This window comes from Haliotis cracherodii, unplaced genomic scaffold (assembly GCF_022045235.1).
Source record: "Haliotis cracherodii isolate W230 unplaced genomic scaffold, xgHalCrac1.p SCAF_18, whole genome shotgun sequence".
NCBI lineage: Eukaryota > Metazoa > Mollusca > Gastropoda > Lepetellida > Haliotidae > Haliotis > Haliotis cracherodii.
In genome coordinates, this window is record NW_027266273.1 from 13,243,873 (window position 1) to 13,315,961 (window position 72,089).

At 40.9% G+C, this 72,089-nt stretch overlaps 3 protein-coding genes across 4 annotated transcripts; 1 reads left to right on the top strand and 2 right to left on the bottom strand.

Annotated features, from left to right (window-relative positions):
- Positions 1-233: 233 nt before the first annotated feature.
- On the top strand, positions 234-23,726 carry LOC139465782 (TRAF3-interacting protein 1-like). Of its 2 annotated transcripts, XM_071247690.1 has the most exons (16): positions 234-490; positions 2,971-3,039; positions 4,422-4,470; positions 5,517-5,629; positions 5,957-6,094; positions 6,980-7,153; positions 9,430-9,501; positions 10,841-10,901; positions 11,914-11,940; positions 16,272-16,344; positions 17,053-17,136; positions 17,583-17,697; positions 18,309-18,351; positions 18,837-18,928; positions 20,434-20,657; positions 21,135-23,726. In XM_071247690.1, exons 1-16 carry the CDS (start codon positions 368-370, stop codon positions 21,289-21,291), a joined length of 1,614 nt encoding a protein of 537 aa, XP_071103791.1. In that variant the 5' UTR covers positions 234-367; the 3' UTR covers positions 21,292-23,726. The 2 variants fall into 2 exon arrangements, with proteins under 2 accessions (XP_071103791.1, XP_071103792.1); XM_071247691.1 differs by lacking the exon at positions 11,914-11,940.
- Positions 23,727-30,063: 6,337 nt separating this feature from the next.
- On the bottom strand, positions 30,064-32,686 carry LOC139465284 (NADH dehydrogenase [ubiquinone] 1 alpha subcomplex subunit 8-like). Its single transcript, XM_071246964.1, has 3 exons — positions 32,529-32,686; positions 31,256-31,431; positions 30,064-30,544 (listed from the first exon to the last, which is right to left on the bottom strand). Exons 1-3 carry the CDS (start codon positions 32,655-32,657, stop codon positions 30,328-30,330), a joined length of 522 nt encoding a protein of 173 aa, XP_071103065.1. The 5' UTR covers positions 32,658-32,686; the 3' UTR covers positions 30,064-30,327.
- Positions 32,687-63,019: 30,333 nt separating this feature from the next.
- LOC139466046 (glutamine-rich protein 2-like) lies at positions 63,020-64,371 on the bottom strand. Its single transcript, XM_071248062.1, has 3 exons — positions 64,144-64,371; positions 63,615-64,022; positions 63,020-63,487 (listed from the first exon to the last, which is right to left on the bottom strand). Exons 1-3 carry the CDS (start codon positions 64,369-64,371, stop codon positions 63,020-63,022), a joined length of 1,104 nt encoding a protein of 367 aa, XP_071104163.1.
- Between the last annotated feature and the right edge of the window lie 7,718 nt (positions 64,372-72,089).

Here is a 72,089-nt window from a genome sequence, read left to right on the forward strand (position 1 = left end):
AACACTTTCCGTTAAATATACTTTCAATAAACATCACTTGATACAAATATTGGGCGGTTCCGTAAATTCATCGAGGTTTGTCAGCTGTTAAAACACATCAGGACCACCAAGTCCACTGCAGCAAAAGCTTTGTTGACAGCTTGCGTTGTCATGGGCAACAGCTGATGCCTTGCTAGGACGCACTTGCCGGAAGTAATCAATTGCGCATGAATCCTAGTGCATGCCGGGTGTAAATTCCGTCTATGAAACCTGTCAGAAGAGTTCGATAATGAACGAAACTACATGATCTGACTGAATTCCGAAGTGTATCGTTTGCCTGCTGAGCAAATGAGTTGACAGTTTCGGATAGATTTATTACGAAGAAGAAATGGATCCGAAAATTGCAAAGAAAACACAGAATACTTTGGGAAAAGTGATCTCGAAGCCCCCTTTGACAGACAAACTCTTGGGAAAACCGCCGTTCAGATTCCTTCATGATGTTACAACATCGGTAGTGTTTGTTCTTAAGTCTGTTTTTACCACATTTGATGAATGCTTGATACTATCCATAGAGTTTACGAACTCCTGTTTCTCCAACCCTAAGAGTAATTTTGTATGATCTAAAGTAAAGATTTACTGTGGCTGTTTTCAATGTGTTTCCTAATTTCGTGATATAAATTGTCCCTCAGAAGATGGCAAGGTCGCCACAAGTGATCAAATTCCATGGGTTTTTTTTTATGAAAGACTTATTCAACACACACATTATCTGATAATATGTACCAAAAATCTAGGTGATACTGATTCTGTCAATATGTTTTTTGTTGTGGCTTATATGATACACACATAGGTCTATATTTGTGATACCCCTTCAAAAGCGGAATGTTGCAATTCGCCATTAACTCTCTGTCATTCAGTGATAATGATAAGCCTGTTATATCTCTGATGCCAATTATATTCATGATGATGATACCAAATTTGCCTTGTAATCAACATGGAAGGACGCTGAATCAACCTTTTTCATGTTTAATCTGACGTGTTATTCTCAGTTTCATTCACTCAGTCAGCCTGATTTGGTATGTTTTATGAGCTTGATTAAGTTACGCTGCTGGAGCTGTTGGCACTGGTACAAAGTACCCCAGGAACATTTCTATATAATTATTAACCTATTCATTGGGATCTCTATTAAGTAAGAGAGCTCTTTCTATAGGCATTAAAACCTATTGTGGGGTTTTACTTTCAATTAAAACCTATTAAGAGGTTTTACTTTCAAAGTAAAACCTATTATGAGGTTTTGTTTTCGTTCGGGAGGTTTTACTTTGAATGTAAAACCTTAAATCCCAGGTTTAACCAAGTAACTGAAAAAATGACAAGTAGCAATTCAAAATTTTAATTCAATTAAAATTGAATGTCATGTGTACAGTTCCGTGTGGACATTTGAAAGCTACATCACTTCAGAGTCTCCGGTGAAAGGACAGCGAGGTTTCAAAACACATGCTTTTAAACAAGTGCTTATCAATGCTGCACAATTTGCACATGCAGTTACTGCTAGCCGTTACGTCACAACTACCTCTATGTAACAGTTGGATTGTTTAAAGTCGAAAATCTTGTAAAGCACAAAACACCTTTAAATTTTCGAATTTTCGTTTTGAAAAGTTTAACAGAAGTGGAATATTGCAACACAAACATTTAGAAACCAAACATTTCACTTTCATTTAAAAGTAAGTATTTTAGTTGTGTTTTGTTGTTGACACATCCAAGTGCTCTTGGACGCCTGGCAAGTCAGCAAATTTCACGTGCAAGTTATGCTATCACGTCTTCAAGGAAGCGCTATAATGAAGCACCTCATTTATAGATGCTCGTTATAACATTTAATCAATTTAGATGGTTTATAAGTATGGAAAAACACTTTCCCTCGGTTTTTGGTAGACAGAGCATGCCCTGGGGGTCGGGAAAACTCCAGGGCATGCTCTGTCTACCAAAACCTTGTAAGCGTGTTTTCTCCAATACGTAATGTACCCTAGCATGGCAATATTAAAGAGCAGCAGTGAACACTCAAACTCTGAAAGTATTAAAATATGGATTGCCTTTTCATTTGTGGATACACAGTATGCTTATTATATACTTTAATCTCAACTGGTTGGACTTGTGTTCCGTTCTGAATTGGCATCTGGTGATTACGCAGGAGACGACTGAGAGTGTGTGTATTGTAGCACTTAAACTGCTCAAAAACACTTGCAGCCGTGACTGTGATAGCCAACATAAGTGAAACCAGTTTTGCAATTTGATCTGTTTTATTTAGCAACAATCTTGTGTATCATTGAACATCTAAAGTGTATAGAACAGTTTTACTGCTAAACTGTCCATTTTCTAATCAATTGCTATTTCATTCTGTCTGAACATGGTTGTTGGCATCATTCTCAGTACAATTAATAAGTATTTACTGATCTTTTGGAGTATCATAACCTGAGCTTGCTAGACTGGGGTTTCTGACTAGTAGCTAAAGTAGATATTGTTACATAGTCTAAGGAAGCAGACAATCTGATCATATCTTAGTGTAGATGAAAGGCAAAACATCATGTATTACCCTACGTACAGCGCATTTTTTATGGGAGGGGGGAACAGCCTCTATGGGAGGGTAAATGGACATATTGTCATAAAAAAATGATAAGAAATATAAAGTGTTTTTGCATTTTTCAGGGAGGGTCATGAAAAATATTTGAGGACATGATGGGGATGGTCATCACAAAATATTACTAGCATTAGGGGAGGGTTATATTTTCAGTACAAATCCTCCTACCTTTCCCCTATAAGTAACATTTCAGTTTCAAGTTAAGCTTTGATCACTTTTATCCCTTAATACAATCCTCAGACATCTCACATGGAGAAGATGGGTTTGATTACACCTTGTAACACTGTAGCCTAAGAAGGATGAGTAACTCTCATATTTACAGTTATTTATTGAATGCATAATAATGAGTTTTTCTATTGCAGGTCATCAAGACAACAGGTTTTATGAATGGACTGTTTACCGATTCTGAATTGAACTCTGAAAATGTCAAGGTAAGTTTTGAACATGTATTAATAATGTACTTGTTTGAAGTATAACAATGATTATGACAATAACTGTTAGAGTTGTATATTTTATCTTATCCTGACTCGTACACATGAGTAATAAGTATGAGTCAGGATAAGTACAAATTATATTTTTACCCTAAAATATACATATTAATGAATCAACACAGTCATGCTCATATCAAGCTCCAGCTGGTGAGTAGTTCGCTGTGCAGAGTTACATCCCTTGCAGGGCTCGAATTAACCATATAAAACATGCACCGTTGCAACATGTTGAAAAGCACGACCAATTATTTATCATGACTTATGTCTCTGTGCACCAGGTGCATGTAAAACAAGGCTTTATACATGTTATGTACCATATTACACCACTAACAACAGTTTTAGGAGACCTGTGAAGATCTGGGGTAGAATAGGTCTTCAGTAACCCATGCTTGCCGTAAAAGGAGGCTCTGCTAGTAAGAGGCGACTGACGGGATCGGGTGGTCAGGCTCGCTGACGTGGTTGATGCATGTCATCGTATCCCAATTGCCTAGGTCGATGCTCATGATGTCAAGCAATTATTTACAGACCGCCGTCATATAGCTGGAATATTTCTGAGTGCGGCGTTAAACAACAAACAAACACTGTTTTGTTTAATTTGTCATGCTTTTGGGGGCTTGTCAGCAAACTTGTGACACAGTCATCAGAGATCTGAGACTTATTTTATTTAGACTAGTTTATGCATCTCTGATTCGGCTTTGATAAATTTATGGACCAGGGTGGATCCTGGTTTGTCCGGTGCAACTCGGTTTTCTTGTCCACATGCACCTAGTACATGTTGAATCAGGTTCCTTAATTGAGCCATCCCTTGGGCATGCCTTAGACCTATGATCATCGGTTCTAATCCAGGTTCGCAAAGATTACGTTTCTTGTTTTGTCAGCACAATTTCCATGCTCAGGGTTCTCTCCAAAGTGGTAGATGTCTGAGAAGTGCATTACTCATGTTACTTCAGGTTTTTCTCCCACATTAAGCTGACACACCATGATATAACTGGATTATTTTTTAATTAAAGCAGCGTTAAAACCCAACTTACCCACTCACTCCAGCTGGTGATATAACGTCACGAGACATGCTAAAGGTTACAATACTTGTTAGGATTGTGTCCGAAATGTGTTGTCACAGCGCGCCTTTGTAATCCTACTGATACTTATGATAGCAGTACTACACTATCATGACCATGTTGATGTCTGTGTTCATGTTTCACAATATGACCTAATGCTATCGTCATCTAAAACTAACGTAATTTTGACATCAGTTATTAGGAATTAGTACATGGTTGAATGCTTTTAGGTTGTCTTACAGCTGAACACTATCTTTTACATTTCAGGAAAAGGAGACCAAAGTGGCATTCCTTCAGAAAGCAATTGATATGGTTTGTAAGTATCAAGTGTGTCAGCCAGCACTGGCACCCAACCTGCTGAACAGACGTACCGTATTCGACGTAATAAGCGCCCCTCTCTAATAAGCGCCCACAGCAATAATTGCTCATATATTGGCTAGTGAACAATCCCAATTAGCACCCCTTCCAATTGATCAATGTACACAAGACTTATTTATTCGCGCATAATCATGATAATACGCACTCGTGTGTTATATGCACCCTTAATTATGGGCAATTAAATTCTGAAAAAATATATCTGTCGTATATAAACATTTCAGTCTGTCAGCATAAACCACGAAATTTATCTTTCAAATCTGTTTTTTTTTCACCAAAATAATATTCTAGTAAGAGCCCACTGTTTCTAATTTTGAGAGCTCCCTGGGCGCTTATTATGCCGAATACGGTATATGGCTTTGATGCTCTAGCTTGAGGTGTTATGTTCAAGTCCAACCCAAATGATTCTGTGACTATCTTTCACTGAAATATATTTTCAGTACGTTTAATCCAATATTTGGTGAAATAACTGCTGATACACCAAACTCCTTGGTTAATGAAATGTGATTGATTGCGGGACCCAACTGCTTATTTCTGTGAAGCTGTAGCATTTTACATCATGGTACATGGTTACATTTAGGGATAACAATATTCATGAGTTGTATTATTCTCCATATTTTGCATGTCTTTGCTGGCAAGACAATTTTGTTTGTCTGTTAATGTTATTTAACGCCACACTCGGCTTTATGATGGCGGTCTGTAAATTATCAGACCTGGACCAGACAATCCGGTAATTGACATAATAATGAGCTTCAATCTGTACAAATAGGATACGATGACATGCATCAACTAAGTCGGTGAACCTGACCACACAATCCCGTCTGTTGCCTCTCAAGACAACCATGGGTTGCTGAAGACCAATTCTAACCCAGATCTCCATGGGGAAGCAAGATAAATTCTTCTTTTGTTGTTCCTCACTCTGTCTTTTCATCATGTCTGTGTCAGCAGTATACATGTACCTGATTCATCTGACATGCCCAATTGCAGCTCTGGTAACTGGGAAGTCTCTGGCAGTGCGACCACAGAAGATAGTGGCAGGACATGAGCCAGAGAAGACAAATGAGTTCCTGCAGGTGCTTGCTGAGGCTATCAAAATGAAGGTGGGTATCATCATATTGCTATATTCCCCCAAATGTTTGAAATTCTCCTAGCCCTTAAGACTGTCTCCATGGTCCAGTGGTAGAACGTCCACCCGGTGGGTGGGAGGTCCAGGGTTCGATCCCTGGCCGTGTCATACCAAAAGATGTTAAGAGATGGTGCTTGTTGTTACAATACCTGTTATTATGATGCTAGTGGGCTAGCAGTATAAACTTGGTATTAGTCTGTAAAAGAGAGACCTCTCTCTCTCTCTCTCTCTCTCTCTCTCTCTCTCTCTCTCTCTGTAGCAGTGATTGTGTGTCTTTTAATGGAACAATTTCATCCTATAGGTTAATAATGATGAGTATGTGAAGAAACTTCTCAAGGGTAAAGGAGGCGGGGGAGGAGCCGAGACGAAAGACAAGGAGAAGGACAAGGAGAAGGAGTCAAGGTCACGTAGTGCTGACAAAAGGAAAAAGGAATCGGAGGTAAACCAATGGTCTGTCATACAGACCCAGAACTAAATATATCCAATTCTGCCCATGCAAGTCTTTAGTTTGCAAGTGTAAATTACTGCAGTTTCTGAAAATGAATACCTCTGGGCGCCTACAATAAATTAATTGTGGAGTGTTGAAGAAATGGGAATTGGTACATAGGGATGTCATCATGTATCATGACATCAGTGTATCGATAAAAATGTTGTTTCTGTGTTTTCTTACTTCACATGCTGTGAAGATGTAGTAGTAAAGATAGAATGGTGGTTTAGGTAATGGTAGCAATTCAGTAACTGCCATTCAGAGTTATCCCCACTGTGTGCCTTGGTCAATCCTTCACAAGCTTGTATGCATATTATCCTCCATGCTGCTATGCCTTGTAGTATTACGATCAATGGATCAAGCATATCCTGCTCCCAGAGAGGCATGTCACTGGTCTGACCAGTGAGCTTTCAGATAACATAACGTTTTATTTAACAAAGCATGCAAAATAGATCATAGCCAAATTAGTGTCACTCCCTGCGTCAAGCATGGTAGAAATTGCTGAATGGTGAGTTATTTTCGGTCACATTTCATCAACTGACTGCAAACAAACACATACCACCATTGAAATATTGATGATGCCTTGATTTTGAACCAGGGTTAGAAATTAACAATGGCCCACTAGCCTGGTGCTAGTACGAAATCCTGTGAGCTAGTACAAATTTCCCTATTTCCCCATTGTTTTAACATACAAAGGACATTATATCTTACCAAACTAGTAAAGCTTTTCTGTTTACTTTGAACTCCTGTTGATCCATGATGTTTTACCCAAGTTCACAACATCTGAGGCATTTTTAGCTTGGGACATACCTCTCACATTGCTATCGCTTGTTGTAGGAGAAGAAAGATAAGGGTCGTGACGATAAGGAGAAGTCAAGGGATAGGGAAAAGAGCAGGGATAAGGAAAAAGAAAAGAGTCGAGATGAAGGAAAAGACAGAGAAAAGAGCAGGGATAGAGACAAAGATAGGAGCAGAGACCGTGACAAGGATCGAGAGCACAGGCGTAAGAAGGTGAGTACCCTCATCTTGGGCAACATGTCCGTGGAAGCATTCATGCACACACATCAGTGATTTGAAATAGCTCCGGGTTTGAATTGGTCTTCAACAACCAATGCATGTCACAAGAAGCTACTAACAGGATCAGGTGGTCAGACTAGCTGACTTGGTTGATGCATGTCATCCCACTGCATATGTCGATGTTCATGGTGTCAGTCACTGGATTGTCAGCTCAATACTCGCATATTTACAGACCGCCATCATATAGCTGGAATATTGCTGAATGCAGCATTAAACAATAAACAAAATGATTGATGAACAGAAAATGATTTCAGAGGTCCATATATTCTTGTGTATATTTCAGGTTGTTTTCAGAAAACAGCAGGGCAGAGGGGGGAAATATTTGCCAAAAAAATATTATTGAAAAGGATTTTTTATCGAAGTATGAACTAAGTTTGTTCACTGAAAACAATTTAAACTCTTTGTGTATGGTTTTAATAAACATGAGTGTATCGTACCATCACTTATTTGTCATGTATGGATATTTACTGTGTATCCTGCTGCACTCAGTGTTTGTCTGTCCTGTGGGGACTCTAGGTCAGACTGGGTCCCCAGTAGATCATGCTTGTTGTAAGGGCCAACTGACACTGGCTTTGGTGGTCATACTCTGTAACTAGGCTGATTGTGGTGTGTCATCATGCCCTGATGGTATGGTCTACCAGACTACTTTACTATTGATTGGGTGCTCTGATATGGCTGGAATATTGCTGACTGCGGCATTATGCAACATTCACACATTGACTCCTGTGGTTGTCTGGTAGCATGAGCTGCATCAAGACAGAAGTGGGCGGTCCGAGGAAAGTCACTCTGATAAAGAGTCACAAGATGAAGAAATGACCCGATTGCAAGCAGAAGGAAGGGTCAAGACCAGGAGGAAACATAGTTCAACCAAGCAGGAAGAGTCGTCATCTAATGATGAAAAACACAGAGAAAGCTCAAAAGTTAATTTGAGTTCTCGATCAAGGGCTGACCGCCCACATGGTGCTCGGAGGAGGTCAGAGAGACCAATGCCTGTAATGAAACGAGGGGATGAGAGCTCGAATGATGAATCAGCTCATAGTGTGTCAAAGTCAAATGAAGTGGACAAGAAACGGAAGACTGGGATCAAGAGTCGTCTGGGTGTGAGGAATGAAAAGGAGAAAATCAGTCCTATCCATAGTGCCAGAAGAGACTCCGTCAACCCCCCCAGGGGCACCAAGCAGCTAGAGACTACACAACGTGGTAAAATTTTGTCAAAGTCAAACTCAAAGTCAAGTTCAAGTACACTGAAACGTGACATAGCATCCTCCTCAAGGAGAAAGTTGACAGACTCTAAGGGTAAAGACAGTCCCACGACTCCTAAGACTCCTAAGACTCCCGAGGATGCAAAAGTTCAGCGGCGTTCCTCTCAAACAACACCAGATAAACGTCGCAAGAGCAGCTTCACCATGATGCCCCATCTGATGAATGCATCCCAGGTTTTTGTCATCATGTTGCCGTTGCGTTCATTGGAAGTGTTCACTGTTCCTTGAACTTGTTCAATATGTTGACTCTTTGACTTTTCATGTTCGTGTTGTTTTTATGTTTAGATGTTGCATGTTCATGTTTCACATTCCTTTCAAGTCTTTGATAGGCTTTCAACTTTTTATTTTGTGTACACTTATTCATAAAGAAAACTGAGCATTTTCCATACCATTACCAGGGATGAGAATCTCCTGCTGATCCGTGAATTTTAGGGACCACAAATTTGTTAAAATCTGATGGCTTCCACTATAAATGCCCCCAAATTATGACCACACTCCATTGCAAGAATGTTTCAGCTGAAAAGGAAAATATCCATTCTAATCCCTGCATTACGTGATACGGTTGATACTCCACAGCATCCGAAGCTGAAAATTGTCTTGTAATACAAATAGTCATCATAGTATTCTAGTAAACAGTGATCAAGCAATTTCGGACCAAAACATGGTTTAACTGGCCTCAGGTCTCACACTAGTGTCTGAACACACGAACATTTTACTTTGTCTTTTCTGTATATATGATCAGTAATGTTATGCTCTGTTCAATATTCATGATTATCTTGATATTGATTCATCCATCTCAGCCTCAAAATAATCATTCCAGCGGTGCAGACATTTTTAACTGGTGTTGCACTTTGAAGTTCTTTGCAACAGTAATATCCAATTTTTATCACCTTCAGACCTTGTGTGTATGTATCATGGATGGTGATGTGGTTATTGGTTGTGTTCCAGCGAGATGAGCCTGGAAAGGAAAACGAGTCTCCGGCAGGTGACAAGATGGTGAATGGCGAGGAACACAACAAGGTGAGGAACACATTGATTGCATCCTTCAAGTGACAGGGCAGATGTGTCAACTTACAGTCCCCTCTCATAAAGTTGCGGGGGAATGGGTGGCCCAGTCGTCTACAGTGCCGCAATTCACTGTGGAGAGTTTTTTTTTTTTTTTTTTATTTTTTTTTTTTTATTATTCCATTCCATATATATTGTTACAAGTGTAGGTATTAACATGTACATATAAGACAGAATTAACACAAGTTATAGTTTTCATAGGTGAGGACAGGCAGGTTGTGTTGGATGTATCGTGGAGAGTTGTGTCCCTTGGGCATGTCAGACACCTATGATTATGGGTTCGAATCCCAGTTCCTATTTGATCCCTAGCTACTGCAGCAGGCAATATGTATTCAACTGACCAAAGAAAACGTAGTAGAAGGTGTTTTTATGACATTTGCAATTATTGAGCGTATATATTCTGTTTCACCAAATGGTGGAAAATGTACATAATCATTTATGACCCAAAACTGCCTTCCACAGGCAGGACATGTAAAAAAAACATCTAAATTGTGTCTGAGTAACCCTTACCTGTCCCCACAAAATTGATCTTTGAACACATTCAATGTTTATGAGCCTCATTTACCACACTACATCACGAATACTCCTTGTGCGTAATATGTCATACTTTTTTGGGCATGACATCATCAAACTGTGAGCATATGAAAGTCATACATCGTTAATTATGTGACACTGGCAGCTGACCGTCCAATGTTTCAACTTTAATAAATTTATGGGACCAGGATGCTACCTGGTTTTGTCTGGTGCAACTTGGTTTTCATATCAACATGCACAATGTGAGAGTTACATCAAGTTCATCGAATCAAGCCCTGTCAGGAGATATCATTTGGGTGTGATCAAGTGAAATCTCCTTCAATACATGGCTACAATGAATTGTGACGTTATCGGTTACGATGATGTTACAATTAAATGACGTCACTAATCTCTGTCACTAAAGCTGGATACCATCCTCGAAAAGCCTCAGGTTTTTATACTTCTTTCTATGTACAGTAAACTACGTTAATTACACACACACTTATAACGAACTGACGGATATGACGGCCTGTTTTTTTGGTCCCGGCCATTTGTTGTATATTTTATCATAAAATATTTATGGACATAACGAACACTTCTATTTATCACAAAATAACGGATATAGCAAACTCTATGGTTTAGTGTATACACTGTGAATGACAGTATTTCTTTTTATAACGAACGATTAAGTACTGACACCTTAAGCTTGTCCTCAATTTACCTTGACCTTGCACCTTACACTCTAAAGTGTTAATTAACACTTTTCATGTTGGCGAAGCAGGAAACACACACTCGCCTGCAGAGGCCAACTTCGGCAAAGGGGTCGCGGAGACGTCGTGAAGGTCAGTATCTGAAAATAACTGTACAATTGGTCAGCTGCTGCCCAGTTGCACTGAGTGATCACGGAATGGTTTGGCCAATTTGGTTACTGTAGAATATAGTCAGGGGTTTGCCTGGCTGTCTGGCTGCAATCTGTTCTTGACACTAGTGTGGCAGATCAGCTTCTCTGGCTTATTGAGCTATATTGGAAGCAGCCTGCTTTTTGTTTCTTAATTTGAATGTGAAATATTTTAGTCAGCTTGAGCTCACCCTTGTTTGACAGATCCTTCGTTTTGGCATCAATCATATAGCTGCTGCTTAAAGTATTGTCTGGGTTGTGCTATGAAGTGTTGATATTTTGTGTGACTGCTGTTATATGTGCCGTGTCTTTGTACATGGTCCCAACTGCTGCAAGCAAGGCGTTTTGAGAAAATGGACACCATTGTGACCCCAGAACAGCATGAACAGTTTAACAAGCTTTGCTGTTGTTGATTTATTTCAAATGTTTTAGGCAGCAGCTATCATTAAGTGAAATTTTAGAATGAAATCTAGATGTGACAATTAGAACATCCTAACATCTCACACTGTAGTTTTTAAGAAAAACAAAATGCAGGCTTCCAGATTAAACAGTAATTTCTTCTTTCCGGGATCAAAAGTGATCCCACTTTTGTAGCAGAAACTAATCTGAGTGTGTCTTTCTTCTTGTTGAATTATTAGTAGCACGTTTATGCTCCAAAAGAAGAAACCAAAATCTTTTATGGAAAATGTTTCTTTTTGGCTAAACCTCAGATGTATCAATTTAAAGTTAGGTACTCTAAGAATGTCATACTGTTTGACAGAATATATTGTGAAATATCTACGACAGACAGATCAAGTTGGATGCTGACACTGTATGTCATTTAGTGTTGGAAGTGCATGATTTGACAGTGTGCATTCTGTCACTCATAACTGCTGTCCAAGTCATGCTAGCGGAGTTACCTCCCTTACCTACCTGCACTAACCTGGGCATGTTTGATTGTTTTACTTACACTACAGGCCGCCGTGCTGCGGACAGTGAAGAAGGTATGTCTTATCCCGGGCTCGTATTGTAGTCTACTCGTATCTCTGGCTTGTTTAGTGTAGTCTGACTGTCGTACTAACTCTTGATATTGTAGCTCACCTCACTTCACTCACTACTGAACACTTTAGATAAGTGTCTTTTGTGCTGCATTTACCATGTTTATGTCCGTTGAAGGCGGAAGTCTTCCGCCTTACGGTACGATGGAAGGTAAGATCTTCCATACGACTTGGAGTCAGCACTGATGTGCTGAATATAGAATAATGAAGCTGTGTGATACATGTATATTTATTTTGAATATGTGCTGGGTGTGATGTTTGATATTTAACAAGACTTTGGCTAGAATTGGTCCTCAGTAACCCATGCCGGTAAGAGACAACTATCCGGGGGACTGGCTCACTGACTTGGTTGATGCATGGCATTGAGTCCCAATTGCATTAATCGATGCTTGTGATGTCAATCACTATATTGTCTGGTCCAGATTTGTGGGTCATCGTAAATAGCTGGAATACTGCTGAGTGCAAAATGATATTGACCAATGAGGATTCTGGATTAGAATTGGTCTTCATCAATCTATGCTTGTCAAACAAGGTGACAAAATGGATGGATTGAGTTCCATCGTATCCCAATGGCTTGGAACATTGCTGATAACATCAATCACTGGTTTGTTTGGCCCAGATGAAATTATTCACAGGCCACCTTCATATAACTGGAATATTGCAGTGTTATACAACAAACAAACAAGTGTTAAGTGAATTTGTAGTTGAGATTACTGAACAAGTTGAAAATATAATAATAATTGAGAAAATCACTTTGCACCCTGACATGCCAGTATGATCTTGAATGGTGAATTCAGGTCTGTTATTACTGGTTTTTTCTTGTGTCTATCCATAATAGGGCGACACTACTTGTCATTAGAGGCGACTAACATGATTAGGTGGTCATGCTTGCTGACTTGGTTGATGCATGTAATCGTATCCCAATTGTGTGGATCGATGCTCATGTCAATCACTGGATTGTCTGGTCCAAACTCGATTGTTTACAGACCACCCGCATATAGCTGTAATATTGCCGTTAAACAACATACAAACAAACAAAATTCTTGTGTCTATCCTCTTATTTATCGTTGTACCCAAAAGGATTAAGCATAAGTATTGACTTCATCGGTGGAGAAAACAAATTATCTTTATTTTCTGCCTATTTGAACCTATTCCAGTAAATTGCTTAATAAGAGGAGTACATGATGTAACTGTCATGCTTATATCACTATCAGCAGTGGCTTTCCTGCGGTCAGTACTAATGCTTTCTCTTTATTCCAACTCACCTGGTCATTGACCAGTAGAGTTAACATAATGGCTCCTTGTCAGTTCCACTGTGTCCAGGTGACAATAAATATTGACGGTTTACGACCACAGTTCTGTTTTGAACAATCACTTATTAAACATAGACAGATCAAGTTTGATAATCAGTCAATAGTGAATAGTTAAGTAATGCTTACTTTGCTTTGGACTGATTTCCTGGTGATAACATTCAGAAGTAGGATTGGCAATTGATAAATGTAGTATTTTGTGTCATCCCTCGTGTGACAGATTAAAGCTGGCGAACAGATCAGGCAAATGGTAATAGGCCAGAGGTAATGTAACTATGCTAACAAAATAATGGAAGTGGGCTGGTGTCTATGTTATGACATGAGCAGTTATTGATTTCACCAGAGTGGATGTGTACACATTTCATATAAAGATACTGGTCAGCTTTGATATACAAGTCGACCCACGCTGACATTGTCTAAAGTGGCTGGAGGCTTGATTCAAGAATGTAACCAAGATTTAGATCCAGTTCAAACCTTCAAAGCTGCGGGTTAGAATTGGTTTTCAGCAAACCTTGGTTGTCATAAGAGGCGACTAGTGGGATCAGTTCAAGCCTCGCTGACCAGGTTGATGCACGTCATCATGATCCAGTTGCGTAGTTCGATGCTCAATTGCTCCTGATGTCCATCACTGGATTGTCTCATCCAGACTTGGTTATTTACAGACCGCGATCATATAACTGGAATATTGATGAGTGCTGTGTTAAACAACAAACAAACAATAGATCCACTTCAACTTGTAAATGAGTTGGATCAAGTACTTGCAGTGCTGATCAATATACAGTAAACCATGGATCATTTCAATTGGACTTGTTTCTGAATATGAACTTCAACAAACGGTAATGGATTCAGAACAATTCCAACTTGGATCCAAAGCCTATGTCACATGTTTTAGAAGACAGATTTGATAGCCAGTGGTAATGACAAACATACAGTTGAGCACACATCCTTAAGGTTTTTTGTTGTAGGTGAAGTTATGGTAAAGATTGGTGAAGGACTGCAAACCATGTTCCACTAAATTGTCAGTCTCATTAAAATCAGATCTTAGTTCTCACTACTGCTGAACAAAGATCTGAGGACACCCCATTATGGTTCATGTCAGAACCACATGTCATCCGACCAATCAGAGCGTTGCTTACCAGATCAGGAAAGTGACAGACGGAATGTGTTTCCTAATCATGCAACCTCAAAAAAGGTTAACACAGGGTATTCTGAACGACAGTTATGGCCTGTATGACTGATTCCGTCAAAATCATCAGTGTGAAGGTACTGCCATACAATCGCGACCATATATTAGATATTCCAGATTGTCCTCTTGTTCAGTTTTCACATTTTTCTTCGAGAACTTCGTCAACATATTTTTCAAGGGTAGGCCTGAATGTTAGAAACTAGTGCTGTAAGGCTTGAGAAAGCTGCTTTCGGTCGGTCAAAATTCGCAAAAGGTCATTCTGACGTGACCCATAATGGGATGTCCTGAGATCTTTGTCTAGCGGTAGCGAGAACAAAGATCTGATTTTAATGAGATTGACTAAATTGTATACTTTCTCTCTGTCTCTTTCAAAGCATGACTGCATGTCAAAACATAGACATTGGATTTTTGAAAATTATTTATGTTTCATCTAATCTATTATTTTGATTATGTTTTATTCTTTACTTCTCTGACAATGGTGATGGGGAATTCATTTGTCAATTTCAGGTTGTGTAATCTAAGTTCTCTAAATTGTCTTGTCATGGTTAATTAGCAAAATTTAATTATTTTTTTATAATGTATTAGCAGTTGATGTAAAAGGTAACTTTTGTTGTCATTGTCCCTTGGTGTTTTTTTTCTCTCCCTGTATACTACGACAGTTTGTCTTCAAGCTGTGTCAGTCGTGGTACAACTAGATGTATTGTCGTTGCACTATCTGCTGCAGACTGTTAGTGTTGTAGTATTGAGCTTAGTATCCCAGTGTTCCTCTCCCGTCTCTGTAAGCTTTCACTTAAACCAAGCAGTATCGCACCACAGCAAGCTCAAGGTTATTGCTATACCAGTGAATACTGTGTCAGTACTACGTAACTAAGCAGTATCGCACCACAGCAAGCTCAAGGTTATTGCTTATACCATTGAATACTGTGTCAGTACTACGTAACTAAGCAGTATCGCACCACAGCAAGCTCAAGGTTATTGCTTATACCAGTGAATACTGTGTCAGTACTACGTAACTAAGCAGTATCGCACCACAGCAAGCTCAGGTTTATTCCATATACCAGTGAATACTGTGTCAGTACTACGTAACTAAGCGATACTGCACCACAGCAAGCTCAAGGTTATTGCATATACTAGTGAATACTGTGTCAGTACTACGTAACTAAGCAGTATCGCACCACAGCAAGCTCAAGGTTATTGCTTATACCAGTGAATACTGTGTCAGTACTACGTAATTAAGCAGTATCGCACCACAGCAAGCTCAAGGTTATTGCATATACTAGTGAATACTGTGTCAGTACTACGTAACTAAGCGATACTGCACCACAGCAAGCTCAGGTTTATTCCATATACCAGTGAATACTGTATCAGTACTACGTAATTAAGCAGTATCGCACCACAGCAAGCTCAAGGTTATTGCATATACTAGTGACTACTGTGTCAGTACTACGTAACTAAGCAGTATCGCACCACAGCAAGCAGGTGCTGTTTAATCTTACTGAAAGTAAAACCTCCGGTCCTAAATCAGAAAAGATAAAGTGCTTTTCCCAGTCGGTGCCAAATACTTTGGAGCTTACTTGCACAAACATGGATTTGGGCATTATTGTCAGTAGATTTTAGTCTTGCCATAAGGACAAGATTAAGCTAATATTAGAAGACCAAAAGATATTTTACTAGACTCGTGCTTCTGACTAGTGGCTAAGATCGCAGATAAACATGTTCTGGAATGTAGTAGGAGTAGTACACCAGCAACAGTTGAACACCTTGCATGTCTGATGTTTCAGAAGATGAAGAGTTTGTGCAGAAGCAGGAGCCCGCGGTGGGGGAAGCCGACCTGCCACCTCAGGTGGCCAATGCGTGAGTAAATCCTACTTGTCAGCAGTGCCTCTGCTTGTGACATGACATCTGAAACATTTTCATGATTTTATGAATTTGTGATTTGTGACATGTTTCTCAGTCATCAATTTTGAAAAAGGTTATTGTGCACGTTTTGGATAGCAATTAGTCAATGTCTCTGAATATGGAACCCTGTTTGGTGGATCGAGGTCAGAACAAACTGTCAAGGTTAGTGGATTGTGACTAAAGTGATGGCTTCATGATGCTTGCTTCTACTAACAAGAGGGCGGTCGGGTAGCCTAGTGGTTAAAGCGTTCGCTCGTCACGCGGAAGACCTGGGTTCGATTCCCGACATGGGTACAATATGTGAAGTCCATTTCTGGTGTCCCCCGCTGTGTTATTTCTGGAACATTGCTAAAAGCGGCGTAAAATCCAACTCACTCGCTACTAACAAGAGATCTGAAATTTTATCTTGCCATCAGTCTTCACACTTGGGACCTTTGGCAGCTCTGAAGGGTACCTTACTGAAGAATTTGTTTGTTAGTAGGAGCCAGGATCTTTTGTGGGAATTTGCATAGCAGAAAAGGAATGTTATGAAACGGATACATAAAGCTGAACTGAGAATTGGTCTGCTGAATATGTTTCTGGAATGAAATCTGATACCACTGACATCAGAATATTGTAGATTGTGTTTCACTTCCTTCTGTCATAATAATCACATCGTTTCAGACGGAGAATCGCGCGCCCGTCCAGTGCCCGTCCGGCTCCCCCAAGACCAAAGCAAGATGGTGTAGAGAGTGAGCCAGCTATGAGGTGTGTACAGCAGTAGATTTCACACAAGTCAGTTTGCTCCTCTTGGGCCAATGAGTGTTAGTTATTCACCCATTTAATAACAATACACCTTTATTAACAGTGTTTAATAGCATCATATGGGGACAGGACTATTTTTGGCATCAGCTGGTTTTTTGAATTGGTAGCACTGCATCTGTACTCTGCAAGATCTACACTACTCCTGGACCGATAAACATTTGCATGTATCACTGAACTGTATTATTGACATATTTACTGGAATATTTCAAGTCTGTGAGTTTTTCAAGTGGTCTATGATCTATGGCAGGACTAAGGGACAAGTGTGTTAAGTAGAGAGTATGGGTCAGCCATGAGGGTGTTCAGCTGTGGTTTTTGTACTGGCCTGGTTGCTCCTATTTACCCAACTGTATGTTATGGGTGCATCTACAAACACTGTGTGCTTGTTTCAGACTCGGCAGTGGACACCCAACCAATGTAATCGTGGACAATGGCCAGCAGTCTGATGAAGATGATGAGAATTTCCTGGTAGAAGAGTCTGCACCACCCCCACCAGAGCCAGAGCAGGTACAGTCAGTGTTCTTTTGAGCTTCACACAGTGAAAGGGGGAGGTCAGGTAGCTTAGTGGTTAAAGCGTTCACTCATTTTGCCAAAGACCCGGGTTTGATTCCTGAAATGGGTACAATGTGTGAAGCCCAAGTCTAGTGTCCCCTGCCATGATATTGCTAGAATATTGCTAAAAACGGCATAAAACCATACTCACTCACTCACTCACTCCAATCTGAAAGAGGTCTTGAATAACAGTATGTGAATCCTATTCTTCATGTCCATCTGTTGTAATATTACTGTAATTTTGCCAAATGGTGTCATTCACCTCTTCACATTTTATTCAGTGAATTCTTGTAGTCCTCCTTCAGTAGGGTAATATTTGGTGAAATATATTCTGGACACCAGTACAAATAAACATAATGGAGATACCAAAGAGAGGCATTATGCTAATTGTAGCTGAACTGACTTGAACTGAACAAATTGGCAACTAGATGTTGCTATGCCAACAATTGTAAACTATTGTCTATTTGCAAGATTAATGTTTTTAAAAAGAAAAATGGAGCTGCCTGTCCGTACCTGTATGCCAAGTTGTATGAGTGTGGTATTTGAGTCTCTGTGTCCTGTTACAGACGGTGCTGAGCAAGCAGGAAGGGGAAGATGATGCTGAGCACGGTGGGTTTATTATTTAACTTGCATGGTTTAGATACATATTATACTTGACTGCCTCCATGGTCTAACTGTTTGTTTGGCATTCTAGAAGTTGGTGAGTAAGTAAGAAAACGTACAACTTTATGGATACATCTTCTGTTTTATAGCATATAGCGACATTTCGATGTAAATTCTTGCACCAGCTTGATGACAGTTTAAGAATCTACATCGAGACGTTGCTATGTGCAATAAACCAGAAGTTGTTATCCATGAAGTTGTACGTTTTCTGACTCATGGTCTAGTGGATAGAGCATCTACTTGGTGAGCAGAAGGTCGGTTGACTAATCCCCGGACATGTCAAACCGAAAGATGTTAAAAGATGGTACTTGTTGTTACCCTGCCTGGCGCTTGGCATAAGGGGATAAAACAAGGACTGGTCATTTTGGAAATTGGTACATTGTGAATTCTTTCAGCCAAAGTCCTGTATGTGAAGTTTTGATTGTTCACAGGAGCTCTTGTGAAGAAGATGCTGGAGACAAAGAAGGAATTTGAAGAAGGAAGTCAGCCACAACAGAGTGGACCTCCCAAGAAAACTGAAATTGTATGTATATAGTGGAAACCTACTGCTAAGCAAACTTCAGAAAGAAACACTGGCGTGTTGGGACAGTAGGCATTCTGCATGCTGTGGAAGAAAGTATTTCCATGTGTCTGCATGACAGTGCATCTCGAGTTCATGCTGTATGTGTATTTGTCCATGCATCACATCCACATACTACCTTCCACTCCTGTTGCTGTTATGGACTGCACGTTTATGCAGATCCACAGGTGCAGTTGTCATGTGATTTTTCTGAAGTTTGTTTAGCAGTAGTTGAATTCTCTCTGTGCTGTTGACAGTACGAGGGGCGTTCAATAAGTTTTGCAACTTCAATATAAGACCAAGCCGCAGATTATCTTTTGCACTTTTATTTTTCAATATAATCTCCATTCACCTCTATACATTTAGTCCATTTGTCCTTCAAACTTGTAGTACCACTTTCATAGAAATCTGCAGAGTGGCCCTCTAACCTCGCCACTGTGGCAGCCTTTATGTCCTCGTCATCCTGGAAGCGCCTTTCACGTAGGGCAGATTTCATTTGCTGGAACAGGAACTGGTCACTGGGGGCTAAGTCTGGGCTGTACAGTTAAATCACCCACCCTATAGCCCAGGCTTAGCAAATAAAAGTGCAAAAGATATTCTGTGACATGGTCTTATATTGAAGTTGCAAAACTTATTGAACGCCCCTCGTATGTGTCTGACAGAGGATACACCCTCACTGAAAGGTACTCAGTCCAATCAGGTAGATAATGGTTCGGTGTCAGGACTCGATTTAGACGTATAAAACATGCACCAAGGCAACCTATTATTGAAAAATGTAACCTTATAATTTATCTCTCTTTTAACAGTACAGCAACGTCTACAACCTACGTCCCTTTGAGCTTTCATCTTACGGTTGGAATGCAATTATACAACTGAAATTCATTCTTTCTTTCTTTCTTTCTTGTTTAACGCCGCATTCAGCAATATTCCAGCTATATGACGGCAGTCTGTAAATAATCGGGGGCACTGATGGTCCAGTCGTCTAAGGCGCCACGATTCGCTGTGCAGAGTTGCGTCTCTTGTGCACGCCAGAAACCTATGATTGTGGGTTCAAATCCCGGTTTGCCATGATTATGTTTCTAGGTTTGTCAGCACCATACCCGTGCTCATAGGTTTCACCGAAGTGGTAAACGTCTGAGACCTGCATCACTTCGGGCTTTCCTCCCACATTAGGCTGACACGCCTTCATACAACTGGAATACTGTTAAAAGCGGCATTAAAACCAACTCACTAACTCACTCACTGTAAATAATTGACTCTGGACCAGACAGTCCAGTTATTGACATGTACGCAATTGGGATACGATGACATGCATCAACCAAGTCAGGAATCCTGGCCACCAGATCATGTTAGTCACGTCTTACGACGAGCAAGGTTTTCTTAAGACCAATTCTAACTGGATCTTCGCAGGAGAAATACTTTTATTAGTGATGCTGAACTGGCTCACTCACTGACTTTATACATTTCAGGAAAGACCAGCCATGTCTGATGCTGCCAGGAGAAAACAGCGTGAGATCGTACAGAAGGAGATCAACAAGCTGCGGAACAGCATCCAGAGCCTGACGCGGAGCGCCAACCCACTGGGGAAGATCATGGACTATGTGCAGGAAGATCTCGACTCCATGCAGAAAGAGCTGGAGAAGTGGAAATCTGAAAACAAAGAACACTCACTGGCTCTCAAGAGGGAGAGAGGGTAAGTTGGACAACAGGACCGTTAGATGACATTTTTTACAACTAGTATAACTTGTAATGAAATGTATCGTGTATATCGCGTTACAATACTTTATCGCAGTATTGTTACACCACTAGAGGGGCGGTCGGGTAGCCTAGTGGTAAAAACGTTCGCTCGTCACGCCGAAGACCCGACATGGGTACAATGTGTGAAGCCCATTTCTGGTGTTCCCCGCCGTGATATTGCCGGAATATTGCTAAAAGCAGCATAAAACCATACTCATTCACTCACTACACCACTAGCAGCCACACACGTGCACACACGTAGACACACACACACATGCAAGCACTTCGCTTCCCCGACATTAATCCCTTCATCTCTTCTATTCGATTAGCACACAACTATTTCTCTAAACTTGATTCCTTATAAGTATTTAGGACAGTGTTAGATTGAGGAAAATAATTCCAGTTAACAATTTTTTGTGTTTGTTACATCTAGCATTACAGACCGGTCGGTGGAGCCACTCAAGGCCCAGCTATCTGAACTTGACCAAGCAATTAAGGACCAGCTGGACCTGATTGCAGCGACCAAGTCCAACATCATCAGGAACGACCAGAAGATTGACAAGATGCTCAAGAGTATTGCCAAGTCGTGATGATGACCCTCTCTCCTGGTGCTATGTTCTAGCAGGGCGGTCAGGTGGGGATCTACAGGCGAGATAACAACACCCTGTAACCTTCACATTTTTTAAGCTGAAATTTTATAATTCTACTGAAGACCAATGTTTGGAAATGACTTCCATATGGCTTTTTATTTAAAATCTGTACAATTCAAAAGATTTATTTTGGGTAATAATTCATCAGTATTTATTGTGGAGTAATGACATTCTCATTTCATATCTGTGTGTGGGGGTGTAAAAATACAAGGGAGGTCACTCTGTTACATATTCCATTTTTGAGATAATGTATATATATATTCTCAATACATGGGAGGAATATTTCAGGTTGACTACATATCAGATCATTTGCACATGGGGTTCTTTTTAGTACAGGGGGGTCGGGTAACCTAGTGGTTAAAGCGTTCGCTCGTCACGCCGAAGATCCGGGTTCGATTCCAGATATGGGTACAATGTGTGAAGCCCATTTCTGGTGTCCCCCGCCGTGACATTGCTGGAATATTGCTAAAATTGGCGTAAAACCATATTCACTCACTCACTCTTTTTAGCACAATTAGAACAACATAGCTGTCATTTGTGTCATGAGACATCCGTTGAGGAGACCAAGAAAAGAAGTAGTTTGCTCAATCACCTGCCAACCAGCATCCCCGAACTTATGGAGACAGTTTTGATTTTGAGAACTAGGATATGCTATTTAGTATTTCCTCATCATGCTCATTACCAAGTTGACAGTTGTTATCATTGATAAGATGGCTCCCTGTCTCTCTTTCAGTAATAAGTGTTAGGTGTGAATTGATTTGCAAAAAGATTCAATTTCCCTTCCTATGCCCACATGCCCTCCCAATTAGTCGGTTCCAGTAGTTCCAGGTCCTACAAATTCCTGCAGTCTAGTACAACATTCTACATTTCCCCATTGTTTAACATTACAAGGGCATTTTATCTTTACCCAGGCTAGTGAAGCTTTTCAGTTTAGTTCTAGCCCTGACATGAGTATGGGAGAAACAGTCGAACTGTAGGTATGGCATCACTATAAAATGCGGAGGTTTTTCATGATGTGAAACTGTATCTCTGTATTCTTACACCCTATTCACTTCATTATTTATCCCACATCCACAACTTGAGTGTGGTTGCCTGCGTGTTCAGGCCTGGCCACCTGGCTGACAAACTCTATCTGTGATGCAACTCTCCACTCATTTTTAGGCAGTGTTACTTAATGGAGAAACAGCCAACAAGTCAAGTCTGCTTGATATTGCGATGCTGTGTCCATCTGGTAGATTTCTCCGACACTGTTTTAGGCGATAAGTTTCTTTTTAGTTGGTCAACAGTATTTTGTTGAGTTCTGACAATGTCGATGGTTGAAAAGAAAAAATGGTGACAAGGCACTTGAATCCCATCCGGCTATCTCATATCGTCACCCTTATTGGTCGCCATCGCTTAACATTTTGTGGCAAAACTTCTCTATGTATTTTGTATTCGGCAATTAATCTTCTTTTCAACACAAACTAATTTGTATGATATTTCATGTTAAGCTATGTTTTTATTTGTATTCTTTTATACTTTTGGATTCAGCAGTGTTAAAAACATATCAGAAAAGTCATTATATTTTTATTTTCATTTTGCTATTTTTCAATTTGGCAGATCTGTTAACCAACAAGAACAAAACTAGTCGCCTAACAGTCAAGGGTATCAGTGTCAGCTATGTATGTAACGTGCGTTTGATTAGACATTGATTTTGTGGGTACTCTTTGTTTTTTCACGATTTCACAAAATTGAGATTGATTGTTTTCCATGATTGTATTTAGTACAAGAATCCTCATCACATTCTGATATCTTTATGACGACATTAACAGATGTCAAAGAAGTACAGTGTTTCAAGTTGTTTTTCAAAATGTCATTTCAAGTTTATTAAGCATGTTTGTATTTTCTTACAAGTGTGTGCAGATATAAACAAACATTATTGATCAATAAGAACAGTTATTTCTTGATTCTAGATGTTAGCACATTCTATTAACTGTGAGTATGGATGCACTATTTAGTGGGTGAATGGTTGGTGATTATACTGTTCTGTTGTAACATGTACACTTATTTGATACTATACCTCACTCAGGTGAACTTGATGTAGAGTTTGTCACACAAGCCCCATAAAACCAACGATTTATCTAGAAAGTGTCTGTTCAGGGAAAACATTTTGTGGGAATTTTTTTAAATTCTCTCTTGGTCCTGCTATGAGCATGATGAGTGAAATATGACTCCTTTATAACCATTATCACTTGAATGTGGACATTTTTTTGTTCTTTTTGGGGATTTTTGTACAAATATTTGCTGATTTGGGTCCAACTATCGATCTCGGAATATACCTACTTTTACCCCTGAATACAATCTCATTAAAATCAGATCTTAGTTCTCGCTATCGCTAAACAAAGATCTGAGGACATCCCATTACGGGTCAAGTCAGACCTTGCACGGATTTTGACCGACCAATGGAAGGATTGACAAGAAGTCGACATTAGCCAATCAGAAGGCAGCTTCCTCGTGCTTTACGGCACTAATTTCAAATTGTCCACTACGCTTCGAAAAATATTTTGACAAATTCTTGATTAAAAATTTGAAACCTAAACAAAAGAACATTCTGGAATGGCAAATATATGGTCTAGGCTGTATGGATTCAGTCGTTAAACCCGTAACTATCGTTCGGAATACCCCATGTTAAAGTTTTCGAGGTTGCATGATTAATAATCACTTTCCGACTGTCCCTTTTATGATCTGGTAAGCAATGCTGTGATTGGTTGAATGAAAGGTCGTTCTGACGTGACCCCTAATGGGATGTCCTCAGATCTTTGTTTAGCGTTAGCGAGAACTAAGATCTGATTTCAATGAGATTGCCCCTGCATACAGAGTCACATTCCAGGAAGCAGTTGTAGCACTATGATGACTCCCATTTTAAACATAGATTTACAAAGTTGTAGTGCTACAATGACTTTGTGGAGCAGGGCCCTGGTTGTGAATGTGCAGCCGTACCTCTTTCTCTTCAGTAGCATTTAGGGGGCACGGGTGGCCCAGTCGTTTAAGGCGCAGCGATTTGCTATGCAGAGTTGCGTCCCTTGGTCCCGCCAGAAACCTATGATTGTGGGTTCGAATCCCGGTTGGCCCCGATTATGTTTCTAGGTTTGTCAGCACCATACCCATGCTCGTAGGTTTCACAGAAGTGGTAAACGTCTGAGACCTGCATCACTTCAGGCTTTCCTCCCACATTAAGCTGACACGCCGCGATATAACTGAAATACTGTTAAAAGCGGCATTAAACCCAACTCACTCACTCACTCAGTAGCATTTATGCAGTCTGTGATAACAGCCCCCATGTGTTTTGTACTTCATGTCGATCTGCTTATCTGCATACTTTGTCTTCTCTTCTTCCACTGAGTACCTTCTGTTTATACTGCTTGGAGCCTCACATATAATCTCGAGTTCCTGTGACATGATGACCAAGATCCGTTTATGACATGTTTATGAAGAAGTAAACATTTAATTTTTCAGAAGTTTTGAAAAGTGGATTTTCAGAAACAAAAAATGTCTGTGCTGAAGATTAGGATATTGGTGAACAATAGGTTTAAGGTCTTGGACTCAAGGCGGAATTAGCCAAGGGTTTTGTAGTTAATGATCAACAGTAACAATTGTTGGTTCTAGATTTTGAAAAAAGTTAGTGGTAAATGCCATGAAACGATTGGCGGTAAAACTGTAGACAGGGTGTGCGGTACAAGAGCCTCATATTCCATCCTAGTTGAGGAGCAAGCTGATTCATGGTGTGCCCTGAAGATATAAGTGGCTTCTACTATGACTTGTTGAATGTAATAACCTTTTTCATTTCAGGTAGATTTAGCTCTAATAATGAAATCATGGCTTCAGAACCATCACATTGATTTGTGTTGGCCTGGCTTCACATGCTCAAAGGGATCTCGATGATCGTTACTCCCATACTTTAACATGGACTTACTATGGCAGTGTTACTTTAGCCACTAGTCCGAGGCCAGAGTCTGTGAAATTCAGTTTGGTCTAGTAAGCTCAGCTGACAATAGTCCATAAAATAACTCTTTTCTACTGAAATTGATGACCAGGGCCAAATTCAGGCTTATGTACCAAAAGGTTTTTGGCACTGACTGATGTTGAAACAGTACTAAGATTGCTTTGTGCACGTGGGCCTTAGTGTAACATGCCGAGTGTGTATTTACCACTGTATGGTCTTCTTGAGGCAAGGGAGTTAACTGACTGTAAAAAGGCTCAATCGTAGTGCCACCAGTGGCCGTTATAGTCAGTTAACTCCCTTGCCTCGGGAAGATGTTCACCCAACCCTAACTCCACCCACCTACGACTGCTGTCTCTGTGGCTTTGTATTTACATAGTCCACATCGTAAACATACACTAATATTTTCAGTAGCAGTGTCATATTGACGCCAGTACATTTTTCTTGTTAGATGTTAGTGGTTCTTGTTAAGATGTGTGTGGTAATACTTTGACTGACTCTTCTCTTCACCCAGTGTTTGTTTGCTACCCATGATAATGATGATCATCTCTCCATAGTTGACAATAATCAAAACTCTGGTTGCTCATGTCACTTGTCAACATCAACTGGCTCCATTTTAAACATTGATGGATTGGATTAAAAACAATTCATTTGCCTGTCACCACTGTTGAATAGATTAGTAAATTACTAAACTGACCAATGAAGACGACCTGCCAAAGAGTTAAATATTCATTATCCCCCGCAACGAAGTGGAAGGAGGATATAGGAATGGGTGTTTTTGGTTTGACATATCCATCAAATCTGTTATTAAAAAATCTGTCTAACTATGATTTGTGTAAACAGACTAATGTTTCAAAGAAAATAATGCCGTTTTCAAGAGCCTAATTCCTGATCACATATATTCCTCTCTGTAAAATAATACCTTTGTTTTTTTTCATCTCACTTGTTTTATACGGCCATGTAAGCTTCTTCATGACAAGACAGGGGGCATGGGTGGCCCAGTCGTCTAAGGCGCCGCGATTCGCTGGGCAGAGTTGCGTCCCTTGGGCACTCCAGAAACCTATGATTGTGGGTTCAAATCCCGGTTCGACACGATTATGTTTCTAGGTTTGTCAGCACCATACCCATGCTCGTGGGTTTCACCGAAGTGGTAAACATCTGAGACCTGCATCACTTCAGGCTTTCCTCCCACATTAAGCTGACACGCCGTGATATAACTGGAATACTGTCAAAAGCGGCGTTAAACCCAACTCACTCACTCATGAGTCATGATGTCAATCACTGGATTGTCTGGTCCAGACTTGATTATTTACAGACTGCAATCATATAGCTGGAATATTGCTGAGTGCGGTGTTGAACAAGTAGTTTTCTTGCAGTAAGTGATGTTCTATAAAGGGTAACCACCATTTAGTTAGACTCTTGTGTCTGTGAACACTGCAGTGCCAGTTGCCCAACAAGAATCTCACAGCCATCATCATTCATAATGCTATGAAGTGGTTAACTTTCTGTATAAACTGACTGTTTACCAGTGTGAAAATCATTGTTTTGTTCATCTACTCAGTAGTGTTACATATTTTACAATATTCTGATTGTTAATTTATGGGTTTAATGGTTATTAATATTCTTTTATTCATGTAAGTGGCACTAGATGTAGAAACCTCTCACAATTATATAATATTTTTATCATGCTCATGGTCACGTTCATTGAAGAAGTACTGTGTTGAAATATTTTCCTGTGATACAGTGTGCTGTTCTGTCTTTTTATGATGGCACGGAACCACATTGTTAACATAATGAAATAGTGTTCAAAATGAAGAAGGGAACATTTCTTTGTAATAACCTGAATATTGATAATTAAATATGTGATAAAATAACTATGTTCCATTGACACAAACTAGATTTAAAGAGGCAAAAAACTCTAAGGAGATCTACGAACCCATTTCATGGGCAGATACAGAGGGGGGCTGCGGGGGTGCGCACCCCCCCCTTTTTTTCGAAAAAAATCTTTATTTCTGTATAAATTACCACCAAAGACAATAAATAGATCTCAATTGTGCGCCCCCCCTTTACAAAAAAGCTGTATCCGCCCATGCATTTGTTTTAATTCTGCAGCCAATATAAGTATGTCTATTCATGCAGTTAGAAATTAAGGAAGGTCCTTGGAATCTTGAGGTTTTCTACCTTAGTATTTGTATTAAGGAACCCCTTAGGTATTTATTCCTTGTTATATGGTTAAGACAAGAATCCTTTGTTTTCAAGCATAATTTCAAATGCTGACAATATTGTTCATGTGTTCTTTAGACTAAATGGTCAGCTGCAGGATGAGATGCATGGCCATCTGAACTGTTACTGTTGTTTCTGTTCACTGTCATCAGTGGTGAACCTTGGATTGAAGTAGATTGAGCTGTACACAGCAAATCTCTGTACAAAGATTTCTTAATCCGTCCAACTTTTTGTTTTGAATATGACTGTCCAGTGAATCTATGCTGTGAACATAACACTGGACACACAGACATCGTCTCTGCAAGTGCTTCAACTTTGTATATACAGTTTCCTTGTCCAGTAGTTACTATATATTATGTGTACATACCGAATTACTTGTACAATATTAATATTTTGTATATACGAATGTTGAAAGTTGTAGAAAATAAATTATTGAAGTTTTGAGCGTGTGTTATTTTTCTCTCGAACTCTCATATCAGTTGTGCTTGGAGAATTGTAAATAAAGGTTGTTTTACACGGCACTAAACCTGGCTGTCAGAATCTGCGACCTGTGTAATGTAGGCCTGGGTCTGGCCAACCTGTTTTTGACAACACAAAGATCCACGCTATCAGAGTGGCACGTCACTGAATGATTGACTTGATTTCCAGAGTGTACACATACTACAATCTACCTCAAACAATGACTTTCTTTGAGGACTGATACACTAGTAGTTGAGACATTTTCTTATGAATCGATATAAAGGCTATCGATGTATTCATACGCACGTTTTGTGTGTGAAAAGGCTTAATATATTTGAAAGGGGATTCCATAGCAAAAAGGAAACCTCTTTTTAACCAATCAGAATCAACATTCATCAATGTCATGGTAGAATGCACTTTAAACAATACAACCTCACTCACTCCAGTCCTGTTTACACCCAGCCAACTGTGGTTATATAGGTGATATTCCATAGACTAAACGGTACAACCTGACTCACTCAGTCCTGTTTAAACTCGGACAACTTACATGATGTTGTAGCCGAAATGCTGCAGATAACAGAGCCATCATAAAAAATAAAATGACGATGTTAAAAAAGCAGTAAATCTAGATAACCATAATAAATGGGGGTCTGAGGTCAAAGGTCATAGCAAGGTAAAACATCCAAATGCACGGAAATGTAAAATATATTGTAAATCGAATGTGTGATTGTGTGTGCAGCAATCTGACTGATTTACATGTTAAAAGCCAAGAAATCTTTCTGACTTTTCACTGTGTATGAATACTTTGTGTCATTCTTGTCTGAATCGGGGGCGCAGGTGGCCCAGTCATCTAAGGTGCGGCGATACGCTGTGCAGAGTTAAGTCCCTTGGGCACGCCAGAAACCTATGATTGTGGGTTCGAATCTCTGTTCCCCCGATTATGTTTCTAGGTTTGTCAGCACCATACCCGTCCTGGTTGGTTTCACCGAAGTGGTAAATATCGGAGACCTGCATCACTTCAGGCTTTCCTCCCACGTTAAGCTGTCACGCCGTGATGTAACTGGAATACTGTTAAAAGCAGCGTTAAGCCAAACTCACTCACTCACTCACTCGTCCGAATTCAAAAATTGAAGAATGTGCCATTCAGAATGGAAATGGATATAAAGTTTAATCAATAATATATTAGGACAACTTTGGCTTAATTGGGATTTTTCCTCATTTAGCTAACATGTCAAGTTTCTAAATTATGATGATGGAAGGACTCTCTTGTCCACAGGCAACTTTTGAAATGAAGAAGGTGGAAAAGAAATCCTACAAATAACCAGAAACCATAAACTCAAGAGATTGATATTATGAGCAACGACCCATCAACCAAGCCATCCGGTTCTGACCGCCAGATCCATTAAGTTGCCTCTTACAACCAGCACAGGTCGCTGGGAACCAATTCTAAGCCAGAAATCTAAGTCAATTTATTACAGTATTGGTGAGGGAATGTTGTGTTATATAAATGATGTGGTCAACAATATTTCAATCATGATATATTACAGCAGCCTGTAAATAAAAGAGCCTGGGCCAAGCAAGCCACACAACTGGTCAGGTCGCACATTGTAATGTAATTATGTTGCCATCTGATTCACATTAGTCAACCCATGAAGATCCGGGTTAGAATAGGTCTTCAGCAACTCATGCTTGCCATAAGAGACGACTATGTTTGCCATAAGAGGCGATTAACAGGATAGGGTGATCAGGCTTGCTGAATTGATTGATGCATGTTATCATGTCCCATTTGTGTGGACAGATGCTCATGATGTCAATCACTGGATTGTATGGTCCAGACTCAATTATTTACAGACCGCGATCATATAGCTGGAATATTGATGAGTGAGGCCTTAAACAACAAACAAAACAAACAAATTAGTCCACTCTTACAGAAAGCATGAGGTGCTGGGCACCTATGCTGCTCCAGAATCTCTTGTTGTCTGAGTAGGGTCCAAGTGGTCAAAAAGTGTTAGTCCACAAAGCCCAAATCTTCCCAGTCAGTACATATCAGTGACCAACTCAAAGACAGGTTCTCTTTCACACTCTTTATTACCTAATTCATAACACTGAAAATTTGCCTCAGCACAGTCAGACCACCAGCTCAGTAGTGTCTTCCCAGAAAACAAAGAATTTAAATGGAAACCATGGTAACATGAACCTTCTATAGTTAAATATAATTTTATCCAGATTTAGGTTTCCCTTGGCAGCACACTACCATCGTGTCTAGACAGTCACTGCAGCACTATGTACAGGAGGACCACCCTGAGATAAGGATGCTATAACATCCCTGGTACATTCCTGGCGCGTGGGTCGGGCTCAGCAGGCAGTGGGGGGATCTCTGGGGGGCTGTCTGGCAGGATGTGTTTGTGGGGCTTAGGTTTAAGTCGGTTGGTGTCGTGGGTTCGAACCTTTGCAAAATATCCTAGAGGAGGACGTTCTTGTCCCAGACTTTCTTTAACACAGTTGTCAAATAGGGCCTGTGTGCGTCTGCAACTGAAATATATACATCAGGAACATTAATGTATTTGTATGAAAACAGATTTTACAGATAAATATATCACAGCATGAAATGTCAAAAATAAAACCAAATTCTTTCTTAAAAGACTAGATAAACATTATTACATTATTCGTGACCAACTCGTGTTATTCCGGGACAAGCCAAATAGCGACTCGTGCCCCTCTCGTGGACATTTTTGCGTTGCGTAATGGTTCACATATATTTTCCCATATATTACAGATGCAATTTAAAGCACTTCGTGACGTGCGGAATTATACAGTATGATTGAACACATTTAACTGTGTCTTGGGTATAATTTTAGATGCAAGACATATGTAAAATCAAAAATTATTTCTGAGGGATTATTTGACAAAGAACTTGAAATCATACGCGCATTATGATTGGTTTGTCGTATTTTCGCACAAAACATTCATCGATAGGGGGACGAGTCTTCTTGCAGGTGACGGAAAGGGGCGAGTGGTGACGAATGATTATTACATGTGCAATTGGCATGATGGGAACTATTTTCAACATAAAATGATATTTTTTTATCAATCATAATCATGTTCAGTTCTTTGAGCTTTTTATTCACGACAACATGATCAAACAGAACTTTCAATGAAATAGCTCCACATATTCAACATGTTCAATGGATTGATGGTTTGTATTGACAACTATTAACATTGAACTCTTTTGGCCATACTTACTTTTTCAAGTTCATATCATGGCCTGAATGGTCGATACACTGCCAGTACTTGGTAAACTCCTCATAGCAGTTCTTCTTCACCTTGCCGAAAAAATCAAATCCACATTTTGTAACTTCTTTCCCTTCATTTAGGCATTTTCTGGGATCTCCTTCTTCTGAATGGCACAGCATAAACTCCTAAAGAATAAAAACACAAAATCATATTCAATCATGGTAAAAAATCTTACTTTTTGTATTTTAGTCCAAACCTAAGATTTGTTTGTTTGTTGTTTACGCTGCACTCTAGCAATATTCCAGCTATATGATGGGGGGCCTGTAAATAACCTAATCTGGACCAGACAATCCGGTGATTGATATTGTGATCCATGCCATCGGGGTACGATGACACACAATAAACTTGGTCACCAAGCCTGACCATCTGATCCATTTAGTCACCTCTTCAGATCAAGAGTGAAGAACAACTGTAGAAAAATATATGAGAAACATTTATTAAATATGGTGATTAGCATAATTAGTCTGCACATATGGATCTAATCATAAGAAGGTGCAATCGTGCTTATTCTGAAATTAACATTGATGCAGTTGACATGTTCAGGCATTGTTCAATCAGATTATCAGGTGACGATATATTTAATCAGTTAATCATCTATCATATCTGACATTTCAATTGATCATGCTGATTTGAGTTTTTCACGCTCATGTGAAGGAATTTTCCAATTTTGGCTGACAGCCATGTCAAATGAGCTACCATCTCCACTAGCTCCTTGGCAATTCTTTTCTCTGTCACATTCAGTGACATATGACAGATAGGACAACAAAGTAATATTGCCTGTTATGTTATCACTTCTCTAACAATGTTAATATTAAGTGAGTGAATCAAGTTCGAAAAAAGTGAAGCATGTAGAATGAGCGAATTACGGAGCTTGAAACCGTGGGATTATAACAAATGTTTAACAGATCACCCTAATCAACACAATTTAAGGTTTCACTCAGGCAGTGACATGCAAAGTCAACACTTCAGAATATGAATTAATTGTGTGACTGATGCTGGTGTGAACATGTCAAGTGCAGTGCGTATTTATTGTACGGACCGAGGGCAATATAAATGGAAAAGACTTCACACACTTTAAATCAGAATGCAAGTGAGGCAATAGTGAAACAGGCTTATCCGATTTCACAAGACACTTGAGTATAACGAATTTAGAAACCTGACGAATATAGGGGACATCAACAGGAAAGACATTATGTCACGCATGTGGCAAATCCCAACAAACCTTGCAAACATTATCGCAGTATTTGCCAAAGTGGTGTGCTCCTGCTCTTAATACAGCTGATGTTAGCTGTATTTCAGGAACAGTTAATTCCTGATAACTAGGTAGATATTCCTCGTTGGTATACGGCATTTTCGCCAACGACCTTGTCTAACCTAGAATATCCAGTTTACCGAACAACTACTACTCACAACTTACCATTCACTGATTAGATTAGGCTGTACCAACTCAGCAATGACTTTAAATAAAAAAGTTAAATTCCTGAATTGAATTTACTAAACATATATTGTCGAGTATTGACAGCTTGAAGTGTGAAATTATATCATTCAGTCATATAATATTTCTCTCTGTTGAATATGTTGTTTGAATATGGAATGTCACAAATTGTCTCCCTTTATCCCCCATCGGGCGAGATCGGCTTATTCCGGGACAACCAGAGTCTATCCACAGGAGTCTCAATCGATTCAGACACCATGTATCGATATATGCATATGGTCTGTAATAGACTTAAAAAAGAGAGAAGTTTAACTTTTAATGTTTTATTTCTTCTTTATTTCCAAATTCATACACGTTATAAATGTGTATGGATTGGGAAATGAAGAGAGAGAATTTCACCTTTTGCTGGATTATTTTTTCTTTATTTCCAAATATGTAATTTTTTACGTGTATGGATTTGGAAATAAAGAGAGAGATTTTCAACTTTTATTGTTATATGTTTTCTTTATTCCCAAATTCACACACGTTAAAAATGTACATATATATGCATGCATGTGTCGATACACGGTGTCTGTCAGAATTGATTGAGGCTCCCGTGTATGTATGTATGTATGTATGTATGTATGTATGTATATCTACACATAGAAGGAACTGGGTAATAGGGATATATTGTTGCGGATTACATATGATATCATAGAGTAATATATATATCCACTAAGACATCGGCAAATTGTTTCGCTGTGCAGGTCAGTACAATAAGCAGTGATCGATGACCTTTGGAAAATGGACAAACATTGATGAAGTACTTGCAGAAAAGAAAGGCTTATAGCAATAGCACTAAACACCATCCATATGAGATATGAGTTCAACACTGTAGGGAATGGTGCCCCCTAAATGACTATGCCACCGTAATATAAAGCATGGTAGGGGAGTATTGTCAGTTCAGTATGCATTTCCCAGGAGAGTGAGCATTCCATTTCAAATATTTGGCAATCAACAATTAAAATAACCGCTCGTTGGGTTCCAAAGCTTCAGACCACATCTGATCAAAAACGCAGCAGGCACATGTCTCGTGATAATCTAGCTATTTTGAAGCTGCTCAAAACAAGTTTTTTGCAACGATTTGTGACTGTGGATGAAACCTCTAGCCTGATTCCATACAGCAATCAAAACAGTAGAAGCATTTAACACCACCACCACTAAAGAAGGCAAAGGTATCAGCTGGAAAGGTTATGGCTCCGTGTTCTTGGGTGTTTAGGGTGGCATCATGGTGGACTGTCTTCTAAAAGCCCCGACAATAAATGGCGCGTATAATGGTGAACTTTTGAAGCAATTACGGGAAGAGTGAGTGAGTATTGTTTTACATCGCTTTTCGCAATATTCCATCAAAATCACAGCGGGGGACACCAGAAATGGGCTTCACACATTGTACCCATGTAGGGTATCAAACCCGGGTCTCCGGCATGACGAGCGAGCGCTCTAACCACAAGGCTACCCCACCGACCCAATTGGGGAAGAAATTGAGTCTAAGAGACACGGGAAGCTGAGAATAGGTGTGCTCTTCCACATCAGAATAGCGCAAAAGTGTACAAAGTAGTCATTGCAATGTCTACAATACACGACTGTGGCTTTGAAATCCTTCAGCACCACTTTATTGTTCTGATCTAGCTCTGTCCCAAGCATGAAGAAAACTCTATTCGGAACCCAATTCGATTCGAACAATGACGTCATAGCATCTGTGGTGAATTTTATTGACACTTCTACAAAACTGGGACAACACGGAGCACCTAGCCTAACCCAGCTAGATTGAAGGTGAGGCCTTCATTCCTTTCATCTCTGCACTGTTCGTTCAGGGTGCTTGACAGTATATGTACAGTACAGTGAGGAGTAAGACTTGGGATTACTATTTTATAAGTAGGCATACATGTCACGGCTACTGGAGTATGAGCCTTGAAGGATAGTCCAGTGGTTAAAGCGATCGCTCCTCCCGCCGAATTAACCCGAGCCATAGATTCCCTAAAAGGGTACATTGTGTAAAGTCCTTTCTTTCTGACCCTTCGTGATATTGCTGGAACATTTCTGAAATCGTCGATAAACACTCACAGTCATAATGTTGCTACGAAACTAAACATGCCATCTTCCCGAGGCATGGGATTTAACTGACTATAAAAGTCCATGCAGTTTCTACGTGGGAACTGGACTTTTAGAGTCACTTAACTCCCTTGCCTCGGGGAGATGAAAGCGACAGGTCATAAACAGTGAAACCCCGTTTATCCGGGACGGTACCGTTTCCAGTGAGCTCATCCGGACAGTCAAATGCCCGGATTAACGAAAAAGATTTGAATGGTGTTTGTTTGTTGTTTAACGCCGCTCTCAGCAATAGTCCAGCTATATGACGGCAGTCTGTAAATAATCGAGTCTGGGAGACAATCCAGTGATTGGTATCATGAGCATCGTTCTACGCAATTGGGTTACGATGATATGCATCAACCAAGTCAGCGAGTCTGACCATCCGATCCAGTTAGTCGCCTCTTACGACGGGATAGGGTGGTCAGGCTCGCTGACTTGGTTGATGCATGTCATCGATTCCAATTGCGTGGATCGATGCTCATGATGTCAATCACTGGACTATCTGGTCCAGACTCGAGTATTTACAGGTCGCCGTCATATAGCTGGAATATTGCCGAGAGTGGCGTAAACAAAAAACAAACAAACACAGACAAAAACACGATTGTCGAATGACAACATTCTTCATGTTTGACGCTGTTGCCAGTGTGACGTCATTCCGACAATGGAATTCGAATGACGTCAACAATGCCTTCGGGATGACGTAAACAATACACTGAATGTTATTTGCACTGGTGCTTATACGATTTATATGAGCCTTGTAACTCTAACCCTATGGGTAAATGCATAGAAATGATTATACCAGCATGCGTGTCATACTGGTTTTAGGAAACGAGTGTCAGCATTCTTGTATATCCCGAGCGAGAGCGAGGGTAATAGATGAAATCTTACACGTGTTTCGTAAAATCAGTATAACGCACATGTGAGTGTAATAATTTCTTTATCACCCATTATATAGGAATCCTTTTTAGCTTCCCTTTAGAAAATGCAGTGATCACCACTGGCGCCTAGAAAACGTCAACAATCTTCACCTTTGAAGTCGTTTCTAGTGTGACGTCATTCCGACCTTACGTCACAATAAGATTTGAATGACGTCAACAATGCCGTCCGGATGACGGAAACAATACAATGGTGCACGCGAGAAGTGATATTTGAATTCGTGCACATACGAATTTATCAACTCGGTTACTTCTAACCTTATATGTAATAAATGTCACTATCACATACAATGAGGTTGGACTGTAAGCATCATTAAGTAGAATGGTTTTATAATATTTGTCACCTTAAAAACAGTAAAGTTGCTCTTCATGTACTAACACTAAAGATGCAGATTTAATAGCCCAGAAACACGAATCTTGTTCTCACTACATGGATGTATATATAACGACGACCATGCAACATTTCACGCCTCCATCTCCATCAATAACCACGCTTACTTTAAACTCAAGAAGGAGCCGTAAAGATCCGACAGTCAATTAAACCGATAACATGTCGCATGGCAACGAAAAAAGCAGAACCACCTAGGAAATAAGGATAAACGAATGTCTGGATTACATGATAAACACCATTTCCCCCTTATCTGAATTCACGGGTTATAAATATGTATTGGTAGTGAGCCGTCACATATAACATGTTCTGTTTATTTGTTTATTTACATCTCTTAGTGTTTGTTTTAGTTTCAGCTCATGCATGGGGATAGCAATTTATCTGCATCCTGCTGGTATAAGGGTCAGTAGAGATGCGGACACTGTAACTTCCTATGTTGTGTGTCACCCGAAACTGTATTGAATAAATCGTTTGTCTCTTTAAACGCTCTTGAAATTGAATATGTTTAATCATGCTGTTATTTGAAACCATTCCGCCTCAATGCGGTTATCTCCCTTTGTATGTTAAAAGGCTTGGGTTAACGAAGTCATGCAACAGAAGTTGAAGTAATTGGCTTGAGGTCAAGCTTTGCTTTATGAACCAAACACGGACATATATCGGCCTCCTCCTGACAAGGTATGGCAATATTAGCATTAATACATATGTGATGTAGGCTGTCAGAGCAGAGTCGCGCTGTGCGGCCCAACCCTCTACACAGCATCCCGTGCACGCTGCCTGTAGATCGAGACACTGGGCTTTGTTTCCAGCGGTCGTTATTGATGCCTCCGTCTGGAGGGCTTAGGGTTTCTGGAACTATGGATGCATGCCCAGTTTGTTAATGTTTATTAAATGTTGAACAAGTTTGTTTACATTTATGAACACTGAAATATTTCTTGTTCGTCTTTTAAACATAACGAACACGATATCAAAGTTTACATGATGGATAGACGCATAAAGAGATTTTGTGAAGCAGCCGAAGCGTACATAAAATATTCTTGCGGTTCATAGTCATGGGTTCTGGGACAGGCGTCTTCATATTTAACCGACAATGATCACGTTCAAATAGTCCTGCACCATGACCGTTGAATATATTTAATTTATGTAAAAACAAAATCTAGAAATGCATACAAAAGCAAGTCTAGCCAGCTCAAGCTAGCTCTATTCCACAGCATAGGGAATCTTTTTATATTTTTAGAGTCATGAAGGATATTGTATAATATAAGATTTCAGAGACAAAATGTTAGTCTAACATTCAAACTGAAACAGATGATACACATCTTGCATAGTGATATCCTTCTGAAAGTACTCTTTTGAAATGAAACAGGACAACTGATTTATATTCACTAAAACTATAAATATAGAAACATCGATTGATGCTTCAACAACGATTCCTTAATCTAACAGATTTCAATTGTATATCTTTCATATGTTTTATTCAGTCTTTTGATCAGAGGGACGTCTTCATGAAGTTCCTGAAAGTTATGTCATCATTTCTTAGTGTTGCTGCTTAACTGCTATAATACAGTATGTACTAGACCAAAAGGTAATTGACTTGTGAAGTTCATATTACCAGGCTTAATAAATAATAAATGTGGAATGTCTCAAAACATGTCTTGGTGATGAACATAGGCAAGTGTCCATAGAAATACAATCAGCCTTATATTATTTTTTTAAACAGAAAATTATTGTGTAATGTAATGAAAGATTAGTGAGTGAGTGAGTATGGTTTTACGCCGCTTTTAGCAATATTCCAGCAATATCACGGCGGGGGACACCAGAAATGGGCTTCACACATTGTACCCATGTCGCGAATCGAACCCGGGTCTTCTGCGTGACGAGTGAACGCTTTAACCACTAGGCTACCCGACCGCCCCTTAATGAAAGATTAAACTACACTTCCTTTGGTATAGCGGATGAGTGACATAACCAGCAGAGGTGTCTCTACTCAAGCCTTCATGTTCAGTGTACTAGATGTATTAAGCAGGAATTTACCTGGGAGTATCTGTTTCAAGGCATGGGGATTCTCAGTTATACATGTTGGGTGTCCAAGGCATGAACATGGGGCACCAGGCAGGCAGGATGTGACATGCGTAACTTAGTTTCCAATAATTTTACCGATTTCATGCTCAGGGCCCCGTTCCACAAAGTTGATCGTAACTCCCATTCTTTAACACTGACTTACGACAATCGTAGCGCTAAGATCGCTTTGTGGAAAGGGGGCCCTGGATCTTAATGCCCACCATAAGTGTGGGTTTCAGTGTTAGACTGGTGAAAAACAACCACTGACTCTCTGAACTTTGAGTGTATTTCTTAAAAGAATAGATACGTCAGTGGTATCTAGCATGCACTCTACAGTTTTGATATAAGTTGTTGTTTAATGTTGCACTCAGCAATATTCCAGACGGTGGTCTGTAAATAATTGAGTCTGAACCAGACAATTCAGTGTTTGACATCATGAGTATCAATCCACACAATTGGGATACGATGACATGCATCAACCAAGTCAGCGAGCCTGACCACCTAATCCTGTTAGTCGCCTCTTACGACATACAGAGTTGTTTTTACGGCAAGCATGGGTTGCTGAGGACCTATTCTACCACGGATCTTCACGGGTATTTTGATATATTCAATTATTCAACATGACATACTTTTTTGCATTTTCCAGTCCTTAATTGTTTTCATCCATTCTCAATTCGAATGAGTACAAGTTGGAATATTTTGCATGTGGTAAAACCCTGTGTCTGTAGATATTGAGTTCAGGCCCTATGGGTTATTTCTTGTTTACATACAAGGGTGTTACATACAAGGGTGTTCTGTACAATAAAAAATCTTTATTCTTATTATGTAGGATGCTCAGAAGGAATACTCACTGAACATTATATACAGAGAATTCATTTGAAATGAATAATGTTAGACTGTTTTAAAAAGTACCTGTTTGTATGGTAAACTTTTCAATAACAAGAACTCCCATTTGTTCACTTTCACAGGGACCTCAAGTGGACTGGTATTAAATGGTTTGGTCACATAACTTGACAAAGACACACTGAGGTAACCTTGGCCATAGTCTGTCTTACAGACCCTGCTACAAATATATCCAATACAGCCCATGCAAGTCTATAATGTTTGGCAAGTTTTGATTACTGATATATCCAATACAGCCCATGCAAGTCTATAATGTTTGGCAAGTTTTGATTACTGATATATCCAATACAGCCCATGCAAGTCTATAATATTTGGCAAGTTTTGATTACTGATATATCCAATATGGCCCATGCAAGTCTATAATGTTTGGCAAGTTTTGATTACTTATATATCCAATACAGCCCATGCAAGTCTATAATGTGTGGCAAGTTTTGATTACTGATATATCCAATACAGCCCATGCAAGTCTATAATGTTTGGCAAGTTTTGATTACTGATATATCCAATACAGGCCATGCAAGTCTATAATGTTTGGCAAGTTTTGATTACTTATATATCCAATCGACCCATGCATGTCTTTAATGTTTGGCAAGTTTTGATTACTGATATATCCAATACAGCCCATGCAAGTCTATAATGTTTGGCAAGTTTTGATTACTGATATATCCAATACAGCCCATGCAAGTCTATAATATTTGGCAAGTTTTGATTACTTATATATCCAATACAGGCCATGCAAGTCTATAATGTTTGGCAAGTTTTGATTACTGATATATCCAATACAGCCTATGCAAGTCTATAATGTTTGGTAAGTCTAGATTACTGCAGTATCAGTATCATCTGAAAATGAAGAGAGTCTCTGGGCTCCTTTTTATTATATTTTTAAAAAAATCATTAAACAGCTGTTTTTTTCTGTAAGATATGTTCATTTGAGAGATTAGATGCTAGTCTACCTTGGCCACAAATGTCTCACCTCCCGGGCCTCTTGTTCTCAGTGATTTTCTCCTCTGCTTGCTTTTTCTCCCCAATATATGAAACTGGTAATAAGACCTGATACAAATATTGCAACTTTGTTGCGTTTATGTTTATTTGGATTTAACAAAGTACAGTATTTGGCCAGATTTACTTCATTCAATTAGAAGATAACAATATGTCTTTCGAATGAAGAACTACATTACCTGTAGATTTAGGCGTTAAATAGATTTTGGAACTGAAACTCTTTTTGTTTGTTGTTTAATGCTGCACTGAGAAATATTCCAGCAACCGGTATATGATGGCAGTCTGTAAATAATCATGTCAGGACCAGACAATCCAGGGATTTACATCATGAGCTTTGATCTGTCCAATTGCGATACAATGACATGCATCAACCAAGTCAGCGAGTCTGACCACCCGTTCCTGTTTGTCGCCTCTTACGACAAGCATCGTCACCTTTTACAACAAGCATGGGTTGCTGAAGACCTATTCTACCCAGGATCTTCACGGGCTAAAAGACAATCTAAAAATCATCATTAAGACTTGCTGAAACAGTTAACAGGATGGACAACAAGCCCAGTATACTGCACTATCTTTGGAATAAATTTAACAATTTTCAATTAAAATTTAAGATAATCATTAAAAAAATAGATTTTTCAAAAAGTCTACAGAGGTTTGCTTAACAAATGTGTCTCGGAAAGATAAAAGCATTTATTACCAAATGTTTAAAACTGACTTGTGGGAAAAAACCCTCAGACAAACATCAACTCTCTATTTCATCAGAATCATCTATCAGTGTCTTCATTGGGAAAACATTTCATCCCCAGCACCACATATTGAGGCTGATAGCTACAATGTATTGCCAACTTTGTACAAAAGAACAGTTCTATTTTAAACACAATAATCATGACTTGAACAGAGGAAGCTGACGGCTGACTGTTTCGATATTTCAGAGAGCATGGAGCCAGTATTTAAAAGTGGAAACTGCTGAAGAGTTCTCACTTAGTCAGTTTGCAGTGATTATAAAAACATCTTTCAACAGGTGTATAGCTTCTCAGCCCTGGTAAGCAGATTCCAAGACTGATATCACCTTCCCTCACTCCCCCTCCAAGACTTGATCAGATTCCACACTGCCTCTAAGTGGGTCACCTCAGCCAGCCAAGATGCAAGTTGTGTTTCAGTGAGATGTTTCAGTTTCTCAGCATGTTTCCATCACTGGTGTGACACACTTTCAGGGTTAGTTCACACTTTCAGTTCACTGGTACAGACAGCTTGGGTGAGACTGGCATGACATGATGGAGCAAGTTATAAGTGTGGACTTGTGTGCCTTGGACAACCTCATAGGGTTGATTGGCAATAGGGTTGATTGGCACTTGGGTTGATTGGTACTAGGTTTGATTTGTCATGGGGTTGATTGGTACTAGGGATGATTGGCCATGGGGTTGATTGGCCAAAGGGTTGATTGACAATAAGGTTAATTGGTACTAGGGTTGATTGGCAATAGGGTTGTTGGTACTTGGGTTGATTGGTACTAGGGTTGATTGGTACTAGGGTTGATTGGCAATAGGGTTGATTGGTACTAGGGTTGATTGGTAATTGGGTTGATTGGTAATAGGATTTATTGGCAATAGGGTTGATTGGTACTAGGGTTGATTGGCAATAGGGTTGATTGGCAATAGGGTTAATTGGTACTAGGGCAGATTGGCAATATGGTTGATTGGTACTAGGGTTGATTGGCAATAGGGTTGATTGGTACTAGGTGTGATTGGCCATAGGGTTGATTGGCCAAAGGGTTGATTGACAATAAGGTTAATTGGTACTAGGGTTGATTGGCAGTAGGGTTGTTGGTACTTGGGTTGATTGGCAATAGGGTTGATTGGTACTAGGGTCGATTTGTACTAGGGTTGTTTGGCAATAGGGTTGATTGGTACTAGGGTTGATTGGTACTAGGGTTGATTGGCAATATGATTTATTGGCAATAGGGTTGATTGGTACTAGGGTTGATTGGCAATAGGGTTGATACTAGGGTTGATTGGCAATAGGGTTGATACTAGGGTTGATTGGCAATAAGGTTAATGTGTACTAGGGTTGATTGGCAATAGGGTTGATTAGTACTAGGGTTGATTGGCAATAGGGTGATTGATACTAGGGTTTATTTGCCATGGGGTGGATTGGAAATAGGGTTGATTGGTACTAGGGTTGATTGGCAATAGGGTTGATTGGTACTAGGGCTGATTGGCAATATGGTTGATTATTACGAGGGTTGATTGGCCATGGGGTTGATTGGCCAAAGGGTTGATTGGCAATAGGGTTAATTGGTACTAGGGTTGATTCGCAATAGGGTTGATTGGTACTAGGCTTGATTGGCAATATGATTAATTGGTGCCAGGGTTGATTGGTACTAGGGTTGATTGGCAGTAGGGTTGGTTGGTACTAGGCTTGATTGGCAATATGGTTAATTGGTGCCAGGGTTGGCTGACAATAGGGATGTATCTGGTGACTGGGTTCATTTCATGTCATTATCCCAACGGCATGCATGGTTGCTCATAATATCAGTCATTGGATTGTCTGGTCTAGATGATTATTTCAAGGCTGCTGTACTATGCTTAATATAGGTTGTGTGTGGCATAAAACAACAAACAAACAGCTGATGCTAGGTATAGTTTCTATATTTTAGGACTTCTGTAGTTAGCCATGTTAAAGAAAGTCAAAGAACACAGCTCTTCAGTCGGAATCTAGGTATGCTGGCTTGTTCTGAGGGAGGCCCTCTTCACGTGACGAGGAGTATGATACTTGCTAGTTTACTGACATGCTAGTGAAACTGAAGCTGTGGTAAATACACAGCATTTAGTGTTAAAGCTGAAGGTTTCTGAAAGTTTGTGATGCAGCTTGACACCAGGTGTCTGAAAGTTGGTGACACATCTGGACACCAGGTGTCTGAGAGTTTGTGACACATATGGACACCAGGTTTGGGAGAGTTGGCAACACATCTGGACACCAGGTGTCTGAGAGTTGGTGACACATCTGGACATAGGTGTCTGAGAATTGGTGACACATCTGGACACCAGGTGTCTGAGTGTTGGTGATGCAGCGTGACACCAGGTTTAGGAGAGTTGGTGACACATCTGGACACCAGGTGTCGGAGAGTTGGTGACACATCTGGACACCAGGTGTCTGAGAGTTGGTGACAGCTGGACACCATGTGTCTGAGAGTTGCTGACAGTTGGACACCAGGTTTCAGAGAGTTGGTGACACAGCTGGAATTTTGTTATTTCAGGGAGGATCATGAATAATATGTACAAGGACATGGGGAGGATCATCCAAAAATAGGGGAGGGTAATTCTTTCGGTACATTAGTGTAGTACAAAATATCGATCTGACCCACCCAAATGACCATTCCCTTAGATGGTACTTGAATAATGAAAGACACACCCGAAATATGAGTGCCATTGGCTAACAACCAGACAGTTTCTTCTGACACTGGTAGATGAAACTATATGTCAGTCATAATAGTTTCAAGATTGGGAAGGTATTAAGTCCAGTTCGGCAGTCTAGCTCAGTTTAACAGGTAGCTGAGTTTAACAGGTAAAGAACACAAGCTTATCTTTACACTGCCAGCCAGCAGTCTTGTAGAAACATGTTCCTGGCCTCCTGTTCACATCTCCCGAACACACCCATTGGTTCCACTGCTGGCCCAGAGGCTGCTGTCTCAGGATACAGTGACATTGTTACAGAACCTGTGTCTTTCGAACTGGGATTTTAAGTGAGACTGAATGATGGATGACCTGTGATATGCCAGGTAAGAGTGTCATCCTTGGTTCACCATCTGACCTGTTGGTATCCATGCTGTTAACAGAGTTATAAAGTTTCTATGAACAGTAACTTATGCACCTCTAGTCTGTAGTTACTCATTGTTGAGGCAGGTCGCAGGTGAATCACAGTACTGCATGCACCTAGCACTGGACCCTGCATCTGCAATGGTTACAGAGAATTGCTGAACATTTCATCAGATTAGCTTCTTATCCTGAAAAAATCTCTTGAACTTCAACTTCTGAGTGATATCTTTCGTGTCTTGTTTATTCGTTCTCTCCTTCACTTTGAAAAAACTTTAAATGCTACTTAAGGGGTGAGCAGATTCAGGTCAAGAATATTGTTGTGTCTATTTCAGGAAGAATCATGCTTTTGTTCTGAAATGTTTATCTTACAATTCAAATTGTGCTGTGTCTAAATGTGAACAGGTCTATCATCTTGTCCTCTGGAAGGACAGATGCACAGAACATTCAAGGTGAAGCTTTTACCATTGCAATTGTTCTGGAACCTATTTCTGAAGGTGTTGAGGACAACCATTGTAAATTCTGTGATAATTGGTCCACCTTCCAAATTTAAAAAAAATATTGTAATTAGTTTTAGCCGACTACGTAGTATATTTGTAACCAAAGTTCTAGGCATTTGACTGTGAGGTTTCTGAGTACTTGCTGGCTGAAATGTACAGCAGGACAGACACCACGAGGCCACAGTAGCCTGGAACTCATTACAGACTTGTGTATGTAACAATACTCAATGTTTGGTAAACCAAATAGTCCCTCAGATTTCCCTCATCTTGGGCTAGTGGACTACGGGCTATATCTAACCCTCATGAATCAGGCTTTAAAAAAGATTAAAAATATAATCTAAATGAATACTGCCGACATTTAAAGAATAAAAAGTGCTGCAATTGTTTTCCGTTCTTTTTATCCACCCATGAAAATATAACAAACAGTTTGTAATTTTGGCGCTTATGAGTTTAGGAATATTTTTGTCTCAACTGCAGTGTCTCAGCTAAGTGAGTTTTATGAGCCAGGTAATAAACCCAGGTTTGGCGCCGATGGTTTGGCGCCGATGGTCGGGCAGTGTTATATCGGAGTATACAGACAGCTGCATGGTGGTGGTGCTGTACATGGCCTATCGTCATTAGGGTGCAGGATCAGCGATGCACTCGGAAGGATAATCTTTATCTATGGACTATATTTGTTTTGCTATACTGATAAAGAAATATTTTGTGAAAACATTACTTTTTTAGTGACTTGAAAGTGTGTCACTAGATGCTACCCTTCCCTCTGTCATTGATGCACACACCTAATTGGGACATCAGTTTTATCAGGGTTACAAATGGAGACGTCCCAAGACAGGTGAACATCTGGCAGGAGAAACTGTTTTATTTATCTATATATATATTTTTTTGGGTACGACGACATATTCCTGTGAATACATGAACCCTTTGTCTGAAATGAGCTGGGACTACATCTAGCTGGATTTTGCTCCAAATCTAGTCATGTTTCAGCACAGAAATATATGTATGTTTTTCTCGTACAGTTACTCATTTTTTTAATGATGTTTTGTACAGCTGTGTATTCCTGTAATCAAGTAACCCTTTGTCCGAATTGAGCTGGGGATTTATCTTTTTTTTTATCTATCCTCAAATCTAGTCATGCTACATGCATCCTTTCCTCCGAGCTGTGGACAGTTGGATTTATTTCATCATGTCTGCATCTTCTTATGTATTCCAGTGAACATATTTCCATCACTGCAATAACATATGTGTCAGTGCGTCAACAAGCAGACTTCCCTGTCCGTCTTCATGCTGTCAAACACAGTGTGTTACATTATTGATTGATAATCATCTTCATTGTTGTTTTGGTCAGTGCTTGACATATTCACAATGCTGGGTAATTAATCAACTTTATGTCCTTTTCTGTAGGAAAGTAAATCTCTTATAAAAGAGAATTCAGATACAATTAAATGAGAAAAGCTGGCAGATTACGTCTTGCCCCCTCATAACTTAAATGTTGAAGTTGAAGAATTCTCCTCCTGTTTTCATGACATTTAAGAAACAATGAGAAGACATTGTCTAATACAAAGCATCAGAATGTGTTTTGTAGGCCTAATGCTTAACTGTATCACCATTAGATATTTTAAGACACGAGTGTGATGTAACACATCAGGTCACAACCATTTGATTTTCAGGAGGGGGAAGGGTTTGGTTTGACATCAGCTTCTTTTCTCAATTATTATATTATAGGATGAATATAAATACCAGTCATATAGGGGCTCAATTAATTTTTTCAACATAAAGAGGTGCTCAATTGTATATATTTTTAAATACATATTCTTTGGATACTTTAATATAGTCTACAAGAAACGGGCACATTATTTTTTTGTCTACAATTCGAGGCATTTGTAATTTCTTTTCGGTAAAACAGGTGCTCGATTGATATTGTAGGAAGAATATCTCCCTGAAAATGAAATGGCAGCTCCCTCACTAGGAAAGTCCTGCAAACACGGACACAGATGATATACATCATGTAATGATCTTGTAGAGCTGCAGATCTGATATCAGTTGATATGTTACATTACTTGTCCTTGAACAGAGGACCCATGAAGATCCGGGGTAGAATAAGTCTTCAGCAACCCATGCTTGCCGTAGAAGGTAACTATGCTTGTCGTAAGTGGTGACTAACGGGATCGGGTGGTCAGACTCACTGACTTGGTTGATGCATGTCATCGTATCCCAATTGAGTGGATCGATGCTCATGATGTCAATCACTGGATTGTCTGGTCCAGACTCATTTATTTACAGACCGCAGTCATAAGCTGGAATATTGCTGTGCGTGGCATTAAACAACAAACAAACAAACAAACAAACAAACAAACAAACAAACAAACAAACAAACAAACCTTGAACAGAGGATGTGGCGTCTATGAATGCTTGATGTGAGGTGAGGTGAAATTGGGTTTAACATCGCGTCCAAGATTATTGCACTTATATAGCGATGTGAATGTTTGGTGTAATATATGACCTGTCAGGTGTATGGTTGCTAGCCTATGCTCAGTGTTAATATTTCACGAACTCTCATACCATGTAATAGTCTAAGTGCATGCATGTACTAGGAGACATAGTTTGAGTGGTTGCTGGTCTGGGAGACAAGGCCATGTCAGTCTGGTATGTTGACATGGAAACCTAATCCTAGCAGACAGTGTTATGTGTCAGTGTGAAGAGCTTCAGGAGATACTGAACATCAGCCCCTGTACTTGACCTCTGTTGACCCCAAACCCTTTACCTTGTTGCTAAATGACCTCTCTCATTTTGTGTGGGTTGTTACAGATAAATGTGAGAAGTGTGGGGTGCCTCTGTTTTCAAAATTCCTAAAATGTTTCCATCCCCACTTTTCTGTCCTTCTGAGCTACTGAATGGTTCATGTCAGACGCTGTGTAGAGACTTCTACAGACACCACCGTCTGGCCTGGGTTATGGGGTCTGTAAGATGAGATCTGTGACACCATAGGTCAGAGACAGGCTTCTCCAGATATAACAGTCCGGTCTGGGTTATAGGGTCTGTAACATTGAGATCTGTGACCCCATAGGTCAGAGACAGGTTTCTCAAGACACAACAGTCTGGTCTGGGTTATAGGGTCTGTAACATTGAGATCTGTGACCCCATAGGTCAGAGACAGGTTTCTCAAGACACAACAGTCTGGTCTGGGTTATAGGGTCTGTAACATTGAGATCTGTGACCCCATAGGTCAGAGACAGGCTTCTCCAGATATAACAGTCTGGTCTGGGTTATAGGGTCTGTAACATTGAGATCTGTGACCCCATAGGTCAGAGACAGGCTTCTCCAGATATAACAGTCTGTTCTGGGTAGTAGGGTCTGTAACATTGAGATCTGTGACCCCATAGGTCAGAGACAGGTTTCTCCAGATATATCTGTCTGTTCTGGGTTATAGGGTCTGTAACATAGATATCTGTGACCCCATAGGTCAGAGACAGGTTTCTCCAGATATATCTGTCTGTTCTGGGTTATAGGGTCTGTAAGATTGAGATATGAGACAGAGAGGTCAGAGACAGGTTTTTCAAGACAAAACAGTCCGGTCTGGGTAATAGGGTCTGTAACTTTGAGATCTGTGACAGACATAGATCAGAGAGAGGCTTCTCCACATATAACTGTCTGTTCTGGGTTATCGGGTCTGCAAGATTAAGATATCGGACAGAGAGTTCAGAGACAGGTTTTTCAAGACAAAACAGTCCGGTCTGGGTTATAGGGTCTGCAAGATTGAGATATGGGACAGACATGGGCAAGAGACATACTTCTCCAAGCCAAACAGTCCAGTATAGGTTATGGGTTCCGTGAGATAGACATCTGTGACAGACAGACTTGTCCAGACACAAGAGTCCAGTATAGGTTATGGGTTCCGTGAGATAGACATCTGTGACAGACAGACTTGTCCAGACACAACAGTCCAGTATAGGTTATGGGTTCCGTGAGATAGACATCTGTGACAGACAGACTTGTCCAGACACAACAGTCCAGTATAGGTTATGGGTTCCGTGAGATAGACATCTGTGACAGACAGATTTGTTCAGACACAACAGTTCAGTATAGGTTATGGGTTCCGTGAGATAGACATCTGTGACAGACAGACAGACTTGTCCAGACACAACAGTCCAGTATAGGTTATGGGTTCCGTGAGATAGACATCTGTGACAGACAGACAGATTTGTTCAGACACAACAGTCCAGTATAGGTTATGGGTTCCGTGAGATAGACATCTGTGACAGACAGACTTGTCCAGATGCAACAGTCCAGTATAGGTTATGGGTTCCGTGAGATGGCCATCTGTGACAGACAGATTTGTCCAGACGCAACAGTCCAGTATAGGTTATGGGTTCCATGAGATAGACATCTGTGACAGACAGACTTGTCCAGACACAACAGTCCAGTATAGGTTATGGGTTCCGTGAGAAAGACATCTGTGACAGAGAGACTTGTCCAGACGCAACAGTCCAGTATAGGTTATGGGTTCCGTGAGATAGACATCTGTGACAGACAGACTTGTCCAGACACAACAGTCCAGTATAGGTTATGGGTTCCATGAGATAGACATCTGTGACAGACAGACAGATTTGTTCAGACACAACAGTCCAGTATAGGTTATGGGTTCCGTGAGATGGCCATCTGTGACAGACAGACAGACTTGTCCAGACACAACACTCCAGTATAGGTTATGGGTTCCGTGAGATGGCCATCTGTGACAGACAGACTTGTCCAGACACAACACTCCAGTATAGGTTATGGGTTCCGTGAGATAGACATCTGTGACAGACAGACTTGTCCAGACACAACAGTCCAGTATAGGTTATGGGTTCCGTGAGATGGCCATCTGTGACAGAGAGACTTGTCCAAACACAAACGTCCTGAACATGGGTCATGGGTTCCACAAGATTGAGATCTGGGACAAGGTGTAGATACAGGCTTCCCTAGAAATGTTTATGTATACTGAGGGCATATGTTTTTGTAGTGAAGACTGAGTTTCTTTAAAAATATATTTTTGTTCAATGAAATATTTTATGAATTATTGTTATGGCAAAATATGATGATGAAATTAATTTAAAAATGTTTACATTTCAGTGTAGTAATTTTGTTATTGTGTCCAGGGTCACAAGACTCAATATTGTTACCTGGATCACAAGACGAATATGCCATAGAAAACATTTGCAATGAGCATTGCATTTCCACAGTGTTACGCGACTAACGGGATCAGGTGGTCAGGCTCACTGACTTGGTTAATGCATGTCATGGATCCCAGTTGTGTGGATCAATTCTCATTATATTAATCACTGGATTGTCTGGTCCAGACTAGATTATTTACAGACCGCCGTCAAATAGCTGGAATATTGCTGAACGCGGCCTTAAACAACAAACCAACCAACCAACCAACCAAACATGAGTAAGAGTGTACAGCATAGCCACCCTTCTGTAGACTGTATGGGAGGGACGTGAACATGAGCTATTGGCGCTGCAGAGCAATCAGCTCAGTATGTTTTGAAGGTGAAATCAATACTGCCTCTGAAGAAATTATAATTACATCTTGCCTATGTGTTGTACAGAACAAAGATAACATAACACACAATCCCAGATTATAACATTACACCCATTAAAGATGGGAGATTGGACTCAATAGGCAGTAATGTGTGGAAGGATAGCAGCGAGACTCGGGATTAGTCTTGACAAGGAAACAGATGAGTTGGATACCGATAATGTGATTTCTGTTTTAAGTGTGTAAATATGAAGCACATGTGGGTTGACACCATGAGGTAGCATGGGGAGAAGGATGCTGCATGTAGGTCTTCTATGTTACAGTATTGTCAGGTTGTGTACCCCATGTTACAGACCTGTGAAGATCCGGTTTAGAATAGGTCTTCAGCAACCATTCTTGCCGTATAAGGTGACTATGCTTGCCGTAAGAGGTGACTAATGGGATTTGGTGGTCAGTCTGACTGACTTGGTTGATACTTGTCTTCGTATTCCAATTATGGGATCGATGCTCATGAAGTCAACACCGGATTGTCTGGTTCAGATTCGATTATTTACAGACCGCCGTCATATAGCTGGACTATTGCTTAGTGCGGCATTAAACATCAAACAAACAATCAAACAAAACCCATTGTTGTTGGGTTTGGGTTAGAAGGGACTCAGGGATCTAGAGGAGAAGGTGAGACCTCATGATGCAGGAGGAGGGGGGGTGGGGGGAGAGGAAGAGATGGAGTTTGTGTGCGTGAGGAAGGGTGAGGAAGAGATGGAGTTTGTGTGCATGAGGAAGGGTGAGGAAGAGATGGAGTTTGTGTGCGTGAGGAAGGGTGAGGAAGAGATGGAGTTTGTGTGCGTGAGGAAGAGATTGGGTTCGAGAGTGAGGAGTGATGCTTGGGATTAAAGGGGAGGAGGTTGAGGAAGAGGAGATTGAGTGAGTGAGTGAGTGAGTGAGTGAGTGAGTTGGGTCTAACGCCACTTTAAACTGTATTCCAGTTATATCACGGCGTGTCAGCTTAATTTGGGAGGAAAGCCCGAAGTGATGCAGGCCTCAGACGTTTACCACTTCGGTGAAATCCAGGAGCACGGGTATGGTGCTGACAAACCTAGAAACATAATCGGGGCGAACCTGGTTTCGAACCCACAATCATAGGTTTCTGGCGTGCCCAAGGGACGCAACTCTGCACAGCGAATCGCAGCGCCTTAGATGACTGGGCCACCCATGCTCCCAGATTGAGTGAGGAGAGGGGGGAGGAAGAGAGGGTTTGACATGGTATGATGCAGGGTGTAGGCAGGGTGTGAAACAGGAGAGGTACTGGTGTAAGAGGTAGTGGTCTTGACAGAGTGAGTGAGGTTGGTTTTATATGCTTTTAGATATATTCCAGCTATATCAAGGAGGGGGACACCAGTAATGGGCTTCACACATTGTACCAATTATAGGGAATCAAACCCGGACCATCAGTGTGAAAAGCTATTGCACATATAATCAGAGTATGGGCTTTTAACAATACCCCTGTCGGGAGTCCGGATCAGACATGTTCCCCAGCAACCTGTGCTGGTCATGAGGCAATATAATGTATTGTGACTTGGTTGATTGTGTCATTTCTATCATTTACAGGCTGCCATCATATTCCTGGAATATTGGCGAGTGCAGCATTATATAACAAATGAACAAATAAAAGATCAAGTTGACAGTGTGACTCACTCTGGGGAGGGTCCTAGGTAGCCTTGCTCCAAGGCTGTACTGAATGATAAGTCCATGGGTGTATACAGCGTTCCCGTTTACCGGTAATTGCCAGTTTTTTTACCAGTGAAATTAGGCTTGAACCTGTAATTCATGTGACTGCCAGTCCCTGTGGACCAGCAAATCAAGTACTTATAGATATGTGTTCTTGAACAAAACATCAGTGATATTCATATAAGTACATTTTTCGAACAAATTCAGCTTGTCTGTTGCCATCATTTCCCCTTGTCTATTTCTAGGTTAAATATCTATTTATAGCGACTTTGTCTCAAAATATTAAAAAAGAAGAAGAGAAAATTGAGAAAACTGAAGTTTGTGTGAATGATGTATAGATCTAACTAAGTTGCTTCATGACATCTTTGCACTGAACATGATGTTGGAAGACTCAAAATTAAATAATTTTCATACGTTTTATTTGTTGAAAGTAGGGACTGGCAAAAATTAGGGGAGACTGGTAATTTTTAGAGTTTCGAAAGCTAGCAGGAACACTCGTATAGTCCTTATAATATGAAAGTCTAGATAAGCTGACAGTAGGGAACACTTGTTCTTATTATTTATATAATCTAGAAATTATGATTTTAACTATTAATTGTTGCCATAGAGACTTACGCAAGTCTAGGTCAACGGTAACCAGAGAGGTCTGGGAGTCCTGTTGCTCCTGGGGTGTGTCGGTAGGACTTCCAAGAGGACAAGGATGGTGGCGTTTGTATTGTAAACGGGGAATGGCAGGCACATTATATTTTTATAATGACGTAACAGGAAGAAAGGGTAAAGCCAGCCGAGTCTGTGATGCCAATGTCACTGTTGGGTCTGAATGAGGAAACCTCCTGTTCCTCCCTGGTACAGAGGGAGAGCTGCATGGTCTGCTGCTGTGACCTTTCAGTGTTTATGTGTGTGTACAGTCCAAACAGGAACGAGGGAATAACAGAGTGGATGTTTTCTGCTTGTGTTTCCCCACTTCAAGCATATCTCTGACAAGCTCTCTGCATGCCTGGAGGGAAGACTGACAGAACGGGGCACGGGAATAGCTGCTTGGTTTTAAATTAAGACTTCTGTAAATCCAAATATAAATATTTTGTTTTTGTCTTTTTTATGAGAAAGTAGATGGGAATGTATTGATTCCTTGATATATAAATACCCAATACAACTGAAAAGAAACAAAGGGACTTATTTGCATGTGAAATTCTGCATGGAGCTATGACTTCAGTGTAGGTTATGCTTGTAGATACTGAGCTACAGATATGGAAGAACCCTGTGAAGATCCGGGTTCAAATTGATCGTCAGCAGATGCATGATTGTTGTAAGAGGTGACTAACGGGATCTGATGGTAAGGCTCGCTGACTTCTTGATGCATGTCAGTTGTATCCCTACTGTGTAGATAGTCTGTGTTACAGACCCTGATACAAATATATATCAAATACAGCCCATGCAAGTCTATAATGTTTGGCAAGTCTAGATCACTGCAGTATCTGAAAATGAAGAGAGTCACTGGGCTCCTTTTTATTATATTTTTATTAAGATAACTGAACAACTGTTTTTTTTATGTACGATATGTTCATTTCAGAGACTAGATTTTAGTCTACTGTGTAGATAGATGCTCATGATGTGAATCACTGGCTTGTCTGGTCCCGACTTAATTATTTACAGACCATGGTCATATGTCAACTATGAGTATTGCAAACAAAACATGTATGAGTCAACTATGAGTATTGCAAACAAAACATGTGTGAGTCAACTATGAGTACTGCAAACAAAACATGTAGGAGTCTACTATGAGTATTGCAAACAAAACATGTAGGAGTCAACTATGAGTATTGCAAACAAAACATGTATGAGTCAACTATGAGTACTGCAAACAAAACATGTATGAGTCAACTATGAGTACTGCAAACAAAACATGTATGAGTCAACTATGAGTATTGCAAACAAAACATGAATGAGTCAACTATGAGTATTGCAAACAAAACATGTAGGAGTCAACTATGAGTATTGCATTGGGTAGACTGGCTCAGTAACTACGAAGTGGCCCGATGGAGTAGATCATTGCTCCTGGTTTCAGATCATGGTTTGCCTGGTCCAGAATCAAATACATGTAGCCATGATATGACTTAAATATTGGTAGCAACATAATACGCAACATTCGTCATTGTGATTTTTCAATATTTTTAATGTCTGAATGCAGGCATGTAGCTTTGAAGATGAGCAGGCAACACCTGCCCGACTGTCTTGTTGGGTTTTAAAATTGTTTTGAACACTGTTCGTACCTGTCTTTGTGCTGTGACTTCGTATTGATCTATTTTAATCTGATACCTGTCCAGGGAGTGAACTGTTGTTTTTATCCTGATATCTTTTTGAAATTGTTTGGTATTTGTTTTCCCATACTGTTATTTTGTTTAGAAATTCAGCTCCAGTCTTCAAGCAGGTTTGAAAATGTTCTGTTTTAGCCTTTTCCATTTATAATAGTGTCCAAAGTGTTTCATCATTTCTCAATGGCAAGAGTGTTGATTACAGAGTTCCTGTAACAGCTAGGGTTTTAGATTTCTAATCAGCTTTTTACAAGATTATTTTCTCTTTGCAAAGTGATGAGAGAGATCTTGGTCCTGATGTTAATGAAGGATGCTGTGTGTGTGGTACAGCCCTCAAGTGCCAGCCCACGGACCATTGCCATTATCTTGATAGCTAACGACTTGCTTCCATAAGGCCAAATAGCTCAAACTGCTGATAGGTTTTTAAGTTCCCCGAATAGCCGCCATTCAACTTTGTTGAGTCAGGTGGACCGATAATTAAGTATCTACTGATTAAATTTAAGGTTTATGTTCCTTGTTTATAAACTCTGACAGAATCCTTTTTGTCTTCTGAACATGAGGTGTGCAATGACTCCGGTATCCCCTTAAAGGTTCCAGACTTGTTGTAAAAGTCAACAAAAGTTTACACAACGTATCAGGTGGAACCAATTGGAACAGAGCATGAGTGAGTGAGTCATGAGTATTTTGCTGCTTTGAACAGTGTTTCGGTTCTGTCGTGGCGAGTCAGCTAATGTGGGAGTATAGACCAAAGTAGTGATGGTTGTAGATGTTGACTGCAGATTTTGAACGGCGAAGGGATGAGCTGAGTATGTAGGCAGCTTGGATGTGTGTGACTGGCATGCCAGACTAACTGCCCAGTGGATATCTGCTCAATCACAGTGCTGACCACTGATTCGTCATGATTGTATACAGACTGCCCTGATCTATGCCTGCGACTGACTGACTGACTGCCCTGATCTATGCCTCTGACTGACTGACTGACTGACTGACTGACTCACTGACAGACTCACTGACTGACTGACTCACTGACTGACTCACTGACCCTACTCACTCTATGCTATGACTACACTATATAACTCCAGAGTCTGAAAATAAACACTCTGAATATACACATGCCTTAAAAGGTTAACATCTTAGGTATGACAATGGTCCTTCAGGAGAGGAAAAGGAATTTAGGAACCTGGTCAGAATCATGCACAAACCCTAAGGACCCTGCCATAATCACTTCAACACTGGACCAAGGGGATTCTGGGTTAGAAATGTTCCCCATCAACTTATGCTGGTCACAAGAGATGATTTAATAGATCGGATGGTCAGAGTCAGTGACCAGGTTGATGGTGTACGTGTCAACATACCCCGACAGCATGGGACATTGCTTACAATATCAATCACTGGATTGTCTGCCCGTGACACACATTATTTGCAGGCTGCCGTGATATGGCGGACTATTGTGGAGTGTGGCACTATGCAGCTGTAGCGGCCATAAAACTTCCGAGTTTCGTGATGGGATTTGAACCATGGACCTTCTGATCCGAGGTCGGACGCCTTGTCCACATGACCAAAGAGGTTAACCCCCGTCAGCAAGCTGACAAGGTAAGGATGTCATCTGTGGGATGACTTCACTCCCTGCTACACAGCAAACAAACAAACTGCAACAGTGTTCCTTTCTATTTCCATGTGACCTGAGGTTCAAGAGTAAAACATGCTGGAGCAGCCAGAAAGCGACAGCTGTCGGTGCCCTTTGGCACTGATGAGACCATTGATGACCTCCACTGGACACAGACAACACTTCATTATGGAGCCTGCTCTCTTTATAGTGGCATCATAGGATAATATAACTGATTAGCTTTGATAGTTAAGAACATGATACATTTAAACAATTCCTCTTAGGGTCATTTACTTGTTTCCAGGCAAAATCTTGCCAATTAACTTAGTTCTCAGTGACAGCTATATTCATGACTACTTCAGTAGGACCTCTACTTATTGGAACTCTGCCTACTGTAAGTCTGTGCCTGGTCATAAAACCCTGACTGAAACAGTTGACCAGTTGTTAATATTGGAGTTCCCGAACATGAGCAATTGCTGAATAAAATTATTTTTTACTTTAACATACTTCTTTAATGTACCTGTTGTAGCTATGTTCATGTCTTGAGGATAGGCTCATTTTTCTTAGAGTTGTTGTTTTGTTCCCTGATTCAAGTATAGTACGTTTTTTCCCTGAATGTTTCTAAAATGAATTGTCATATTGTCTTGTTCAGTATGGGGGATTGGGAGTGGTGGGATAACCTCGTCGTTAAAGCGTGTTGCCTCACCGAAGACCTGGGTTTGATCCCCACAAGGCTACAATGTGTCCCCCGCCATGATATTGCTTGAATATTGCTAAACGCGACATAAAACCATACCCACACACTTTAGTATGGGAGTTCTGATCATCATACTGTTAAGATCACTTTGGCCTAGGACATTCAGCATTTCCTGTGAACAAATATATTTCTTGTTTTTAAACTTGAAAGGTAGATTATTTTTCCCCTGTATTTTTATAACAAAAAATACTTTGCTTGACCTGCTTCAGAACTGTAGTTCCTTCAGTTTATGTCAGGTCATGAATCCATCTTTATCACAGAATCTGTATCAAACTTGATGATGGTGTACAATTGCCACTGATCACCACAGCCCCATCCCCACAGGACAATACCACTTATTAAAGACACAGTTTGTCTTGTCTGGACATAGTGATGCCAGTCCTGTCTGGCATGGAGTTCATTACCATAGCTAAGAGCTTTCAATGAACATAGTGTGCTGATAATGGTGACAATGCTACATTCACAGCCCAGCTGGACCATGCCAGGAAGTGAGTGGTCCCCCAAAGGCATGTTGGTATGTGGGGCTGTGGATGTAAATCTTTGCCCACAAGCCTTCCTTGGTTAAGTTCTGAGTGGCATGACTGCATGTGTTTAGCACCATATAGCACAGCTTAATGAGAGGGAATGGATTCTTGATCACTGCCATGATAGGTATTTTCTTTGTTTCAGTTGTATTCGGACAGGACTGATTGAGAGAGTCTGTGTCAATCCACTTTTAGCAATAATTCATGGCAGAGGACCTTATGAATGCAGATTGTACACAGTTGGGAAAAGAACCATGGTCTATAATTTGACTTTGGTACCGTATTACCTCCGTTTCTTATCATGCCAAACCCTGAGTTTGATTCTCTATATTCGTACAATGTGTCAAGACCATTTAGGTTGCCCCTTGCTGAGATATGGCTGGAAAATTTCTAAAAGCCACACTAGACCCTGTTCACCCACACACACACACTCACTCACTCACTCGCTCACTTTTTTTGCAGAAAGAAATGGTTTTATCCTCTTTTGACTTGTAATACCATAATATTCTATGATACATCCTTTAATTCAGAATATATGATATTTTTAGATGAACTTTTTTACTATCCAGTGAACATTTTCAGTTTTAGAGTTTGTATGAGAGACAAATGCCTGTGAAACATTCTAGATCTAGACCCCTTTAAAAACACCTGGATCTGTCGTCAGTGTGATTTGTTTCCACTGCCAAGTATCGAATCCTTGTTCCACACCTTGATGAAGTCAGGCAGCCTGATTACTACAATCCATTACGTCTACCAATGGAGGGATTATGCGTGTCTATGTGCAGAAGGACACTACTCATGGTTAAGGGTTATCAGGGTGCATGGGTTATCAGGGTGTATGGGTTATCAGGGTGTATGGGTTATCAGGGTGTAGCGCTCATCACAAGGGATGAGTGTGTGCATGAGTGCATGTATCACTGCGTGTTGTACATCTCTCACAGACTCATCAGCTAATGACGACCCAGGAGCATAAAGCTGTGACTGTTTACAAGTATTTCATGTGAGCAGCATGTGATGAGTGTTGAGTTGTTTATGAGTAAGACATGCATTTGTTGACCCAGGTAGCTAGGTGATGCAACACTGGCAGTCAGGAGAGGTTTGCATGATGAGAATACATCTCCAGCAACACACAGGGAGTAGTTCCAGCCCAGAGTTTGTCTAGGATTCTAAGTGCCCTTGGCGGGCGCATTGGGAAGTACATATTATGTTGTTCCAAACCTTTTTTAAGAAGCTTCTATTTTCCTAAATTCTGAGGTATTTTAACATTGCATTCACAGGCTTGTTACTGTTTATGTAATAATTGCAATTATTACATATAATGTCTGATTAATTGAAAGTTGACAGGTTTGGTTTGAAATATTGCTTTTATTACATTACGATCTAACAAGAGAAAAATAAGATATTTTTGTATAGTCCTCACACATGGCAATTTTTATGGATGTAATCTTTATGACGTCACAGCAAAATTGTATCCTAGCACCCATCCTAGCAAGGTCCCTTTTCTCCTGGTGGGTCAGATATATTACATGAATTTACGAATTTGTTATTTGCAATTTTGGAATATTTACTAACATGTGCTGCAGACTTGGGATGGAATATCGGCCTCTGGAGAGGTTTAGATAAACCCTGTAGGTGCAGTCTGATTTCCTTTAGGGTGATGATAACTTGTTTCAATCTGTAAGCAAGGAATTTTTGTCATGAAAATTTAAGAATCTTCTCTATGGTTTCAAAAAATGTATGGATGCATTGGCAGTTTACAGCCATGGCAATAAATTCATATTTTAGTTTGTCAGTTTAATGAATTTGTATATGTTCTCTTATCACAGTATATGTAGTTTCTGTGTTAACAAAATCACAAAAGCAAAAAATATTTTCCCTTGTATTACAGGCTCATTTGAAACAACTATAGACTTCTCATGTATTTTCTGTTATTCCACATTCATGAAGTTTTAACCTGTCTGATTGTAAATTAAGTAACTAAAAGGAAACTACCTAGAAGAATGTGAGCTTGTGTTGTTTTCTTCCTACAAATAAGTCAATAATCCAAAACAATCTTGATAAGAAAATATTGGCTAATTTAATTTTCTGGATGATATCTTCTGTAAATAGTAGCAGCAGAACATGTTGATAATGGAACATGTCTAACACTGCAGAAGGGCCTCAGTTAGGGCAAGATAGTCCACATGCCCACGGCTTGTTGTGATTACCGGTGTGAATGTTATGGTAGGAGGGTTATTATGTTAAACATGCTGCCTTGATTTATGTCCAAGAGGGCCAAATACTCTGCCACTTCCCCCTGAGGTTTGATAGCCAGTCCCAAGAGGTTGAGGAATTATAGAGCAATCAAGGCTGCTTGTAGAATACGGGACATTGTAATTGGTTATTCTGCCTGCTGACGAGGATTGATAGCAATCAAGTTCAATACTGGACATTGGTCATCCTGCTTGCTAACAAGGATTGATAGCAATCGAGTTCAATACTGGACATTGGTCATCCTGCTTGCTAACAAGGATTGATAGCAATCGAGTTCAATACTGGACATTGGTCATCCTGCTTGCTAACAAGGATTGATAGCAATCGAGTTCAATACTGGACATTGGTCATCCTGCTTGCTAACAAGGATTGATAGCAATCGAGTTCAATACTGGACATTGGTCATCCTGCTTGCTAACAAGGATTGATAGCAATCGAGTTCAATACTGGACATTGGTCATCCTGCTTGCTAACAAGGATTGATAGCAATCGAGTTCAATACTGGACATTGGTCATCCTGCTTGCTAACAAGGATCGATAGCAATCGAGTTCAATTCTGTACATTGGTCATCCTGCTTGCTAACAAGGATTGATAGCAATCGAGTTCAATACTGGACATTGGTCATCCTGCTTGCTAACAAGGATTGATAGCAATCGAGTTCAATACTGGACATTGGTCATCCTGCTTGCTAACAAGGATTGATAGCAATCGAGTTCAAGACTGGACATTGGTCATCCTGCTTGCTAACAAGGATTGATAGCAATCGAGTTCAATTCTGTACATTGGTCATCCTGCTTGCTAACAAGGATTGATAGCAATCGAGTTCAATACTGGACATTGGTCATCCTGCTTGCTAACAAGGATTGATAGCAATCAAGTTCAATACTGGACATTTTTGCAATTGGTCATCCTGCTTGCTAACAAGGATTGATAGCAATCAAGTTCAATACTGGACACTTTTGCAGTAGGTCATCCAAGCTTGCTAAAAAGGATTAAGATGTAGGTACATCATGTGAATGGTATGCTGAAGTGTTAACATGATATGTTTTGTTTTGTTTTGTTTGTTTGTTGTTTAACACTGCACTCAGCAATATTCCAGCTATATGATGGTGGTCTGTAAATAATCGAGTTTGGACCGGATAAGCCAGTGATTAACATCATGAGCATGGATCCACTCAATTAGGATACAATGGCATGCTTCAACCAAGTCAGCGAGCTTGACCACCTGATCCCGTTAGTCACCTATTATGACAAGCATGGGATTTTAAAGACCTATGCAAACCCGGATCTTCACGGGTCCTTACGATATGTGTACAGATTATCATATGACAAACAGTGTTGGATATATCAATATGGTTCCTCTGGCTTATATTCTTTGTACACTTATGGATAGTTTTTAAGGAACGTTTAAGATGATTTGAAGGTCATTATATTTTTATTCCAAAAACATGTCCAGAACCCTTTGAAGAGTGTTCAAAGAATGCAGAGTCAAAACTAGAATACTGACAGCTGATATTAAATTAAGTTATATTAAGATTTGGTGTAGTGCATTTTCCAATTAACAACTGCTCAAATGTGCTAAGACCATGATTGATCTAGTCAAAGGCTCTCTTGAAAAGACAGGTTTTGAGTGTCTTTTTAAAGTTTGTCAGATATTTGATGTAATATTTCTGTTTCAGTGTAAAACTCATTGATTCATTACCCCAGATACCACGCATCTCCCCTCCAGCTACTGGTGTTACGGTAGTGTTTCTGTAGCAGAGATAAGTAGTTATTTACACTTATCCTGTAGGGAGAACTAGTGTGTGAAGTGACTTGTCTCTCAGAATAGGCAGGTTGTGTAGGCCAGAGAAGGCCAGGCCATAGATCACACCAGGCCATATCTACTGGGGCTAAGTCACTGAGGAGGCATCTTGGGTGATAACTTGGGAGAATAGCTTGGGGTTGTTTGGGTGTAACTTCGTCTTACGCTGCTTGAAGGACTCAGATTCCATTTTGGTCTTGACACATTGGATTGATATCAAACCAGTTTGAAGATTGGTTTTGTCAATTGCTAAATTGAGTTAGCTATTCTTATGACACCATGACTGAAAACTGCAGTTAGGCCATCAAAGACTATGTGTCACTTATGTGAATTAGTTGTATCAACACTGGTGCCATGGAGAAACAAATGTGTGTCATGTTTTCAACCATTGGTGGTACTCATGTCCCTCTATTAACCAACAGTTTGTCTGATCTGATTTTATTGCCTGACATGCAGTTCAGAGCTGTCCATGGCTGACTGTGGCATTCAATCACCCGCTCTGGAAACCTTGTACACCATAGACAATAGACTTCTAGAAGCAAGTGCTTGTGGGTAATTACTGGTCTGGGTGATTAAGGGTCTTCTCTTACTCTCCGCCCTTCCACTTCATTCGTCACCACTCCTCACTGCCCCGCTCCACCTCTCTTCATTCCTTACTGTTTCATGTGCTCTTCACTGCTCAACTCCTCACCTCTCCACTCCTCTTGACTCCTCATAGCTCCTCTCATCTCAACTCCTCACCGCTCCGCTCCCCTTGCCTCCTCATTCCACTCCTAACTGCTCCACTCCTCTCTGCTCTCAACTCCCAATTCCTCCTCTCCTCACTGCTCACCACTCTGTTCCTCCCTCTTTGCTCCATTCCTCTCGTCATCTCTCTACTCCTCTCTGCTTCACTCCATTCCTCTCCTCACCTCTCCACTCCTCTCTGCTCCACTCCATTCCTCTCCTCACCTCTCCACTCCACTCCTCTCTGCTCCACTCCATTCCTCTTGTCATCTCTCCACTCCTCACCTCTCCACTCCTCTCTGCTTCGCTCCATTCCTCTCGTCACCTCTCCTCTCCACTCCTCTCTGCTTCGCTCCATTCCTCTCCTCACCTCCCCACCTGACTCCTCTCTGCTCCGCTCCATTCCTCTCCTCACCTCTCCTCTCCACTCCTCTCTGCTCCGCTCCATTCCTCTCCTCACCTCTCCACTCCACTCCTCTCTGCTCCGTTCCATTCCACTCCTCACCTCTCCACTCCTTTCTGCTCCACTCCATTCCACTCCTCACCTCTCCACTCCATTCCACTCCTCACCTCACCACCTGACTCCTCTCTGCTCCTCTCCATTCCTCTCCTCACCTCACTACTCCCCTCCTCTCTGCTCCACTCCATTCCTCTCGTCATCTCTCTACTCCTCTCTGCTTCACTCCATTCCTCTCCTCACCTCTCCACTCCTCTCTGCTCCACTCCATTCCTCTCCTCACCTCTCCACTCCACTCCTCTCTGCTCCACTCCATTCCTCTTGTCATCTCTCCACTCCTCACCTCTCCACTCCTCTCTGCTTCGCTCCATTCCTCTCGTCACCTCTCCTCTCCACTCCTCTCTGCTTCGCTCCATTCCTCTCCTCACCTCCCCACCTGACTCCTCTCTGCTCCACTCCATTCCTCTTGTCATCTCTCCACTCCTCACCTCTCCACTCCTCTCTGCTTCGCTCCATTCCTCTCGTCACCTCACCTCTCCACTCCTCTCTGCTTTGCTCCATTCCTCTCGTCACCTCTCCTCTCCACTCCTCTCTGCTTCGCTCCATTCCTCTCCTCACCTCCCCACCTGACTCCTCTCTGCTCCGCTCCATTCCTCTCCTCACCTCTCCTCTCCACTCCTCTCTGCTCCGCTCCATTCCTCTCCTCACCTCTCCACTCCACTCCTCTCTGCTCCGTTCCATTCCACTCCTCACCTCTCCACTCCTTTCTGCTCCACTCCATTCCACTCCTCACCTCTCCACTCCATTCCACTCCTCACCTCACCACCTGACTCCTCTCTGCTCCTCTCCATTCCTCTCCTCACCTCACTACTCCCCTCCTCTCTGCTCCACTCCATTCCACTTCTCACCTCTCCACTCCACTCCTTTCTGCTCCACTCCATTCCACTCCTCACCTCTCCGTTCCGCTCCTCTCTGCTCCGTTCCATTCCACTCCTCACCTCTCCACTCAACTCCTCTCTGCTCCGTTCCATTCCTCTCCTCACCTCTCCACTCCGCTCCTCTCTGCTCCGTTCCATTCCACTCCTCACCTCTCCACTCCACTCCTCTCTGCTCCACTCCATTCCTCTCCTCACCTCTCCACTCCACTCCTCTGCTCCACTCCATTCCTCTCCTCACCTCTCCACTCCACTCCTTTCTGCTCCACTTCATTCCACTCCTCTCCTCACCTCTCCACTCCACTCCTCTCTGCTCCACTCCACTCCTCTCCTCACCTCTCCACTCCACTCCTTTCTGCTCCACTTCATTCCACTCCTCACCTGACCACTCCACTCCTTTCTGCTTCACTCCATTCCACTCCTCACCTCACCTCTCCACTCCTTTCTGCTCCGCTCCATTCCCCTCCTCACCTCTCCACTCCACTCCTCTCTGCTCCATTCCTCTCCTCACCTCACCTCTCCACTACTTTCTGCTCCGCTCCATTCCTCTCCTCACTTCTCCACTCCACTCCTCTCTGCTCCACTACATTCCTCTCCTCACCTCTCCACTCCTTTCTGCTCCACTTCATTCCACTCCTCACCTCTCCACTCCACTCCTCTCTGCTCCGCTCCATTCCTCTCCTCACCTCTCCACTCCACTCCTTTCTGCTCCACTTCATTCCACTCCTCTCCTCACCTCTCCACTCCACTCCTCTCTGCTCCACTCCATTCCTCTCCTCACCTCTCCACTCCACTCCTTTCTGCTCCACTCCATTCCACTCCTCACCTGACCACTCCACTCCTTTCTGCTCCACTCCATTCCACTCCTCACCTGACCACTCCACTCCTTTCTGCTCCGCTCCATTCCCCTCCTCACCTCTCCACTCCACTCCTCTCTGCTCCGCTCCATTCCTCTCCTCTCCTCACCTCTCCACTACTTTCTGCTCCGCTCCATTCCTCTCCTCACTTCTCCACTCCACTTCTTTCTGCTTCGCTCCATTCCTCTCCTCACCTCACCACTCCACTCCTCTCTGCTTCGCTCCACTCCTCTCTGCTCCGCTCCATTCCTCTCCTCACCTCACAACTCCCCTCCTCTCTGCTCCGCTCCATTCCTCTCCTCACTTCTCCACTCCACTCCTCTCTGCTCCGCTCCGTTCCTCTCCTCACCTCACCTCTCCACTCCTCTCTGCTCCGCTCCATTCCTCTCCTCACTTCTCCACTCCACTCCTCTCTGCTCCACTCCATTCCTCTCCTCACCTCACCTCACCTCTCCACTCCTCTCTGCTCCACTCCATTCCTCTCCTCACTTCTCCACTCCACTCCTCTCTGCTCCGCTCCATTCCTCTCCTCACCTCACCTCTCCACTACTTTCTGCTCCGCTCCATTCCTCTCCTCACTTCTCCACTCCACTCCTTTCTGCTTCGCTCCATTCCTCTCCTCACCTCACCACTCCACTCCTCTCTGCTTCGCTCCACTCCTCTCTGCTCCGCTCCATTCCTCTCCTCACCTCTCCACTCTACTCTCTGCTCCACTCCATTCCTCTCTTCACCACTCCACTCCTCTCTGCTCCGCCCCATTCCTCTCCTCACCTCTCCATTCCTCTCCTCACCTCCCCACTTCTCTCTGCTCCGCTCCATTCCTCACCACTCCACCCACTCCAAGTCCCCTGTCAGCACAGGGAATGTTGAGTGTTCTCACAACATGCCTCTCATGATCAGGTTTCAGACCCCACCTACAGGTTGCTCTTATCAGCTGTTAAGGAGTAAAAACCAATTCCTGCAAGAAAGGACCTCTCACACTAATGGGACTGAAAGATTAATGGATGCCTCCTAGATCATTGCAGCGGTCATGGATGCAAAATTTGGAGGTCTTGACATCAATTAGCATGATGATAACATGAAAGCAAAGTTGGCAAATGTATTGGTTTGTAAGGAGGCCTCAAAGTTATAAAAACGTTGTAAGGATCCAGATTGCTAATAATCTACATTTGTACATGTTGAATGCATTATGATTCAAAATTTCTAAGAACCATTTGAAGGCGTGTTGTGCGGATTGTTCTGTCAACACTTATTTGCCTAAATGAGCTGTAAAAATATTTGCTCATTCTTACCGTAGGCGTAAAAGTGGAATCTGGAAGAGGAAACATGGCTGTTATCAACAATTATCTATTCATTAGGTATTTGGTTTCAAACATTTTGGAAGCCATTTGGCATTAGAGGTGAAACATGTATTTGTCAACAGAAAAACCAGATTGAGCTGGCAGGAAATTCATCTTCACTTTTAAATCAGTCTTTTCCGAATTCTAAGATTTGATCTTACAAAAAGTCCCAGTGTTGACATGGGTGCTTCCATATCATGTTATTTTGAATATCATTTGGCATTACTTCACAAGCAATGGATTGAACAGATATAGCTGGCTACCTTATATCAACTGGTTCTGATAGCTGTTCTAGAACTAATCCTGTATTCTCAGATTAGTGGTATCACATCCCAGAGTTCAAAGCTGTGTGGAGTATTCTAAGCAACACCTACTGCCTCACACTGTGATAGATTGGCCTGAGGTTCTGTCAGGGGTAGCACCAGTGATAGGCAGCACACATTCGGTGGAGGGATTTACTAACAGAGGGTGTTTCAGCAGCTATTGACGGATATAATGAGCTCTGTGGTATTTGACCCTGAAAAGGAAACATGACTCTGTGCCACTAGTAGATCTTTAGCTGTTGATATATGGAACTGTGTACCCACTGGGCAGGTTCTTGGTGTGTACAGGGGGAGTATTGTGCCTTGGGGAGGTGCTGAGGTGTTCTGTACAAGTCTCTGATGACACAGTAAGATACTATTGTTTTCTTTTTCTGTATTGGTGGTAATACTTGTAAAGATTTGTCATGTATATGTGCTCTTTAAAGAGAGGGCGCAGGCATTTCTCTGTTAGATGTATTTTTGAGGATATAGTCTAATAGCCCTCTTTTTTGAGGGTTTCAGTTACAGCATGCCATGCTGTTGTAATAGGTTCACTAAGATATCACACGTCTTTATATGGTACCCCTGTATGTACACACGTATGTTACAACTGTATGATACACCTGTATGATACACACCTGTAAGTACATACCTGTACGTTAAACCTTTATGTTACATCTGTATGATACACCTGGATCTTACTCCTGTATATACACACCTGTATGTTACACATGGATGGTACACCTGCATGTACACACCTTTATGTTACACCTTTATGTTTCACCTTTATATTACATCTGTATGATACACCTGTATGATACTCCTGTATGTACAAACCTGTATGTTACACATTTGTTACACCTGTATGTACACACCTGTATGCTGCACGAGTATGATACATCTGTATGTACACACGTGTATGATACACATGTATGTACACACTTGTATGATACACCTGTATGTTACACATTTATGTTACACCTGTATGCTGCACGTGTATGTACACATCTGTATGGAACACCTGTATGTACACCTGTATGATACACCTGTATGTACACACCTGTATGGTACACCTGTATGTACACCGGTATGATACACCTGTATGTACACACCTGTATGGTACACCTGTATGTACACACCTGTATGGTACACCTGTATGTACACCCGTATGATACACCTGTATGTACACCCGTATGATACACCTGTATGTACACACCTGTATGATACACCTGTATGATACACCTGTTTGTACACACCTGTATGATACACCTGTTTGTACACACTTGTATGATACATCTGTATGTATACACCTGTATGATACACCTGTATGTACACACCTGTATGATACACCTGTTTGTACACTTGTATGATACACCTGTATGTACACACCTGTATGGTACACCTGTATGTACACACCTGTATGGTACACCTGTATGTACACCCGTATGATACACCTGTATGTACACCCATATGATACACCTGTATGTACACACCTGTATGATACACCTGTTTGTACACACTTGTATGATACACCTGTATGATACACCTATATGATACACCTGTTTGTACACACCTGTATGATACACCTGTTTGTACACACTTGTATGATACATCTGTATGTATACACCTGTATGATACACCTGTATGATACACCTGTTTGTACACACTTGTATGATACACTTGTATGTATACACCTGTATGATACATCTGTATGATACACCTGTTTGTACACAGACCGAAAGGCAAGACCTGTCCACACAGACTTGCTTTGTTGAAATCATCTAGACTTGCTGAAAGAACTGGAATACAAAAAAAGTGCAGCTATTCCATAGAGGTGTTGCAGTACTACCTCGCATATTTCAGCCCAGTCTGAAGGCCGAGTGCTCATGTGTCAGTGTATTCTTAACCTGGGTCAACCATTGCCATGTTTCTCTGCCCTTTGCCACAGAGTTCTCAAATTCTAGTTAACCTGTTTCTGGTAGCAGTCCTTGTGCTTCCTCTATGGTTCTTGTATTTCCGTGACAAAACTACAGCCATATTGGTTCTATTAGGGCAACTTCCATATGTCAAGTAAAACCTTGGAGATTTTTGATGGAGGCCAAACGATGTTAGTTTTGACACCAAGTATGAGAGGAGTCTTAGGATGTGTCCTGCCATGTTGTAGGTTTATGTAGTGGGTTGTCTGGAGTCAATTACCATGACGATGACCCACTTTATGCTGCACTAGATCCATCCTCCATGATGAAGTAACAAGACAACCTTGATGGAGTGGTCTGCCCTGTAACATATTTGTACTGAGTACCTGGTATGGCTGTATTTATTATATGTTAGCGAAGGAAATAATTTTGTCCTTAATTTGCTTAAATTGTTCATAGAAAGCATGGTTTAGTTATCAACAGGAGTAAAACATCAAATAAGAATGTATTTAAAAAAAAATATTTTGGAAAGAAAATATGATTGTGTCTGTGGAATCGTCATACACATTGATGATATATGTCATATTTACTTAAATCATATCATAGAAGAATTTACTTTGTTTTTTAGCCGTTATTAGTAAGTGAAATGGCCTTTAGAAAAGAAAACAGCATTGCATGATTATTATTTTCTTTCAATTTTTTTAGATTTGAGGTCAATTTCTTAAAGAATAAGCTATGCTTAAATTACAAACAAAATTAATTTAATAAGAATAGTTTCAATCAAGCAATTATCATTTTCTTTATATATTTCTTGAAATTTAATATACATGTAGGCTTGTCTGTAAAACAAAATCAAATTTGTCTGGCCTTAGTATAAATATTCTATGCTCATAGGTTATATGTGGTGTTTCTTTAGGCAAGAGACTTTGTTTGAAATATGCCCGCACCCAGCAGTGAATGGGAAGGCCTAGGGTGATACAGTATTTGTGACAGTTGATCTTCTAGCCTATACCACAACTTGGTTTGTATACTCCACAGGGGGATGAGAATGGAACTTGAGGCTATATTCTCTTACGTGTCCTTCCTCTACAGGTCGACTGTAGGCAGCCTAAGCTTTTTTCCTTTGGAGCTTTTTTAACCTTGAACTCTATATTTGAAACTCCATGTCACCGAGACAACCAGTTTCAAGGTTATTGATAAACTGTGTAGGCAGGGTATGTTCTTGTATTCCACACTTTTCCAGTGTTCTTCCTCTACAATTGGACTGTATAGGCAGTGTTTGTTCTTCATATTCCCCACTTCTCCACCATCCTTCCTGTACAGGTGGACTATAGGCAGGCTATATTCTTCATATTCCCCACTTCTCCACCATCCTTCCTGTACAGGTGGACTATAGGCAGGCTATATTCTTCATATTCCCCACTTCTCCACCATCCTTGCTGTACAGGTGCACTATAGGCAGGCTATATTCTTCATATTCCCCACTTCTCCACCATCCTTCCTCTACAGGTGGACTATAGGCAGGCTATATTCTTCATATTCCCCACTTCTCCACCATCCTTCCTGTACAGGTGGACTATAGGCAGGCTATATTCTTCATATTCCCCACTTCTCCACCATCCTTCCTGTACAGGTGGACTATAGGCAGGCTATATTCTTCATATTCCCCACTTCTCCACCATCCTTCCTGTACAGGTGGACTATAGGCAGGCTATATTCTTCATATTCCCCACTTCTCCAGTGTTCTTCCTCTACAATTGGACTGTATAGGCAGGGTTTGTTCTTCATATTCCCCACTTCTCCACCATCCTTCCTCTACAGGTGGACTATAGGCAGGCTATATTCTTCATATTTCCCACTTCTCCAGTGTTCTTCCTCTACAATTGGACTGTATAGGCAGGGTTTGTTCTTCATATTCCCCACTTCTCCACCATCCTTCCTGTACAGGTGCACTATAGGCAGTGTTTGTTCTTCATATTCCCCACTTCTCCACCATCCTTCCTGTACAGGTGGACTATAGGCAGGCTATATTCTTCATATTCCCCACTTCTCCACCATCCTTCCTGTACAGGTGGACTATAGGCAGGCTATATTCTTCATATTCCCGACTTCTCGAACATCCTTCCTCTACAGGTGGACTGTGTAGACAAGCCATGTTCTTCATATTCCCCACTTCTCCACCATCCTTCCTGTACAGGTGGACTATAGGCAGGCTATATTCTTCATATTCCCGACTTCTCGAACATCCTTCCTCTACAGGTGGACTGTGTAGACAAGCCATGTTCTTCATATTCCCCACTTTCCCACCATCCTTCCTCTACAGGTAGACTGTGTAGACAAGCCATGTTCTTCATATTCCCCACTTCTCCACCATCCTTCCTCTACAGGTGGACTATAGACAGGCTATATTCTTCATATTCCCCACTTCTCCATATCCTTCCTCTACAGGTGGACTATAGGCAGGCTATATTCTTCATATTCCCCACTTCTCCACCATCCTTCCTGTACAGGTGGACTATAGGCAGGCTATATTCTTCATATTTCCCACTTCTCCAGTGTTCTTCCTCTACAATTGGACTGTATAGGCAGGGTTTGTTCTTCATATTCCCCACTTCTCCACCATCCTTCCTGTACAGGTGGACTATAGGCAGGCTATATTCTTCATATTCCCCACTTTTCCACAATACTTCCTCTACAGTTGGACTGTGTAGACAAGCCATGTTCTTCATATTCCCCACTTCTCCACCATCCTTCCTGTACAGGTGGACTATAGGCAGGCTATATTCTTCATATTCCCCACTTCTCCATATCCTTCCTCTACAGGTGGACTATAGGCAGGCTATATTCTTCATATTCCCCACTTTTCCACCATCCTTCCTCTACAGTTGGACTGTGTAGACAAGCCATGTTCTTCATATTCCCTACCTCAACTGTGATGATCTCTTCGGGCTCTGTTTGTTTCATGCAGCCACAAAAATAGAGAAACACGTTTATGCTGCTACTGCGAATCTCTGGCACTGCAGGAAGTGTGGACTCTTTGGCTTGATTCCACAATGTCAGAAAAACTCCATGTGTGTGTTTACCTGTGCTACAGAGGAGAGGGACAAGTTTCACAGTGGCTGTGCGTGCTGATGGTGGAGCCATGTTTCTCCTGCGCCATGGAGCCTCTTCCTTCATGACTTAGGAGCCATGACTTAGTGATTAGCAGTCAGGTGGTTCCTCCTCAGTTATATATTGAAGCCAGGGGGGACCAAAATAACATTGTTTTTTTCTGGGAGGAATGTATATTCTCTGACATAGTATCATGTGCGGTGCTGGCGGTGTGCATGTGCTTTGATGGAAAACTTGTGCTACAAATTGCCCAATTGCCTGGTTAATAAAGCTCAAGTCATCCAGCAGTCAGATTTACTCAGAAAGTGACAAGAAGCATGGTCTATTTCTGTAATGGAAAATTGGTTGATTGTTTGAGTGAGGCCTTGCAAGCTTGAAGCTTTAGGGAGCTTTAGTCTGTCTTACAGACCCTTGATATATGTCAAATACAGCCCATGCAAGTCTATAATGTTTGGCAAGTCTAGATTACTGCAGTATGAAAATGAAGAGAATCACTGAGCTCCCTTTTTATTATATATAACTGAACAACTGTTTTTTTCTGTACGATATGTTCATTTCAGAGACTAGATCTTAGTCTTAGGGAGCTTTAGAAAAAGCTATGGTTATCTATAGTTTTAGAGCATACTATTGATACAAGTTTTGGTGGGAGAGAAATGTTACATCATCTCAAAAACCCATAACTTAGTGGAGTTTGACTTAACAAGGTTCTCTGACCTTGGTATGATAACAGTCTGTTTATGTCAATGTCAAGTTAACTGGTCAATAACAGTCTGCTAAGGGGCTAAACAAATATAATGAATATAAGAGACTGGTTGCTTCATGGTAATCGTGACATTTGGATTTCACACAGGAATTTGATGATTGTATCGTGGTGTAACCTTTATTCTAAGTTTTCATCTGATAATAAGATCCACAGCAGGTACTTTTATAAGTTATCAAAGTGTGACATTTATACAGAGTTTTCATATAATATTAGATCCAAGTATATTTTAGGATTCAGGGAAAATGCAATTTGCATATATTTGCATTTTCCCTGAATCCTAATATATAATTGGATCTATCTGAAAACTTAGCATAAATGTTACACCATGATAACTTTTAAAATTGTTTTTGTAATGATAAAACAGCAAATACATCCTCAAATAAGGCACTCCTGCCTGATCCCCACAGGTAGTCTGGGGCAGAATAGGTTCTCTGGGCATCTCACCTCTTGAATGCAAAATTATAGATATTTTTACTTAAAGGTTGACTTATATTTGTTGTGTACGCCTATGTTTTTTCAAGCACAGTATGCTTGTTTCCTTGTGGGGATTCTGGGTTGGAATAGGTTTCCAGCACCTCATGCTTGTCTCCTTGTGGGGATTCTGGGTTGGAATAGGTTTCCAGCACCTCATGCTTGTCTCCTTGTGGGGATTCTGGGTTGGAATAGGTTTCCAGCACCTCATGCTTGTCTCCTTGTGGGAATTCAGCACCCGA

Excerpts from the sequence above, each read along its gene's own strand:
- LOC139465284 (XM_071246964.1), bottom strand. The coding sequence starts at position 32,657 with ATGCCGTATACCAACGAGGAATATCTACCTAGTTATCAGGAATTAACT. Across the intron at positions 31,432-32,528 it reads ACTGCGATAATGTTTGCAAG|GAGTTTATGCTGTGCCATTC; the intron begins GTTTGTTGGGAT and ends TTTATTCTTTAG. Across the intron at positions 30,545-31,255 it reads CATGATATGAACTTGAAAAA|TTGCAGACGCACACAGGCCC; the intron begins GTAAGTATGGCC and ends TATATATTTCAG.
- LOC139466046 (XM_071248062.1), bottom strand. The coding sequence starts at position 64,371 with ATGGAGTGGAGCAGAGAGGAGTGGAGTGGAGAAGTGAGGAGAGGAATG. Across the intron at positions 64,023-64,143 it reads AAGCAGAGAGGAGTGGAGTG|AGAGGAGTGGAGTGGAGAGG; the intron begins GTGAGGTGAGGA and ends GGAGCGGAGCAG. Across the intron at positions 63,488-63,614 it reads GGAATGGAGCGGAGCAGAAA|AAAGGAGTGGAGTGGTCAGG; the intron begins GTAGTGGAGAGG and ends GGAGTGAAGCAG.
- LOC139465782 (XM_071247690.1), top strand. The coding sequence starts at position 368 with ATGGATCCGAAAATTGCAAAGAAAACACAGAATACTTTGGGAAAAGTG. Across the intron at positions 10,902-11,913 it reads GTCGCGGAGACGTCGTGAAG|GCCGCCGTGCTGCGGACAGT; the intron begins GTCAGTATCTGA and ends CTTACACTACAG. Across the intron at positions 11,941-16,271 it reads TGCTGCGGACAGTGAAGAAG|AAGATGAAGAGTTTGTGCAG; the intron begins GTATGTCTTATC and ends CTGATGTTTCAG.